Source organism: Neoarius graeffei, chromosome 7 (genome assembly GCF_027579695.1).
Source record: "Neoarius graeffei isolate fNeoGra1 chromosome 7, fNeoGra1.pri, whole genome shotgun sequence".
In the NCBI taxonomy this organism is placed as follows: domain Eukaryota; kingdom Metazoa; phylum Chordata; class Actinopteri; order Siluriformes; family Ariidae; genus Neoarius; species Neoarius graeffei.
Window position 1 is genome coordinate 33,073,601 of NC_083575.1, and position 72,089 is coordinate 33,145,689.

The window sequence follows — 72,089 nt, forward strand, 5'->3', positions numbered from 1 at the left end:
ATCTGGATGCTTCAGTATTAAATAACTACAGGCCAATATCAAATCTACCATTCATCGGGAAAATTCTTGAAAAAAATGTCTTCAATCAATTAACTGCCTTCTTGATATCAAACAGCTGTTTTGATAACTTTCAATCAGGATTTCATGCCAATCATAGCACTGAAACAGCGCTGATTAAAGTTATAAATGACATACGTCTTAATATTGATGCAGGCAAAACATTGGTCCTGGTATTACTGGACCTCAGTGCAGCTTTTGATACTGTTGATCACAACATACTGCTATATCGACTAGAACATTGGGTTGGGTTGACTGATAAAGTTATCAATTGGTTAAAATCATACTTAAAAGATAGAAGCTTCTTTGTTACCATGGGAAATTGTACCTCAACATCAATGTCCTTGACCTGTGGTGTCCCCCAGGGGTCAATTCTTGGACCATTACTGTTCAACCTTTATATGCTCCCACTTGGGCAAATTATCAAGAACAATTCAATTTTATATCACTGCTATGCAGATGACACCCAAATTTATCTTGCTCTATCACCTAATGAGTATGCCCCCCTTGAATGTCTCTACCAGTGTATCGATCAAATCAACAACTGGATGTCACAAAATTTTCTTCAGCTGAACACAGATAAAACAGAAGTAATTCTATTTGGAAAAAAAGATGAAAGACTCAGGATTACCACTATTCTTGACACAAAGGGGATTAAAACAAAAGAAATGGTTAAAAATCTTGGGGTTTTCATTGACAGCGAGCTAAACTTTGACAGGCACATGAAAGCAATCACTAAAACAGCATTTTATCACCTAAAAAACATTTCCAAACTAAGAGGACTTATGTCAAAAAATGATCTGGAAAAACGTATACATGCCTTCATTTCTAGTAGGGTTGATTATTGCAATGGCCTTTTCACAGGCCTGCCAAAAAAAAACGTCAGATGACTTCAGCTGGTTCAAAATGCAGCAGCTAGGGTTCTCACACGAACAAAAAGAACAGAGCACATTACTCCAATTCTAAGGTCCCTTCACTGGCTTCCAGTAAGCTACAGAATTGACTTTAAAGCATTGCTGCTGGTGTACAAATCTCTAAATGGTACAGGGCCCAATTACCTCTCTGATATGTTGCAGTGGCCTAACCCAATCAGATCTACCAGATCGCAGTAGAAAAATTTACTGTTAAAACCTGTTGTTAAAACAAAGTGTGGTGAAGCAGCTTTTAGCTACTATGCAGTACATCTATGGAACCAACTGCCAGAGGACATCAAAAATGCTCCTGCTGTTGGCAGCTTCAAATCTAGGTTAAAGACCAAGCTGTTTTCAGATGCTTTCTGTTAATTAATTTATATTGCCATCTCTACATGTTTTAAACTCTTTACTTTTACAGTCTCTCCATGTTTTAAATTTTACTTAACTTTTATTCTATTTTATTCTGCTGTGTTTTTTTAAATTGAACTTTTATCTCATTTTATTATTTTATTTCTACTATTGTTTAATTCTTATTAATTTTCTTCCCCATTTATTTTATGTAATTTTATTTTCTATTGTTTACTGTTTTGCTTTTACTTCTGTAAAGCACATTGAACTGCCACTGTGTATGAAATGTGCTATATAAATAAACTTGTCTTGCCTTGCCTTGGGCCTGCCGCAAATTCTCCTGGGTTAGGTGTGTGAGTGTGTGGAGTTTTGCGCACCGGTCAATAACATATTGGATTTCATTTTTGCTCGGTGAAGGTCCCTCCTCCCAATTTTCCTGCAGTACATCTAGGATATCGTGTGGCTTACGCCCAAATAATAATTCAAACAGGGAGAACCCCGTAGAGGCTTGGGGGACCTCTTGCACTGCGAGTAACAGGGGTTCAAGCCATTTATCCCAATTGCGTGCGTCCTTGCTTATGAATTTTTTAATTATATTCTTGAGCGTGCGGTTGAACCTTTCGACTAAACCGTCCATTTGTGGCTGATAAACGCTGGTGCAGATCGGCTTAATTCCCAATAACCCATACAGTTCGCTCAGTGTGCATGACATAAACGAAGTGCCTTGATCAGTCAGAATCTCTTTGGGGATTCCGACTCAGGAGATGACATAGAAGAGTGCTCCTGCAATACTGCGTGCTGAGACATTGCGAAGAGGCACTGCTTCCGGGTATCGCATTGCATAGTCCACCAGGACTAAAATAAAGCGATACCCTCATGTTGACCGATCTAATGGCCCGACGAGATCCATCCCAATTCTTTCGAACAGGGTCTTGCATAATGGTAGGGGGCGCAAAGGTGCTTTTGGAATGGCCACTGGATTTACTAACTGGCATTTGCAGCACGCCGTACACCACCTATGGACATCGACGCAAATCCCTGGCCAATAGAACAGGGCCATTATTCGGACCAGAGGCGATTCTAGGGTCTGGTGGGGCCCCAAGCAGAAATCACCCCCCTCCATCCCACCCACACAACAGAAATTCACTAGGACAAACTCTTTATTTTAATAAAACATCAACAAATTCAAAGCAATATAGTTTTTTTATTTCACAAGTTACAAATTGTGAAGTTACGAACACATGCAGTTCAATAAATCAACAACAAATTGTGAACAGTAATGGTTTTTTTATTTCACACGCTACAAAAAGTGAAGTTACAAAAAGTTACAAATAGATGTCAGCATTTTCATAAATGTTTCATAAAAACAACAATTTGTGAGCAGTGTTTTCTATATTTCTTAAGTTACTGTAAGTTTCTGTTCATTTTAACAGACAGTGCAAGGTAATTGCCAATTATATTAAAACAAACAAACAAAACAAAAAACTTTAAAGGCTTTTAGCCTTTGTGTAAGGGATATCTTCACAGTATCTGTTTCCGGGCCTTGGCTTGTGCAAATGCGGTGACCATGTCCTCAAGATCCAAAGACCATAGCACTACATCATTCATTATTATTTCGACTGACTTACCACTGTCTTGCTTTCTTCTCTCCTCTTCCTCTTTTTTCTTTTTACATTCCTGGGTGGATAGCTCCTCTTCATTTTCTTCTTGACGTCGTAATTAGAAGAATAGCTGGTTTATGTACGACAGGCACAATTTTCTATTTGCAGGTTAATACGCGCAATGACTTTTCAAAACGCAAGTGTCAAATCTCGACTCTCTTTCGCCACCTAGTGGATCAGGGGCCCCAAGCAGCTGCCTGCCTTGACTGGTGACAAGATGCGCCTCTGATTTGGACTAGTGTCTTATCCTGCCCCAAGTGTCCAGCCATGGGATTAAAGTGAGCTGCCTGAAATACCAGTTCCCGGAGGCTCTTTGGGATCAAAAGCTGCATGATCTGCTCTTTAGTCTGAGTGTCCTGCGTCACTCGGTATAATCTATCTTTCATAATAGAGAAATAGGGGAAGGACAGTGTGGCGTTTGGCTGGAGCCTTTGACCATCGATTACTCTCAATTGGTCAAACGCATGCTGCAGAGTCTAGTCTCACGACTGTTCTAATGGGAAATCCACGAGGGATTCCCCGAGAGAGGGAGGAGGAGCCTGCTGCTCCTCACTCTGATGTGGAGATGATGTAGATGGCTCTGTGACAGCTGCTCCCGCCAATGCCACACCGGGACCTCCCCCTGCTGAACTATGGCAGGACCCACTCTTCACTAAATGAGTCATTAACTCCCCAAATCCCAGCCAATCAGTCCCCAAAATTATTGAGTGGGTAAGGCGAGGATTAACCGCTGCCTTTACACTAAATTTCTCCCCTCTAAACAGAATGTGGACCGACACTAAAGGGTAGTTGTGAACATCCCCGTGCACACACAACACCTTCACCAATTGTGCTCCCCCCAATGTCTTGTCTTGCACCAGGCTTTGGTGGACTGAGGTCTGATTACAGCCAGAGTCCACCAAAGCCTGATACGTATCCCCTTGGACACTCACCGGTATGCGATACGCTCCGGCCCGATCGAGGGCGGTTCCTGGTGCATCGGGGATCCGGACCACCGCACCCACCTCCTTTGCCGAGCACTGATGCCGGAGGTGCCCCGGCTCCCTGCAGCACCAGCAAACCGGCCCGGGCTTTTTCTCTGCACCGGCTCTCTGGGGCTCACTCACCTGAGGTGGGAGAGAGACAGAAATGGAAGCGGGAAACGGGAGGGCACCACGGGTGCAGTGGGCCAGCTGTGAGTGAGCCTGCCCCCACCTCCACGGTGGGGGAATGGGGTTAGGACAAGACACAGAGGGGGGAAAGAGAGAGAGAGAGAGGAGAGAAGTGAAGAGGGGATCTGTGATCTTGCCATGGGAACAGCCGCCAAATGATCCTCCGCCAACCCGATGGCCTGATCCAGCGACGCTGGGTGATGGCACTGGACCCACTCCGCGGTCCCTCGGCACCATCGACAACTCCCTCGGCATCACGGTTGTCAGTCCTCAGCCACCGCCAGCAGGCATCCCAGAGTTGCTGGCCAAACGTGAACGGGCAGCTAACCTCCTCTACGTGCAGAGCACGGAAGCGCTGTTGATGTTGTTCGGGGGTGCGCCCCACATACTGGAGGACAGCCCAGCGCAGGTCCACATAGACCAGCCAGCTGTCAGTGGGGAGCTGTAGCGTGGCCAGCTGCACCTCGCCTGTTAGCAGGGGGAGGAGGCGCGCCACGCACTGTTCCACCGGCCAGCCCGAGGCCTCTGCTGCTTGTTCGAATAGCGTGAGGAAGCCCTCGGGGTCATCATGCGGGCCCATCTTCGTTAGGGTGAGGTAGGGAGGGCCCACAGCGGTGGAGGTGGTGGACCCCACCGATGTGAGGAGGTGCCGGAACGCCTGACGATATTCCTGTAGCACCAGGGCCTCGAACCTTTGCTCTAGCTCCTTTCGGAGGGCGACCAACGCCTGGTGCTGGCTCTGTTGGGCCGTGGCAAGGGCATGGACCAGGTCTGCGAAGGGGGAGGACTCCATGGGGCTGTTCTCCTCTGTGCTGGGTTTCAGCACCACTGTAAGACTTTGAGCAGGTGGGCGGAGTACAGCAGGCCAGAACTGAGTTGTCAAAACTCTTTTATTTAGCTTTTCAGCGTTTAACACACACACTCCCAGTCACCCAGACACACACATTAGTCATCTGGTTCAGGAGAGAGCTCCCTTCTTCCTCTCTCTCCCTCCTTATATAGGGCGCGGTCACTGGGGAAGACATACAAACACAGGTTAATTGACCTCAGGTGTAGTGATTCTGCCACTTACCTTCCCTGACTCCGCCCTCCAGTCACAGACCGACGTTTGACCATGCCCCCGCTGCCACAGTGAGCAATTTTGAACTTGAGGTGGGCAGTAAAATGAGGACTTTATCTTCCAGTGCAAATTCCCTTAGCCATGCCCCTCTGTTGCATAGGTGAGATTGACGTTCTTGGGCCTGTAGCAAATTCTCCTGGGTTATGTGACTCAGTGTGTGGAGTTTTGCTTTCAGGTCAAGAATGTAATGAATTTCATTATTACTTTGAGAAGTCTCGACTTCGCCTTCTTGTCTGCCCTATGTTATTCTGTTTGCTGATTGACTGACCACTGTCTGTCCCTGACTATGATCCCTGTTTCTCAATTTGGCTCTGTCTGCAGTTTGCGATGCACTCACTCTCCCCTGCGATTGCATCGTTAAGTGCCTGCACTCTGACAGCCACCAACGTGTTGAACATCAAGCTCCTTTAATTTACAAGAGTATAAACCAGCTGTTCGCTCATAAGTTCAAAATTAATTTCAATAAGGCTTATCACAACTGTTAGGGTAACCCAGCCGGAGACCCCTGATTTCTTCGTGCCTCTCGGATCCGGGATGAATACCGCGAGAGAAACAGACAGGAGACCCAGGAAGGTTTCACATGCCAGTTTATTCGCACAGTCACTTCGTCGAAATGAAAACATTCTAGAAAACATCTTATAGCATCTCTGTGTTTATGTTTTGTCTTCATATGTGTGTGTGTGTGCGTCTATGTAGAAGTGTGTGTATAAATCTTGAATCAATCATAATATAATAACATATTTCTGACCATGACATATGATAGTAAGGTACAGACAGATATCAGAGTATCTGCTTATGGTCAGATATAACATAGAGCATGGAATTTCTAAACACAGATAATGTCTAGTCTACGGAGTCTATTCAGAGATGGTCAAAGACACAGAAAAGAACCTAATAGCTAACATAATTTCTTAACACATGACTGTGTGCTAAGTCAGTAAATTACATCTTGATTTCATCAATATAAGCAAAATAACAAATAACAATATGTCTTTAACAATGTTAAAACAAAGAATGTTATAAGAAAATAAACATAAAAATAAGAGCAACTTAAACATAAGAAAAATGAGAATATGTCTGAAAGAGAAAACAATTAAACAACTAACAGGATTCTGAATTAAACTCATAACTAAATTAGGTTAATGCTTTTAAACTAAAAACCCTTAGAATCATAAGATCTTAACAATAATTATAATGTCATTATGAAACTAACTTAAAACTATAAAACTAACATTAATCACGAAATGCATTGATTAAATCCAAATCACTACCATAGTATATGCAATAGTCCAAAAAAGGATCTTTTAAAAAGGCTCTAAAACCAAAGTCTTAACTAACATGAATTATTTAATGCAACCTTAATTATACCATTTCAGATTCAGATGCCGCTTTTCCACTACCAACGTGGCTGAGTTGGGCTGAGTCAAGCTGAGTGGGGCTGTTGGAGTTGCATTTCGACTACAACCGCGCTGAACCGTGCTGGCTGGAAGTGGGTGGACACATTGGGTGGAGTTAGCGAAAGTGGGTGGACGTCAGGTGATGTCGTTAGGCGGCGCAAACAGTGACATCAGTGATCTTTTAAGCGGTAGTCTCACAACCCGGAGAGTAAACAATAAACATGGAGGACATGGAGCCGTTAGTGTTGCTGGTCTTGGTGCTGTGGCTTGTTGTCACCGACAACGCCAACAGATACTGGCAAGAGCGTATAGATGAGGCAAGGCACATAAGGCTTCATAATTCTCGTAATTCGTAATTCTTCTTCTTCCGGGTTTACGGTGTTTATAGATCCCAGCGTGCTCGCGGGGCGTGTGTGGGCATGTGAGGACACTCCTCCTCACCAATCAGTGCACAGGGGAGTGTCTCCTCACGCCCCTAGCCCCACTCAGCTCGGTTTGGCTCGCTTCAGCCCCACTCCAAAACCATATGAGTTTTGGGGGCTGAGCAGGGCTGAAGCAAGCTGAGTCGTGCTGTTCTTAGACAGTCGAAACGCAAGCCGTGTCGGGCTGAAGTGAGCTGAAGTGAGCTGAAAAAGGGTAGTGGAAAAGGGCCAAGAGTGTGTGTGGGTCGATCTGACATCAAAACAGACCTTGGCGAATCTTTCAGACACCTCTCTGATCAAAAATACACATTCATATAAAAAAATAAACAAAATGTTCCCAAACAATGTCCAGCCGAGACATAAGGTCATTTCAACTAATAATATAATTTTGTCACAGAATAATTTGCTGAATTCTTGGCCAAGAATTAATACTTAACTAAACCTACATATAACCTACATATAATAAAATTTAACCTAACAATCCCCCCCTTTAATACTAATTACAGTATTAACTAGATTTTAATTAGATTAGTGTTACACCCTAGCAGGACGATAATATACATTGTTTTCTCTCTGCTGGGGTTTGCGGGTAAGACTATTTATCATCTTATGCATTCTGTCCATTAAGCATTTCAAAATGCAAGGTCCCAGGAAAATAAACAAAAGAAAAATCACCACTACAGGGATACACATAGAAAGAATAGCAGACCAATTACCAAACAGTCTAGAAAACCACACCCACCCTGCCGTATCCCCATGTTCATCATGCTCTAGTTGTTGAGCGATCAGTTTCATTTGATGTATGGCTGCACCTATTTCACCATCTGGGTTATCATTAGTAGGAATAAAAGTGCAACAGCTGTCTCCGACCATAGCACAAACACCCCCCTTTTCTGCTAAAAAAATTTCAAGGGCCATACGATTTTGATTAGTTGTAGGTACATTCCACTAAGAAACTACATTTCCCGTCAGCCCACTTCCGTGTTGACCTGTGTCACGCCGGGGCGGGATCATCTATGTCATCCTCCAGGAAGGCATAAACCACCTGGAATTCCTCAGCCCTTTGTCTCTCGCATCCAGATTCCAAGGAAGCTAGACGCATAAAGAGATGCTCTCAAACCCGAAAACACTTCCTTCTTGCAAGATTCACCATCCAGCGCATTCTGTGCTTAACCACTGGCCAAGGTAAAAGTCCAGAATAGCGCGATCTTTAAACTCAACCTGAGTTACAACCGGTTTATTCGTATTAGAAGTGACGTCACGACTGCAGCTCAAACGCAGTTTTAATTTGTAATTAGGAGTGACCAGAATTCCTCCTGATTGAGTTCTGTGCACATTAATCAGAGACTTTCCTTTCATCACGAATGACGCGTCGGATCAAGAGAAGTTCTCTGTCCACGGAATCGACTCATGGAATCGACTCACGTGCTTCATGAACAGCGAAGCTCTGCAACGGCGAACATCTTCTCAAAACTTTTCTAGAGGCAAGATATTGAGTAAAATATATTTGGGCATAATAATTAAGCTAGTCTTAGGAATTTAGCTTTATTGAAATAGTGTGAATTTAAACCCAGGTTTATCTGTTACACTGTTAAACATGCAGCGTGTTGAATTGTTCTGTTTTTGTTTTAATCTCAATTGTTTTAATAGACAGGCTGTGCATGCTTCTCTCTCTCTTATTCTTACTAACATTTTAATTTCATTATTATACATCTTGATCTCATCAAGATTTCAGTTGATTCAGTATGGTTATGAGCTAGTGGGTTAGCTACAGCTTCCCTTTGTCTGCTTAGCAACACAAAGCTAATCAAGGCCTATGTGCTCAGCAGGCAATCAGGCCTGATAAACCACACCTCAGCTAGAAATCCACAAGCTAGCTTTTTGTTTAGGCCATGTGGCCACTCACAAACACACCCTAGTTAGCTACGGCTAATTCCTTTGTCTTTAGCAACACGTGCTCAGTAGGCCTCACCAGGCCTAACAAACACACTTTAGCTAGGCCATAGGGCCTTTCACAAACACACACTAGCAACACAAGGCTAATCTAGGCCTCCACCACGTGTAGTTAGCTACACGAGGCTAAACACATGGTCAAGTCCTTCCCACACACACAACCACACACACACAAGCACGCATTAGCAACAGAGCTAATCCTTTGTTCTATTTAGATAACATTCCTTTGTTTTAGCTAGCAACAAGCTAGGCCATACACACACACACACACCATATCATATTTGTATATATTGATTATCCATTTTTATCTTTGTTATAATAAATCCATTTATTATCCAAGTTGTGTGTATTCATCTTGTTGGTGTTCCAATATTTCTGAAGTCCCCAATCTCTCAAAGAATTCAAAAAGGTGCATATAAGTTATGTAATATGGTAAGTGATCGTAATAATTTGGAAATATACCATAATTTAGCTGTTTGGTAATTTATTATTAAGCACCAGGATTAATGGTATGATTCACTAAATGATTCATTGAACGATTCACTAAATGATTCACTGAATGATTCAAATTTAATGAGACTGATTCAATGGTATGATTCATTTTAATTATTAACCTTCAAATTTAATGAGACTGATTTAATGAGATTGATCACTTAATTTCAATAATTAACTGATTGCACCCACAGTAAATTGGCGCCCCGTGTGAGGAGATTGGTTTGTTGACTTCTGGAATATTGTTCAACGACAAAAACTATCAGTTGATTCAGCAACTGCTAAGATATTCTCAGGTGTGTTAAAACGGTTTACAGTAGCATGATAACCATATCACAAATACTCATAACCTATTCAACTTAGGATAAGAGAGCATTTCCAAACCAATAAACCTTAATTAATTACATAGTTACTGTTAATTAATAATGATTAATTAATAATTAACTCATTGATTAATTATCTAGTATCCAGCCTAAGTAAAATGGCATCCCCTCGTGTCTCAAAAATGGAAGACAACTCTCAAGACGTGTCTCTCCTTGAGGTCATCTCAGATCTCATTCACTGCTCTGCCTCCGGAAAGGCAAACATTAAGAGCACGAGTGAGAGTGAATGCCTAAACAACATAGACAATTCAAACAAACATATGAGAGATCCAAAAAGAACAACTTTTAATGTCCAAGCGGCACTAGGTAAGCTATTCCTATCATACTTCCAAAATGCTGATTCAGAAATCAGACGCCTCCGCGGAGAGGTTGAAAGGTTGACTACCAGCAATGCCGAGCTGACAGCCGATAATAATGATTTACATAGGGAGCGTGAGCTCTTGAAGACCTCCCTTGATGATTGCACCGAACGGCTAGAGAAAGCCGAAATGGTTGCTAAGAGGGCTGCCCAGGAGAAGACCCCCCAAGAGCAGCGCGAGGGGCGTGAAAGACCCCCAACAATGCGCCAAAGCTCAGAGCGGGAAGAGGCGTCCGAACCAGACACCGTAAATGGTCTGGTCGAGGGCCAGACACCCCGCCAAACTCCATCAACTCACTAGTCGACTCCGTCGTTTAGCCAAGATGGAGCCATCCTGCGCTCATCCGGAGCCCAGGACCCTAGTACACCCAGGTCAGTGTGCTACAGTACCCCTGATCAATCTTCAGATGAATCAGACTATGAATCTAGTGCGAAACGGGAACAACACCAGAGTAGCTTAAATAGTGAGTGCTCAGAAGAGCCAAGAAGGTTCACTAGGACGTGCACCAAACCCTTCACTTATGGCAAATTGACTTACTTGCCAAAGATGTCGAACAATTCGATCCCGACAATCAAAGAACTAATGTAAATGACTATTTACGAGAAATTGATCGATGCCTGATGGACCTGCCGAACGCCACAACACATGAAAAACTTAAACTAATCTGGAAGACCTCCAGTAGTAGCGTTCGTGCCTTTTTAGGGACACTACCCCCAAACATTCACGATAGTTATTCGAAACTTCGCAATTACATGAGGGAAGAATATGCGCCATACACGGACGAAACCTCCGCGACATTGTGTGCATTACAAATCAAACAAAAACGGTCTGAGGCGCCTCGTGAATATTACAGACGGCTATGTACTGCCTATTTCCAAGGTAGTAGCGCACCAGGGTTGGAAGAAGATAGAGGTTTCATATCTCTCTTCTTACATAACCTCCACCCAAGCATGCGGACCCATGTCACACTGACGTGTCGACGAGGTCGCTATTCGATGAGGGAAATTAGGCGACTAGCCCAAATGACCTGGGAGACCATCGTCAAAACCGCAAACGGAAATGATGATGACCCCAGAGTCCTTAGGCTCCAGGATGCAAATGGGCCCCCACTAACCTTAGAAGGAGGCGAAGCTCCAAAAGGGGGACCCCCCTGGAGAAATCCCGGTCCGAACCGCCCCTTGCCGAACCATCACAAGGGTGAGTGGAAAAATCGACAAGGTAAGGCCAGGAGGGACCGAGGGCGAGTCCACAGTGACTATGGCAATCGCCCATCACATGAAAAGGGTCATAGGGAACAAAATGGTTGGCAGCAAAACTGTCATCCCCGCTCTGACCAGAAACGGCAGAAGCGTTCCGACCGTAGCTCTAAACGTAAGGGTAGAGACGACCAACACAGTGACTCAGACCAACCTGGTGAGTTCCCCTCAGAGCTGGACTCTTTAAAAGCCCAGTTGGCTGAGATTAAAGAACTGTTACAGGAGAGGTCAGACCCCTCAACAGATAAAACAAAGAGCCCAAGAAAAATGACAAAAAGCTATTCGCTGGCATGACTAGGCCAGGAACCACGGGTATATCTCATGAAAGGGGGAGGAGATCCCTCTGAAACAGCAGGCGAGGGTCAGGATGTAGGGCCCCCCCTGGTGGCGAAGGCAAACACACAAAACGCACCTCTCATGTGCGCTAAAGTCTTCACCACCATCTCTCAGACACACGGCTCTCACAAGGCGACCCAATCCCAACCAAGCCCTGTGACATAAATTTAGTCAACTTCACACAAAACAAAACCGTTCCCCGTCACGTATCGCATTAGGACATCTAGGCCTAATCAAACGCTTTCATATCGATTTCCATGATAATCGAATCAAACCTTATTGAACAGTCCTCACTCCAAAAGGGGGTGGACGACAGCTAGGCCCATCCTGTCCACCTAGCTTGTACGCATCACTCAACCATAAGCGTACACTAACATTCCCGGTCAGACTTCACCAACCCAATGAAGTAATAACCCTTCAGTATAACAGGGTAGATAAAATACTAAAATCCGCTATTATTACTAGTGCGTATTCATCGCAAATACACCTGGCATATAGTCTTGGCAGTGCTATCCTCATTTTTGTGAATCCACAAGACTTAGAGATATGCACCCCCACTAAAGACATCCACTGGGTCTGCCCAGGCAACCCATACATAACACTATGCCAAGTTAGATAAGATGGTCTGTGTCCCTGACAGCTTTAGCCGCAGTAGAGCACGCTCTCTGGCCAGACCACCCACTGCTATTACCAAACACAGAAGATTTCTAGAAGATTAGGTTTGCCAACCCAAACACTAATACTTCTTTCCTTCCTTCATTTCTTCTCTTTTCGTTTTTTTATGCATAAGAAATTGAACACTACATGTTTCATGTTCAATGTTTAATTTTTTTTTTTTGATGTGATGTTGATCTAGTTAGTTAGATAGTGATCATATGCCCAAAATGCCCATAGTGATTATATGCCCAAAATGTCTCTGTCTCCAACTGTCTTACTGGAACTCACAAGTTTGCACAGTCTTCACAGGACACCATGAACTGTGCAGAACAAGTCTACCTCAAGGACTAAGGACACGTGGACTGTACGGTACTGTGCTTTCAGTGCTACGACTCCGTCATACCCCTGAGACCAAAAGGGGGACTGTAGGTACATTCCACTAAGAAACTACATTTCCCATCAGCCCACTTCCGCGTTGACCTGCATCACGCCGGGGCGGGATCATCTACGTCATCCTCCAGGAAAGCATAAACCGCCTGGAATTCCTCAGCCCTTTGTCTCTCGCGTCCGGATTCCAAGGAAGCTAGACGCATAAAGAGATGCTCTCAAACCCGAAAACACTTCCTTCTTGCAAGATTCACCATCCGGCGCATTCTGTGCTTAACCACTGGCCAAGATAAAAGTCCAGAATAGCGCGATCTTTAAACTCAACCTGAGTTACAACCGGTTTATTCGTATTAGAAGTGACGTCATGACTGCAGCTCAAACGCAGTTTTAATTTGTAATTAGGAGTGACCAGAATTCCTCCTGATTGAGTTCTGTGCACATTAATCAGAGACTTTCCTTTCATCACGAACGACGCGTCGGATCAAGAGAAGTTCTCTGTCCACGGAATCGACTCATGGAATCGACTCACGTGCTTCATGAACAGCGAAGCTCTGCAACGGCGAACATCTTCTCAGAACTTTTCTAGAGGCAAGATATTGAGTAAAATATATTTGGGCATAATAATTAAGCTAGTCTTAGGAATTTAGCTTTATTGAAATAGTGTGAATTTAAACCCAGGTTTATCTGTTACACTGTTAAACACGCAGCGTGTTGAATTGTTCTGTTTTTGTTTTAATCTCAATTGTTTTAATATACAGGCTGTGCATGCTTCTCTCTCTCTTATTCTTACTAACATTTTAATTTCATTATTATACATCTTGATCTCATCAAGATTTCAGTTGATTCAGTATGGTTATGAGCTAGTGGGTTAGCTACAGCTTCCCTTTGTCTGCTTAGCAACACAAAGCTAATCAAGGCCTACCATGTGCTCAGCAGGCCATCAGGCCTGATAAACCACACCTCAGCTAGAAATCCACAAGCTAGCTTTTTGTTTAGGCCACGTGGCCACTCACAAACACACCCTAGTTAGCTATGGCTAATTCCTTTGTCTTTAGCAACACGTGCTCAGTAGGCCTCACCAGGCCTAACAAACACACTTTAGCTAGGCCATAGGGCCTTTCACAAACACACACTAGCAACACAAGGCTAATCTAGGCCTCCACCACATGTAGTTAGCTACACGAGGCTAAACACATGGTCAAGTCCTTCCCACACACACAAGCACACATTAGCAACAGAGCTAATCCTTTGTTCTATTTAGATAACATTCCTTTGTTTTAGCTAGCAACAAGCTAGGCCATACACACACACACCATATCATATTTGTATATATTGATTATTCATTTTTATCTTTGTTATAATAAATCCATTTATTATCAAAGTTGTGTGTATTCATCTTGTTGGTGTTCCAATATTTCTGAAGTCCCCAATCTCTCAAAGAATTCAAAAAGGTGCATATAAGTTATGTAATATAGTAAATGATCGTAATAATTTGGAAATATACCATAATTTAGCTGGTTGGTAATTTATTATTAAGCACCAGGTTTAATGGTATGATTCACTAAATGATTCATTGAACGATTCACTAAATGATTCACTGAATGATTCAAATTTAATGAGACTGATTCAATGGTATGATTCATTTTAATGAGTCAAAGTAAACGATTCAATGGGATTGATTCATTTTAATTATTAACCTTCAAATTTAATGAGACTGATTTAATGAGATTGATCATTTAATTTCAATAATTAACTGATTGAGCCCTACAGTAGTCATTAGACACAGGGCGGTTAACTCAGTCCTAATACCATCGACAGCTTTAATGGTTTCATTAACAAAGCTGGCTAAGCGACAATGTGTTAATTCTACATTCCTCCATAGATCAGCTACACCAAAATGAGGAAACATTGATGTCCAAAAACGGTGCCACCTAGTAGTAAGATGATGTTCCAAGGGTGGAAAATTATGAATGACATCTCGTTTTGGGCGATGAGCAGAGAGAGGATGGATAGCAGTGATAGCGTTTTTGAGTCGTATGGGAGCACAAATGCCTGACCACTTGGTGGGAAACGAAACAAGGAGATTACTATTACCGCAGTACCAGTACCAGTTTAATGCTAATTTAACACCAGGATAATTATTAGGGTGTGGTGGAACACAATTAGGATGAGCCCTACATGTATTATTGATATACCCGATACTGTTGAGTGTACAATCAGTTAGCGGAGGGTTACATTGGCATGAATTCGGGACCCAGCGAGGACATGGAGAGGTGGCGGAATTCTGATCATATATCTGCTTACATTGAGACTTAGGAATGTGTCCCAAATAAACATTACTTTTTTTAGAGTAATTCATTCTAAAACAGTGAGGGAAAGTGAAATTGGAAGGCATATCTACTTGCAGAGTAGTGAGGATAGAATCTTGCAGTATAATATCGGGGGTATCTGTGCCATATGCGAAAGAAGTCTGGTTTAACCTTGTTATCGCAGAAGGGTGAGGAGAGTAATTACAGAAAGGGCCCCAAAATTTAAAAGGTTGGCCTTTTGGGCCCCAAGCATAATATAAAGCTTCAGAGCATAGTGGCAAAGGTGGGCGTGTAATAATAGTAGAAGAAGGCATCAAATGACATACATAACAACTTTCGTTTGTGTGAGTCCGTGCAGTCCAATTAGCGAATTGCCAGAAGATGTTGTCTCGAGGTCCAGCTCCAGCGGGTAACCCTGTTCCGAGCAATAAGAAAATAGTCATGAAGGCTCAGGCGGGTAACCCTGCCCCGAGCAGAGATGAAGCAGCCATGAAAGCTCGGGTGGGTAGCCCTGCCCCGAGCAAGGATGAAGCAGCCACGAAAGCTCGGGCGAGTAGCCCTGCCCCGAGCAACAATGGAGTCACGAAACCCGTGATGCGGACCATCATGGTTGTAATGAGGAGGAGTGGTTCCAAACTGGGCGCAAGATCTCTTCCCCTTTTGTTCACAATGTCTCGCAGGCAGCAACCCGATTCTCAGTCAGCCAGGGCTGCACACAGGTCAAATCTATGTAGAGCACAGAGAGAGAAAGAGAGAGAGAAACAGACTGGATAGGGACACAAAAAGCGTTAATAGCAAACTGATCATTGTAACACAACTTTGTTATGGAGCCTTCTTCAGTCGTGTGTCATGGATCCACTGTGGAAAAAGGTCAGTTAAGACAGCAGTACGAGTAATGGTGACTATTTCTGCAGGCTCACTATATCTAGGTTCTCCCAATTGTCCAAATCATTTAAAAAGTCGCACCAGCACCTTGTCTCCCACTTGGAAGGGGTGTGTGTTTGCTGATGGTGGAAATGATATTGTACTATTGACCTTAGTACAAATTTCATGCAATTTATCGATAAGGGCTGCAGAATACTCATCCATATGTGTCTTCAAATCAGAGGTACCCAGAGCCGGAGTCCCCTTCCTCCAGGGGAGAGGGAAAGGTCGTCCAAAAATAATCTCGTAGGGGGAATAGCCGCCGAAACTAGGTTTCGATGTCATGCAAATTTCAGCCAGTGTGGCTGGCAATAGGTCTACCCAATTTTTGGAACCTGTGGTCTGCATAGCCTTAGTTAGTTTGTCTTTCAATGTTTGATTAGTACGTTCTACGATACCAGAAGATTGAGGATGGTATGGAATATGAAAACGCCAGTTTAGTGAGAGGTACTTACACAGGTCTTGTGTGACCTTTGAGGTGAAAGGGGTACCCTTGTCTGAGTCTATGGCATCGGGAACCCCATAACGAGGTATTATTTCTTTTGCCAGCGTACGAGTCACTACCTTCGCATTCTCTCTAGAACACGGAAAGGCTTCTACCCATTTAGAGAATTTGTCCACAATCACCAGGATATATTTAAACAGGGAGGCATGTGTGTGAAGTCGATTTGCCATTCTAGGAATGGAGACGTAGGTATGGGTAAACACTCGTGTTTCATGACTGCTTTAGAGGGATTATTTTGTGTGCAGATGAGGCATCTCTCGAGAATTGAGTCCACCAAACTGTTCAGATTGGCTATACAGAAAAGTTTGTTCATGTCCCCCTTCACCCCCCTTCGTGCACGGTGTGTCACACCATGAAATTCATGCATGAGGAAGGGAAGGCAATGTGATGGAAGACACAGGCGGCCATCCTGGCTGTACCATAGGCCATCAGAGGCGACATAAGCGCCTTGTAACTGCCAAAAGGCAGAATCATTTGGAGAAGCTGAAGCCTGTAAAGAAATAAGGTCTAAATCTGGGATCAGGCTACTAGCAAGACAAGATGTATTACATGATGAAGGGTCTAGGCCAGAAGACATGACACCAGAAGCAGCAGCAAGTTTTGCCATACGATCAGCAAGAGAATTACCCATGAGTTCAGGGGTGTTTCCCGAGGCATGCGTTTTAGTCTTAACTATGGCAAGTGACCTAGGGAGATGACAAGAATCAATAAGGTTTTGTACTAAGGTAGAGCGTGAAATGGGCTTCCCGTCTGCGGCGTGGAAGCCCCATGACTGCCAAATCTTCCCGAAATCATGAGCCACCCCAAAGGCATAATGAGAGTCTGTGTAGATTGTGACATCCTTGCCCTGAGACAAAATACAAGCACGCATTAGTGCATACAACTCGGCTGCCTGAGCGGAAGAGAAGGGGAGAGCATAGGCCTCATGTCCAATGTCAGGCAGGGAACACACAGAATAGCCACAGAGGAAAACACCATCTGAAGGTTTAGAACAAGAACCATCAACAAAGAGTACTACCCCCGTCTCCAGAGGGCTGGAGGAAAGATCAGGCCTGATACTGGTAGTATGCAAGATTTCAGATAGACAATCATGATCGGTGTCCTCCAGAGTGTCGCCCTGAGAATTAAGAAGGCGTGCGAGAGCGTGACCTACAGTATTAGAGGATGTGGCACGAATTTTGAGATTGTCAGTAGAAAAGAGAATGGTTTCATATCCGGAGCGTCACTGCGCAGTCATATGTTGAGTCTGTAAATTTTGCAATACCTGTTTAACTTGATGTGATGAGTGCAAGATCAGTGGGTGAGACAAAACCAATTTCTCTGCATCTGAAACCATCATAGCACAGGTGGCGACAGCCCTTAGACACGCAGGCAAGCCTTGAGCAACAGAGTCTAATGTTTTAGATAAGAACGCACACGGACGAATTCCCCCCCATGTTCCTGAGCCAAAACACCAGACGCCGTACCTTGTTGTTCACAGACGTAGAGATGAAAGGGCTTTGAGTAGTCAGGTAAACCCAGAGCTGGGGCTGAGCAGAGAGCGCTTTTGAGGGAGTGATAAGCGTTAATCATAGTGTCAGTCCAGGTCAAAGGATGTCGCTGTGGATCTTGATGAGAGATTGCAGAACGGAGAATCTTGTCATATGAGGAGCAGTCAGGGATCCATTGTCTGCAATAGTTGATAAGACCCAGAAAAGACATCAGTGCATGTTTAGTTGCAGGGCGTTTTGTGTCTAGAATTGCCTGCACCCGATCAGCTGACAGCTTACGACAACCTTGTGAAAGTTCAAAGCCCAGGTACTTAACAGTGTCCTTGCAGAACTGGAGCTTGGTTCTGGAAACCTTGAAACCCGTTTGCGCCAGATGTTGGAGCAGGCACAAGGATGCGTCTCGGCAGATTTCCGGTGACTCAGTGGATACCAGAAGATCATCTGCGTATGTCAGGACCACAGAGCCCTGGGGGAGGGAGAGGTCACAAAGTGCGTTACGAATTACAGCTGAAAACACAGCCGGAGAATCAATAAAACCTTGCGGTAGGCGTGTCCAAGTATACTGCTTCCATCTGTGCGTAAACGCAAACAAAGGCTGTGTTTTCTTCAACTGGAATGCTGAAAAAAGCAGAACAGAGATCAATGACGGAAAAACAGCAATGATCAGCAGGAACTTGTGATATTACAGAGGAAACGTCAGGTACAATGGGTGCTACAGGAACAATCAGTTCATTAATCTTACACAAGTCCTGCGTAAAACACCAGGTACCATCCGGCTTGGGCACGGGATTGACAGGTGTATTGTACGGGCTAGTACACTCTCTCACCACGCCTTGTTCAAGGAGAGACTGTAAGATGACATCAATTCCTTTGACTTTGTCCTCAGAGAGAGGATACTGGTTAACATAGACAGGAAGCAGGTGTTTCAGCTTAGCTTCATAAGGAACACAATGAACTAGGCCTACCTCGTCCTTCTGTTCAGCCCAAAGAGAGGAAGGGATTTCAGTCAAAGCCGTAGAAGGGTCAGTAGAGGAAATAACAGAGTTTACAGAAGTCATGCAAACAGCAGAGATATTTGGCACAGTCACATGTGAAGAAAGATAAGATAAAGCAGGAGGCAGCGAGTCAGGAGTGCAAATAGTCATTTTGGATCCCTGAAACAAAATGGATAAATGTAAGAGACTCATTAGATCCCGCCCCATTAGATTAAAAGGACACTGAGACATCAACACAAAAGAGTGATGTATACAAAGTGCTGGGTCAGTGGGACAGGTTACCAATAATGGAGGAGTGGAAGGGGAGGAAAAAGGGACCCCATCAATTCCCACAGAGCAAAGAGTTTTGTTAGAAATCGGACCCTCGTAGGAATTTCCCACTGAGGACATTGTAGCACCAGTGTCAATTAAGAAAGGGAGCACCTCTCCATTCACAGCTAATTCCATGACAGGCAAATCACTGGCTAGATAAGAGTCGAAAGAACAATGTAGCATCATGGGGTCACAGCTCTGTAGGCAGCTCTATGCTCGATATGGGCCTATGCTTGCCGTAGGGGCAGGCAAAGCAAGAGGAGGAGGGGGAGGAGGAGGAAGAGACACATCACGCTTAAGATTAGAAGAAGAAGGGGGGACATATGCCGTGCCCTGTCTTCATCTGCCCTTTTCTTTTGACACTCACGTCGCCAATGTCCTTCTTTACCACAATAATAGCACAATCTACTACCAGGTGGGATCGATGCCCACATTCTCCAAAGCACCCACTGACCCTGGGCTTGCATTTTACAGAGAAAAACTTTCTTGTCATCTTGCAAACCAGCCGAATCATCTGCACTTTCAGCCAAGTCAAGATCAAATTTCTTTTGCCACATTCAAAGCAGCACATGTGTGAAAACAGCCACTATTTGGATTAAACCCACAACCTTGGCAATGACCAAATCAACTAACTGCACACTACTTTTCTGCTGATATGCTCCTCTGATGAGCTCTGAAGGTGAGCTATCACAGATCCCTTTCAGTTTGCTTGGCTTTATTCCTTGAATTGCCGACTGACCTCAGTATCTCCAAGTCACATTTTTCAACAGGCTTGTCATATTCCCACCATCCACTATGAAATTCTAACTCTCGCTCGAGTGCAAAGTCAGCTGAGACAGCTTTTACAAACTGAAAATATGATGCTTACCTGCTTGTATTCTTCAAGCTGCTGGGGAAAAGCATGCTGCTGTCCTGAAAAGGCACTTTTCACCACCTTCCGGCCAGCTGCTCTCATTGAACAATGAAGCAACAAATGCTTCCTGAGGCCTGCCCCCAAAGTGTGAGAAGCATGCCAGGGACTCCATGTGAGGAGATTGGGTTGTTTTAGGGGCAAAACCCTTGAAGCTTATCACCTGGGATTCATGCAAATGGGAGTCAGAATGCACTCCCCCAGAACAAAAGTCCGCTTCTGGGCAGTCGCTCACTTGAAAATAAACAAACGACCAATGGAAACTCAGGCATGGTTCCAGAGAGCAACGAGCAGGTCAGGAAGTGCAGTTTGGGGAGGGGCGTGTGGTAGTTAGTTGGACAAAACCTCAACCACAGCAGGGGAATTAGCTCAAGTGGTAGAGCGCTTGCTTAGCATGTAAGAGGTAGTGGGATCGATGCCCACATTCTCCAAAGCACCCACTGACCCTGGGCTTGCATTTTACAGAGAAAAACTTTCTTGTCATCTTGCAAACCAGCCGAATCATCTGCACTTTCAGCCAAGTAAAGATCAAATTTCTTTCGCCACATTCAAAGCAGCACATGTGTGAAAACAGCCACTATTTGGATTAAACCCACAACCTTGGCAATGACCAAATCAACTAACTGCACACTACTTTTCTGCTGATATGCTCCTCTGATGAGCTCCGAAGGTGAGCTATCACAGATCCCTTTCAGTTTGCTGAGGTGAGCAGGTCAGGAAGTGCAGTTTGGGGAGGGGCATGTGGTAGTTAGTTGGACAAAACCTCAACCACAGCAGGGGAATTACCTCAAGTGGTAGAGCGCTTGCTTAGCATGTAAGAGGTAGTGGGATTGATGCCCACATTCTCCAAAGCACCCACTGACCCTGGGCTTGCATTTTACAGAGAAAAACTTTCTTGTCATCTTGCAAACCAGCCGAATCATCTGCACTTTCAGCCAAGTCAAGATCAAATTTCTTTCGCCACATTCAAAGCAGCACATGTGTGAAAACAGCCACTATTTGGATTAAACCCACAACCTTGGCAATGACCAAATCAACTAACTGCACACTACTTTTCTGCTGATATGCTCCTCTGATGAGCTCCGAAGGTGAGCTATCACAGATCCCTTTCAGTTTGCTTGGCTTTATTCCTTGAATTGCCGACTGACCTCAGTATCTCCAAGTCACATTTTTCAACAGGCTTGTCATATTCCCACCATCCACTATGAAATTCTAACTCTCGCTCGAGTGCAAAGTCAGCTGAGACAGCTTTTACAAACTGAAAATATGATGCTTACCTGCTTGTATTCTTCAAGCTGCTGGGGAAAAGCATGCTGCTGTCCTGAAAAGGCACTTTTCACCACCTTCCAGCCAGCTGCTCTCATTGAACAATGAAGCAACAAATGCTTCCTGAGGCCTGCCCCCAAAGTGTGAGAAGCATGCCAGGGACTCCATGTGAGGAGATTGGGTTGTTTTAGGGGCAAAACCCTTGAAGCTTACCACCTGGGATTCATGCAAATGGGAGTCAGAACGCACTCCCCCAGAACAAAAGTCCACTTCTGGGCAGTCGCTCACTTGAAAATAAACAAACAACCAATGGAAACTCAGGCATGGTTCCAGAGAGCAACAAGCAGGTCAGGAAGTGCAGTTTGGGGAGGGGCATGCGGTAGTTAGTTGGACAAAACCTCAACCACAGCAGGGGAATTAGCTCAAGTGGTTGAGCGCTTGCCGCGCATAGGCAGGGGCCCAATCTTTGAGCTCTCGGCGCATGCAGGAAACATCGCGAAAATAAACGCCAACGGAGTGAAGGGGATTTGGTGAAATTCTACCGTGGGCTTTTTGTGTGATTTTGTATGATAAAGGTTTTTTTTATGATGATACACAGGCCGAGACAAATACATCTGAGTGCAATCAATCACTTTTAATGTATCTGAAATTGGACAGTAAAAAACAAGAGATGAAACATCAAGTTTAAAAACCAAGCATGTATTTAATCACTCACACAAACCAATGTACAATTTACAGGGAGAAATGTGCATGAGTAAAGGGGGAAGGTTGTCAGGAAAACTATGTACATGTAAAAACTACATAATATATGTGGTATATACACACACACAAACACACTATATACAAGCAATAGCAGCAGAACTTATACACACACTATATACATACTATTGTACAATAGAAGAACTACTTTTGAGCTCTCTGTTCTTCCAACCACTCTTCAACAGACTTGCCACCTGAGGCCTGGGAACAGAAAGTCGCGCTCCCAAAGCGACTATGCCCATACTCTTTAGTCTTGGGTTTGCCACATTGGCTACACATGTTATATGTCGCACCCCTTACATATTTTCTTTTCTCCGCACTACCACTGGCCTCTTCAGCGGCTCGCCGATGCCTGTTCCTCTCTGTGTACCGTGAAACAGGAGGTGGTGGGCCAGCGGGAGGAGGCGGCGGGCCAGTGGGCGGAGGTGGCGCAGGTACAGATGGGGCTGCACCAGGTGTTGAGGCAGCCAAAGTCGTGGCTGGGAGCTGGAGAAAGGGAACAGGTGGTGCAGGAACAGTCATTGCTGGGAGCTGTACCAATGTGAAGGGAGTTGGCACTGGCAGTGCACTGGTGCCTAATGTTGCAGGGAGAGGAAAAACGGGTGGTGGGGTGGGGGCAATTGGACGGTCTTGGCGGTCTTTGGGGCGACGGCCTGGGCGTAGCAGAGGAGCCCAGCCCTCCAGATTCGGGGGGAACACAAATTCATGTCGTTGCCCAGATGATGCAGGAGGGACGATCAGTTTTTCCTGCGGCTGCGGAAGCTGGGCAGGGGCGACGGGAATTTGGGGTGCTGGAGTCAGTCCCTGAGTGAGTGTACTCATCTCCTGACCTTTCAGCCGCTGTTGAAACCTGAAATGAGAGAGTTTGTGGGAGGGTCATTTGTGTGTTCATGGGACAATTATGAGACCATTATTGTGTAAATTTGAGGGAAATCAATAAAAAAGGGGGAGACCTACCACTGAATAAGTGTCCGCTGGTTGATTTGAAACAACTGAATTGTTGTATCTGCCATCAACCGTGGGCTGGTGATGATCAAGTCACGGATGTGGTTGTAATCATCCAGAATTCTGGTCCACCTGGGAGTGGAAACACCGGCCTTCCTGGTAGTGCACTTGTGCAAAGTGCACAAGCGTGTGCACATGGCGTCTACCAAGCGGCTGGTACCAGGCCACTGAGCCGGCCCCCCAGGGTGACCTATCAAGCTGCGCTTGACGCTCTCCACACCCGGTGTGACTCCAGACCACTTCGGTGCCTTGAATCGACCAGACGACAGCCGCTCCTGGTGACGTGGCTGGTAGTCGATCCTCTCCTTGTCGCTGTCTGGGAGTGCCGCCCACAGCTGGATGACCTCGGTCACCTGTGGCTCAGTGAGGTAGGCGGCATCTCGCAGGTCCACCAGGTAAGCAGCCAGCTCTTGCACTTTGTCCCACCCAGGAATGCCATCCGGTCCAACGATGACGCCCTAAATAAAAAAAAAATTTAAAAGTATTCATTAGTAGTGGTAAATGTAAAATGTAGTAACATTAACTTGGAATTGAAATATCTGTTAGTGTCTTACCTGAGCCCCTGAAGTGGTGGCAGCAGCAGTAGCAGCAGGGTGCAGTCCTTGACCCGACGTGGACGGAACGGCGGCAGCAGCAACTGGACACTGACCTCCACCCGTGGACGTGGACGGCAGTTCTGGTAGAGGTGGTGGTGAAGGTGCCCGACGCCTTGTGGTTGAGGGCCTCCTTTCAATGTCATGGTCATCGTCAGTCAGCACAGGAACTGTGATGTCCTCTGTCTCCTCCTCAAAGCCTTCGTCCTCAATGTCCTCGTCATCAATGTCCTCCACCAGCTGGTCCTCCTCCTCTTGGTTGTGGAGCGTTGGAGTAAGTGATATGCCAGTCTGGCTGTACAGGTACTCCATGGCCAACAATTCACCTATGAAAAGTAAAACAGAAAAACAGAAAATTGTTCATATTCAAGTAATACATTAAAATGTAACTATATGATACACTGCCTGAGGTAATTTTGTCCTTTTTGAATAAGTGATTAGTGCTAGCCTGTGTAGACTCCAGGACTGCGGTACTGCTCATCCCAACGTTTTCCCAGAACGGCTTGGCTGAGCCGATCCACGGCCTCCTGCAGAACACTGCCGTAGGTGCGCATGGAAGTGGGTGCTTGAACAGAGTCCTTCATTCTGTCCTCGTTCCAGCGCATCAGTCCTTCCAGAAGATACGCCTGGAAATGCGAGGCGCTGGCACTGGTTCCTGATGGATAAATACATGAACACAAAAAAGTCAGGACCCCAGGTCACAGAATTATATGCCATGCTCCTCCTGTTATAACACAATTTCCATTACAACCAGACATACATTACAAAAGGAGTGTTACGCTCACATCACAAGTGAGAAATAATGTAGAGGAGGCATGGAGCCAGTTCACTTATTTTACTTTTCAAAGCCAGCGCTACAAATTCAACCAAAGAGTGAAACAAAACAAAAGCCAGAATATGAACTTTAAAGTCCTTCAAAGAGGCACGCCGCTCAAGATTGAACAGGAGGCACGGAGAAGGACGTCGTCTTGCCCTCGCTGCTCTCTCCTACGTAGAAAAAAGAGCCAGGTCATTTTGAAGGAGCATCAGGTGGACCCACGCGTCCCTCGTCAGCCTAATCGGCTACATCTTGCACACCTGAGAAGACACAAAAAAAAGCAGGAGGGCGGAAAAACCAAGACACGCCCTTTGGGCCGCCACAAGAAGTCATATCAAACTATTAATAAAGTACCCCCCCCAAAAAAAAGAGAAAGTAAATACCTGGGATAAACCTAGTCAGGTGAAGATGGAAAGACTTCAGGGAGGTGGAGCCACGGGCACACCTGTAGCAGTTGAGCACCATGTCGCCTTTCTTCAGGGTGCCCGTTTTAATGTAGAGGGGGAAGTCTGGGTCCTGGATGCAGGCCACGTGCTTCTTCTGATCCTTCCATATTCCCTGGATCCGTTCGTGGTCGAGCAGAGGAACACTCAGAGTGTCCTTCCCAGCTGGGCTGTCAAACAGACTGATCAATGCTTCAAGCAGTCTGGAGGTCTCCTCCACACCCCTGGTCCTCCTCCGACAGTGCAGCGCCAACTCCTTCCGAGATATCCAGGCATTGAGAGCCTCCTCTGTGATGTCCAGGATGCCCTTCGCCGCCAGCTTGCTCTTCTTAGCTTCACAAAGAGCAGACACATCCTCGGGATCCCACTCAAAGATGCACTTGGACAGGCGCATCATAAAAATGCCATACAGGGGATGAGCCTCTGTGTTGACACCTGCAGCAAAGCGGCGCATGAAATGCCACACGTCAAGGCGCACTTGGAGCTCATCCCAGTCGGCAAACATCCTGTTCACTGCCCCACTGCAGCAGTCTCTGTCCACGTACATAATGTCGGGTGGAGCTACACCTGCCTCCCTGTACCGCTTCATTAGGGCTGTTGCCATCCCATCCAGAGCATGTCCCTCGGAGGCCGTCAGGACTGAAGTGAGTACTTGGCCGTACTCATTTCCCACGTTTGTACACCAAGCAGCTGTACCTGCAGCGGCACCAGACAGCTTTTTGGTGATCTGTTGAGGAAAGGCAATAAGGATCAAACTCTGTCAGTTCAAATATTACTAAACTGAGATAATTCACACGTCACATTGTGATGACCATTTCGGATTTGAAGAGGGATGCAATACCTTTTTCGTGGAGTCCATCTTGAGGACAGAGCCAAAGGTGTTTGTAATTTTGGCCTTCACTTCATTCAGCCTCCCAAGGACATCTCTGGCAAACATGGCCAACAGCCACTTCGGTTTTGGGATGGCAGGTAAGGCTGGGGGATCTGCAAATACTGGGCAGATGATTGCAGACCTTGTAAACGGCTCGCAAGCTGTCAGGTACTGCAGGAAGCGCTGCATCCACGCCTCACTGTGCTGCTCGTTCAGCTTCTTGTACAGCTGGGTAACACTGTTGCCCAGTGTCCTCTCCCTCATCATCCTTATCACCCGGTTGTCACATGAGTACCTGAGGAAAGAAACAATGTATTGTAACAATGTAACAATGTAATGTAATGTAATATGTACTACATGCGCATACACACACACAACAGTCCATAGAAGCAGCTACTGAAGGTTTCTATTCATAAGACAAATTACCTGTAAGTTAGCAGAGCTGGGAACTGGCTGCGGTGGCCAACATCCAGCTGGGCCAAGATATCCTCAGACCACGCAGGATATTTCTTGGAGCACCGCTTGCACTCCAGGTACTCAGTTGCAAGGTCATACCACCCGTCTATGTCCAGGACCTTGCGCACGGTCCTATACAGTCCGGCTGCTGTAAGGCTGTACTTTTGGCATGATGGACACACGCAGACTAGTGGGTACCTCCACATCTTGTGAGGCATCCACAGGAACAGGGGGCGACAGAAGAATTGATTAGGTGACGCCGGTGGCTGGGTGTGAATGAGGGTGGGCTGAGGAGGATGCCACCACAGCTTCAGCTGGGTCACCAGCTCCGGTTTCCCAGTCTTTGGGTTCGCCTTGAACAGTGTGTGGTGAATCCACTCCTGTTGGAAGGGAGGAAGATGGTCCTTCCAGTGAGAGGGGAGATCCACCGGTGGCTGTGGCTGAGCAACTTCTACTGGAGGAGGCATGGCGGCTGTTGGAGGAGGCATGACGGCTGTTGGAGGAGGCATGGTGGCTGCTAGAGGAGGCATGGTGGCTGCTGTTTGCAGCTGTGTCTCACACTCTTGTGTGGCACGCACAAGTTCCTCATCGTCGGCCTCAGAAGGGCCTGGAGCACAAATAGTAAAATTGTTAGGTAGGCCTACAGTTACACACAGACAAATGTACACAGAGACAACACACAGACATGAATGTATGGAAGATGGTGCTTGCAGGTGGGCAGGCTGTTTGTTTGACCAATTAACCCGTTTTCACCAGAAATGAAGCACAACAACAAATTTTAAACTGTTTGGGTTTAATATCTTTTCGTATAAGTAAGAGATTTCCTTTACAGCCACCTACGTTAATGGTAGTCAATTACCACAGGCAGAAGAACAACACCGTGTATCACGAAACTTTACAAATTTTACGCTCAGCATTTTATGTAAAATCAAGAATCAGTAGCGACTACATTTCTCCGTATCATCCACCAAAAATCTCAAAGTTACATATACATTTACCTAGGAGAAATGCAAGTCCACTTACCTCGTTGAATCGCTGTGATGTTCCGATCACGAATGACAAGAGAAAGAGCGGGCAGGGCCTAAAGTAAGCCCATGGGAGGCAACCTCATTGGTCAAAAGTAAGCCCACTGGCCCAAAGTAAGCCCATGGGAGGCAACCTCATTGGTCAAAAGTAAGCCCATGTCGGACCTGATTGGCCACTGTGGGCTTACTTTGGGCTTACTTTAGCGGTAACAGTGAGACACAGTAGGCGCATGTAAGAGGTAGTGGGATCGATGCCCACATTCTCCAAACCTGCCACATCACTTGCATTTTACAGAGAAAAACTTTCTGGTCATCTTGCAAACCAGCCGAATCATCTGCACTTTCAGCCAAGTCAAGATCAAATTTCTTTCACCACATTCAAAGCAGCACATGTGTGAAAACAGCCACTATTTGGATTAAACCCACAACCTTGGCAATGACCAAATCAACTAACTGCACACTACTTTTCTGCTGATATGCTCCTCTGATGAGCTCCGAAGGTGAGCTATCACAGATCCCTTTCAGTTTGCTGAGGTGAGCAGGTCAGGAAGTGCAGTTTGGGGAGGGGCATGTGGTAGTTAGTTGGACAAAACCTCAACCACAGCAGGGGAATTACCTCAAGTGGTAGAGCGCTTGCTTAGCATGTAAGAGGTAGTGGGATCGATGCCCACATTCTCCAAAGCACCCACTGACCCTGGGCTTGCATTTTACAGAGAAAAACTTTCTTGTCATCTTGCAAACCAGCCGAATCATCTGCACTTTCAGCCAAGTCAAGATCAAATTTCTTTCGCCACATTCAAAGCAGCACATGTGTGAAAACAGCCACTATTTGGATTAAACCCACAACCTTGGCAATGACCAAATCAACTAACTGCACACTACTTTTCTGCTGATATGCTCCTCTGATGAGCTCCGAAGGTGAGCTATCACAGATCCCTTTCAGTTTGCTTGGCTTTATTCCTTGAATTGCCGACTGACCTCAGTATCTCCAAGTCACATTTTTCAACAGGCTTGTCATATTCCCACCATCCACTATGAAATTCTAACTCTCGCTCGAGTGCAAAGTCAGCTGAGACAGCTTTTACAAACTGAAAATATGATGCTTACCTGCTTGTATTCTTCAAGCTGCTGGGGAAAAGCATGCTGCTGTCCTGAAAAGGCACTTTTCACCACCTTCCAGCCAGCTGCTCTCATTGAACAATGAAGCAACAAATGCTTCCTGAGGCCTGCCCCCAAAGTGTGAGAAGCATGCCAGGGACTCCATGTGAGGAGATTGGGTTGTTTTAGGGGCAAAACCCTTGAAGCTTACCACCTGGGATTCATGCAAATGGGAGTCAGAACGCACTCCCCCAGAACAAAAGTCCACTTCTGGGCAGTCGCTCACTTGAAAATAAACAAACAACCAATGGAAACTCAGGCATGGTTCCAGAGAGCAACAAGCAGGTCAGGAAGTGCAGTTTGGGGAGGGGCGTGTGGTAGTTAGTTGGACAAAACCTCAACCACAGCAGGGGAATTAGCTCAAGTGGTAGAGCGCTTGCTGACCCTGGCTTGTGGATTACCCCAATTCCAATTCTTCTGCCTATTCATGTCCTCACGGGGCTGTGAGTAACCACTAGCAACAGAAAGGCAGGCCACCTGCTTAGTATCCAGAATACCATCTCCCTCCAAAGTTCTAATTTTTTCCCCTAGAGCTCTCACTATCATATTACTCTGGTCACTCAAATGATTTTTCAAAACCTTCTGTATATCAGGACGACAATTATTCAAAAATGTCGAAATAAAGAGAGGATTGTTTTGCTGCTGATTCAGTGGCATATTTCCCAAACAAGTCCACGTCTCGCTAAAGCATGTCAAAAACTTTGAAGTGAGTTCAGCCTTCTCCTGTTTACAATTAGTAACCTGTGAAAGATCACGGCTAGCCTGTTTTCGTGAGAGCAGATAATGCGTCAATTGGTCCTTTAATTCTGTCATAGCTCTATCAGTCTCTTTCCAGTAGAACTTAATCACATGTTTGGTAATGGTTCGGCCATCTTCTTCTATCTTCGTTTCAATCACTTTGTATTCATCATTATCAGGACCTAGGCAGGGCACTGCAGCCAGCAATGCAGCTTCATCATAACTATCGCTGAGAACGGCATGCATGATAAAACAAAAATCTGCACCAACCAGTTGTTTATGCCTGCACATTCTTAAGAGCATTTCTACAAAGTTGAGTGGATTGTTTATCGAAGGCAACAACTTAATAATATCTTTTAATTCTGATGCCGAAGGCGGATCGATCTTATATCCTCTCCCTCTTCACGCCCACACACAAGCTGCATTTATGGGGCTATCATCATCAGAGTCGTCATCTGTATTGGAATCGTTTGTCTCATTTCTTCTTAACGGCATTACAGAGGGTTTTTTTTCTTCTAGCACCTGTGTTACGAGATACGCTAGGAACGTTTTCAGCGGGACATGAAGCATTCGCCGGTGTATCTACAGGAATGTTAGCAAGTATGTTTCTTGCTCTCCCGGATATCGGCGGGAGAGCAGAGGCTGTGGATCTAAGTAAAGCAGGTTTTACCTTTTCATTAGGCTTAGGATGTGGTACTGAATTCTTTTGCTCTTTAGTTTCTTTAATTCCATGAAAATCATCCCATATTGTCTTCATTTTAATCCACTCTAAATAGCCTCTGGTCATATAATCATAATCCCATTCTGGGTTGCCAAATCCTTCATATATCTGTTTATGTGCCGAAACGAGATTGTCTGGTTTAAAAGTTCCTGCATGAGGATAGATTAAAGACTGAGGTTGTTTTCTGACCTTTCGGCTAAATGGTCTAACCAAGGAGTAGTGTAGGGTTCTAAATCACATCGATTCATCCAATCCCGTGGAGTATCTTCAGAATCGGGTCTGAGTACCTCCTTATTACAAATACCCCCCATAATGGCTGCATGAAGGAATCAGTCAATCAGAGATTAAAAGCACGCTCTTCCCATAAACAAATTACGAGGATCACCTTCCCGTATTTTTACGAGGTTTACCAATCTTCCTGTGGCTCTTCTACGAGGTTCAAACCAAAACGTCCCGTAAACAAAAGTCTACGAGGTTCCCCAAAATAGAAATGTCCTGTGCCTCTACATGAGGATTACCAAGAACATAACCAGAATTATAAACAACTGTTTTTTTGTTTTTTTTTTAAATTACTACCAACCAGGCGGAAGTCTACCCAATCAAATTATAAATTAAAATTAAAATAATTTACTCACCTGGTTGGAAGTAACTTCCCTGTACGGGCCACCAAATTGTTAGGGTAACCCAGTCGGAGACCCCTGATTTCTTCGTGCCCCTCGGATCCGGGACGAATACCGCGAGAGAAACAGACAGGAGACCCAGGAAGGTTTCACATGCCAGTTTATTCACACAGTCACTTTGTCGAAATGAAAACATTCTTGAAAACATCTTATAGCATCTCTGTGTTTATGTTTTGTCTTCATATGAGTGTGTGTGTGTGTGTGTGTGTGTGTGTGTGTGTGTGTGTGTGTGTGTGTGCGTCTATGTAGAAGTGTGTGTATAAATCTTGAATCAATCATAATATAATAACATATTTCTGACCATGACATATGATAGTAAGGTACAGACAGATATCAGAGTATCTGCTTATGGTCAGATATAACATAGAGCATGGAATTTCTAAACACAGATAATGTCTAGTCTACAGAGTTTATTCAGAGAAGGTCAAAGACACAGAAAAGGATCTAATAGCTAACATAATTTCTTAACACATGAATGTGTGCTAAGTCAGTAAATTACATCTTGATTTCATCAATATAAGCCAAATAACAAATAACAATATGTCTTTAATAATGTTAAAACAAAGAATGTTATAAGAAAATAAACATAAAAATAAGAGCAACTTAAACATAAGAAAAATGAGAATATGTCTGAAAGAGAAAACAATTAAACAACTAACAGGATTCAGAATTAAACTCATAACTAAATTAGGTTAATGCTTTTAAACTAAAAACCCTTAGAATCATAAGATCTTAACAATAATTATAATGTCATTATGAAACTAACTTAAAACTATAAAACTAACATTAATCATGAAATGCATTGATTAAATCCAAATCACTACCATAGTATATGCAATAGTCCAAAAAAGGATCTTTTAAAAAGGCTCTAAAACCGAAGTCTTAACTAACATGAACTATTTAATGCAACCTTAATTCTACCATTTCAGATTCAGAGTGTGTGTGGGTCGATCTGACATCAAAACAGACCTTGGCGAATCTTTCAGACACCTCTCTGATCAAAAATACACATTCATGTCAAAAAATAAACAAAATGTTCCCAAACAATGTCCAGCCGAGACATAAGGTCATTTCAACTAATAATATAATTTTGTCACAGAATAATTTGCTGAATTCTTGGCCAAGAATTAATACTTAACTAAACCTACATATAACCTACATATAATAAAATTTAACCTAACAACAACTATAACACTAGATTTAACAGTAATATTCAAAAAACAGCAGCCAATAGAAACCGGGGCTTGTGGACATCTACAGATTTTGATGTAGACGATTGGAACAAGTGAGAATTCCTTGACAGAAGTGACACCATTAAGGAAGTTTTAAAAAGGCCTCTGCAAAATAGTTTTCTAGTATGTTTTGCCAAAATAGTCTTCCTCTCTCTCTCTCTTTCTAAAAAAAATTATCTCATATATATATTATTATGGGCGGCACGGTGGTGTAGTGGTTAGCGCTGTCACCTCACAGCAAGAAGGTCCGGGTTCGAGCCCCGTGGCCGGCGAGGGCCTTTCTGTGCAGAGTTTGCATGTTCTCCCCGTGTCCGCGTGGGTTTCCTCCGGGTGCTCCGGTTTCCCCCACAGTCCAAAGACATGCAGGTCAGGTTAACTGGTGACTCTAAATTGACCGTAGGTGTGAATGTGAGTATGAATGGTTGTCTGTGTCTATGTGTCAGCCCTGTGATGACCTGGCGACTTGTCCAGGGTGTACCCTGCCTTTCGCCCGTAGTCAGCTGGGATAGGCTCCAGCTTGCCTGCGACCCTGTAGAAGGACAAAGCGGCTAGAGATAATGAGATGAGATGAAATAGGCTACAGGTCTTAATCTATCCCTGTGCTTCTGCAAAAGAACAGAGGTCATGAAACCCTTCTTTTCATCTACAGTTTGAACAAATGGTTTATTGCAGTCAGGCAATCCCAGAGTGGGTGTGGTCTGCAGAGCGCTCTTTAGGGCCAGGAATGCTTTTTCAGCCTCTGGTGTCCATACGACAGGTGACGAAGTGGTGAGGGATGAACCATGCACGAGCTCTCTCACTGGGCTTTCCAGGATGGAATAATTTGGAATGAATGCTCTGCAATAGGAACACATACCCAAAAATGACAAAACTTTTTCGCAGTGATCGGCTTGGGAATTTTCTGAATAGCTGAGACTCTGTCCGCAGACAGCATTTTCCCCTCCCCTGTGATGTCATGCCCTAAGAAATGCACCTTCTGTTTTGCAAACTGTAGTTTTGTGAGGCTAGCCTTATGACCCTCCTTAGCGAGGTGTCACAGTAGCGTTATGGTGTCATCTTCACATTGAGCTTTAGTTGGGGCACAAATCATTAAATTGTCAACATACTGCAGCAAAGCCGATCCTGGTGACAAAGTTAACGAAGCGAGGCTGTCTCTGAGGCACTGGTTGTATATGGTTGGGGACTCACAGTAACCCTGGCACAAACAAGTGAAAGTGTATGGATGACCATCATACATAAAGGCAAACTAGTACTGGCTGTTTTTATGTAGAGGAATAGAAAAGAATACATTTACTAAGTCCACCACTGAAAACCACTTACTGTCAGCGGGAACCTGACAGGCCCAAAATGGTGTATGGATTAGGTACGTCAGGCACACACAGAACAACCGCAGCATTGACTGCTTGCAGATCTTGGACAAACCTCCACTCATTGGGCTGGGACAGTTTTCTTGCCTTCTTAACAGGGAAAATAGGAGTGCGCACTGGAGAGTCCAGACAAGGGACAATTACACCTGCCTTCAGCAACGAATCAAAGACCGGTCTTACACCTGCGATTGCTTTTGGTTTGAGTGGGTACTGGGTCTTTCTAGGCCTGAAATCTGATTTTGGTGTGATCACCACTGGTTCAGCATTCTTTATTAGGCCTACATCATGTTTACCCTTCGCCCAGACAGAATTTGGAACTCTCGCCAATTTGGGGTGCACCTCTGCTGGAGTTATGCCTGTGGAAACAGAGACAAACAGGCCACTATGGCTGGGGTCCCCAGTACCCTGGTCATCATTGGCTAATATTACACTGCACTCAACATGCACACGCATAGCATGACTTTGTTTGTAGACCCCAAACCTTTGACAAAACAACACACTAGGGTCCTCTGTTTGGGACCATTCATTGCCATTGGCTGCACACTTCTTGACCCATTTCCCCACATCTTTCCAATGGGTGGCTCGTGGCTTTGCTAATGAGACATGGGGTATGGAATTAACGATGTCAATGAAATCATGCTGGCAGCAACCGACCTCAAAGTCCTCTGACATGAGGCTGCACATAACATGTTTGAGAACACTGCGATGAACATTGATGCAGCTGTTCGGACAACAAGTAAGATGGACCTGCACAGCGCAATAATGTTTAGACCAATATGTAGTTTTGAAGGTCAAGATGAATCTTTCACGTGTGTGGGGATCTGCAAACCAAGTCTTTTCAAACTCTACATCTTGCCCTTGGTGAACATGTGCTGTGAAATGCAAATCTTCCTCTTTCATATAATCTGTGTCAACTGATGAGGTGTTCAAGTGTGCAAGCTGTTCAAGGTGTTTGGGAGTTTGTGTGAGTTGATCTGAGCAGAGCTGCCAGACATACACATACAGGGGGCTTCCAAGACCATACTGCACACCGCACATTTCATTTACTTCAATAGTTAGTCCATCTGGAGTGGATGTGAGACTTACTCCTAATTTGGACATTAAATAGCGTGCTAACAAATTTACTGGACATGTATGTGAGATGAGGAATGAGTGGGACATAACTATTCCTCCCTCGCTTTTACATGGGAGGTTGACTGAGAAAGTTTTGGTTACAGGTCGTCCTGAGATGCCCATCATCTGAATAGAATTTGTGCTGAGCGGTGGGTCTACTGGAAGTACCCCATGTTGTATGACTGAGTGTCCCACTCCAGAATCTACTAAGAAAGTCAACACATGCCCACATACAGTGAGGGGCATACAAGGGAGTTTAGAGAAGGGAGTAGTTGTGTATTTTAACAAACTTAATGCAACTTCAGGTGTATCTACCTGGACTGGTGTATTGGGCGTTTCTGTGTAGTCTTGCTGTTGCATGCAGGTGCTGCTACTAATGTGTTTAACATTATGTGAATGTTCCTGTCTATGTGTATCATCAGGTGTGTGTGTGTTACCTCCCCTGTTCTCTGTGCAGGGCCCATTCCCAGAGTCCACCCGTCAGTCTGCTTTGCTGTACTCCTCATGGGGCCTCTGTTTGCTACTGTGGAGACAATCTCGAGCAATGTGTCCTTTCTGACTGCAGTGGTAGCAGGTTGCGCCTTTCATCCAGGGCGGGTCACCCCAGGTCATCCTGCCTCGGCCCCTACCTCGACCTCTTCTTCTAGGTCCAGGCTGAGCAGTCTGGAGAAGAGTGAGAGTGGCGGCATGTAGGTCTTGGTCTCTTTTTGTTGACTCTGTCTTCTCCGTCTCTTTCAGCAGCCTTTCTGTGTGCACAGCATACTGCTTGAGCTTGGTGAGGCTCAGGAGTGCCCTCCACTGCAGCCAGGGTCATGGGCCTGGTCAGGCCACTGTGTTTCTCATGCGTGGCAGTGAGATGAGCAAGAAACGCTGACACCACTTCACTATCTTCTTGCTTACACATATTGATCTTAGTCATGTCTATATTCAAGGGAAAAGCTTCGATCAGATGAGCACAGAGAGCAGTGAGGGTATTTTTATACTCACTATTGCCATCCGCTGGTTGGCTTCTGGCCACTCTCTGGACACCTTGCTCCAATCTATACCCATTTTGGTCATGAGCAGGTGGCAAAGTTCATGGGTGGTTGGTCGGAATTCTCTGCAAAATATCAACAGTTCGTTACCAAATCTCTTTCCTCCTACCTCTCTCATGTTGGGAAGGGATGCCATGCTTTCCTTGATATCAGCTGTCATCCAGGGTCTGTGGACTAGAAGCACGCAGTCAGTTCCAGCCACTTTCACCGTTGGAAGATGAAGAACTTCAGACTTTAGGTTACAGCCTTGTGGACCCACTGGTGAGCATGTGGTCAGGTCCAGGAGGGTGTCTCTTCCGTCGCCATATGCAAGACTGGCTCTCTTGTGTGACAGAGAAGTGAGGGGAGGCGCTGACGCTGGAGGCGGCTGGTAGGCTGGGAGAGATTCCAGAGGCTTAGGGGTTTTTTTTTGCTTTGTCTCGACTTCTCCCCCTTTCTGTGGGTGAGGCACTTGTGGGAGTGATGCTCCACCTTGCTGAGGAGGCAGTGTGTGTCGGGCTGTTGGGGCAGACTCCAGGTCAGGGTCCATCTGAAATTTCAAACACTGAGAAGAGGGTGAGAGCCCTGCCTGTCATTTCTCTCTTTTGTACTCTCTCTTAAGTCTTTCTTCTTTCCATGCAGAAAATGCCCTCCAGTCCCCTAAGAACTTATCATCTGCAGACTCTTCTTTTTCCTTCTGTTTCAACTTTTCTTCTAACTGTTCTATCTGCCTGGGACTAAAACTGCCCTTCTCAGGAAATCCTAAGTCCTTTACCCATATGTCAAACTGTGCCAAACAATCCTTGCCATATGAGGTTTTCATAAACTGGATGTTTGGGCTGTCATAGGAATGCCCAATTCTTATTATAGCACATGTAGCCTCAGGCTTACTTGCTTTTTTCTTTTCTTTCCCTAACTTGCTGTTTCTGTTCCCCATCGTACACTGTTATATCAATAGGTTGTGACAACAATGGCTGAGTTTCTTTACTAGGATCACAAGAAGAATAGGTTGGACTATGTCCAAAAATGTGACACAATAATCCTTTAGGTATGTTCTTATTAGTAAACAATTTGTCTGACATATACCTTAAGCTAAAAGTAGTTATCATTTAGCACAACAAGCTCAAAGACAACTCACACATGTGTACAAGATCTATTTCTCTGTTTCAGAATTTGGAGGAGGACAGTACTCTGTTAATTCATCAATATTTTGCGTGCACACCGGTGTGTCTTGGCGACTTCATAATTGAACCTCTCTAATCCGTTCCTACGACGGGCCAGTTGTTCACACAGAACAAAGGGAGCAAGATTCAATTCTTTCCCAGTTACGAATCGCTGAATATGAATCCATCGAAACACGCCCCCTTACTTCACTCTCTCAAGTAGGTGAGCCGTTACCCAGTCGTCACTTAGGTGGATTTTTCTCTTACACAACCCAATAAACTACTCGCAGTTTATTGTCTCAAAATTGTGTTTTATCCATTTCTGCAAACATATTGATGATACCACAGCTTAGCAGTCCTCCTGGACTAGGACAAATTTCTGTCCATCTCTTACATCAGTCTTTAAATACTGTTTCCACTAATTTCTTTACACAAGAATGCAAAGTTATCACTTACTGGTTCAGTGAGCCCTGACAGTCTGGTCTCTCGTCCAAGTTCTCAGCTCCGCACCATGGCCTTGGGAGTGTCCCATCGTCCGAGGATCAGACACATAGGGCCTACCCAGGGATGCCAAATTGTAATGGAAACTTCTAATAAACACTTCAGAATGCTTTTCAGTTGTCTTTTCAGTTATTTATTATAGTAGAGCTTATAAAACAGAGATATAAAACAGGGGAAGGAAAGAAGAAGAAGAGAAGAAGAAGAGAAGAAGAAGACACCACCTCAGGTGATGCCGAGAGTGCGCACTCTGAGTTGTGTCTTAGTGGCTGTTATCTATTATACTCTAAAGGCATTCACCTACTGTTCATGTCTGTACATGATTGGCTCAAGGCTTGGCCTTGAAGTTAGACATCGGCTCTTTGTTAAAGCAGACAAACCGGTGTGCTCTAATTAAGCACTGCAGATGCATGGTCAGGCATAAACAAGGCAGTGTGCTTATCACCAGCCATTGAGCCAAAGGCATAGAAACACAGAGAATAGGAATGTTCATTCACTAAATTTCCTTCACACTATACACAAATCAAAACTAAATGACCACACTGCACTGTACATTTCAATGGAAAACCAGTCGGGTTAAAAGCAGACACAGGAGCCAAGTGCAGCATAATTCCTGAAACTTTATTCACAGCAATCAGCATTTAAAGGGGACAAATTATGAAAAACACACTTTTCAGTGCTTGTCTATATAGATTTGGATATCTTGAGTACCTACCAACCCACAAACTCTAAAATAAGACAACCCAGTCAGTTTGCTTTGGGCTGCCTATTTCAGAAATCGTGCTTAACAAGCCATTCAGATTATTGTCTCCTTTCTATGTCACAAGGGGAACTCATTAGAATTACACCACCCACTCATTTGAATATCTCCTCTCATGGCTTTGTGAATAAATATTGATGAGGAAAGTATGACCTGATTGGCTGGGAGATGAGGAAGGGTGAGGTGAGCAGTGGTTCATTATCATTGAAAGGAACAGGCACTGAAATTGGCCATTTTGAACAGGGTTGTTTAGATGGGATGAGAAGGGTGGTGTGGTGCTTTATCCTTGTGGCATTTTGACCAAAGCATGTCACAGACATTTAACATGGATCTCAGGGAACTATCAACTTGTGGAAATAATGTCAACTTGTGGTATATCACCTTTAAATATTTAAAGAAATTATGCACATCAAGAAACACAAAGCTGGTTTCTTATCGTGGCAAGGAGATTTACACAGTTGGCCACACAATTCTCACCACTGCCACACATCAATTCCATATGATGCTACATGAGGTACATAGCCTTCAGTTTTATGTGGTGAAGACAAATTTACAACCTTTACTAGGCCTGTCAGACTGTCTTCACATGGGGTTAATATCTCTCAACAAAGTCCATCATGTTGCAGTGGATCATATTCCAACCTTCTCAAAGCAGATCCAAGCTAAATATGCTGACCATTTTAAAGAAGAAATGGGCAAGCTCCCAGAGACTTAATCAATGAAGTTAGACCCAGAAGAGAATCCTGTCATCAAATCTACACACAAGATTCCAGTAGCCATGCAAGACAAGGTCAAAGCAGAATTGTAAAGAATAGTGAGCATCCTCACTCCAGTCTCAGAACCTACAGAATGAATATCAGCAATGGTCGCTGCCCACAAAAATAATTCAGATGGCATAAGACCCCAGAGATCTCAACAAAGCCCATAAATGCCAGCATAATCCAATATGTAATGTAGAAGAGATTGCCACTAAAATGCAGAACCCAACAGTCTTCTCAGTTCTTGATACTAAGAGCTCCTTTTGACAAATATAACTGGATCACAATTGATCCATGCTAACAACATTCAGCACACCCTTTGGAAGTTTCAAATTTCTTAGAATGCCATTTTGAATTAATTCAGCCAGTGAGGTATTCCAGCATGCAGTCCCTGACAACATCCACAGATTACAGTGCTTCCTAGGTACGATCAACTACCTTGGAAAATTCATTCCAAATTTCAGTTATTTCAAATTTCAGCAATTACATCTATGGGAAACAAGTCCACATTGAAACAGTTCCCCAACCACTGGTCACAATACTGCAAGCCCATACACACTGTGCCAGTGTTGCTGCAACTTATGATGCTGATACTCTAAAAATATAATTTTACAATAGCCTAATTTGTCACATGCTCTCAGAAAAACACAGAGCAACATAGTGATAAGGGAGCAGACTTCTAGTTCATGTCAGTCAAACACATCTCTTCATCAAGGCTCAACAAACTAAGGGAACACACATCTTCAGACCCAACATTCCAACACCTAAGCTAAATGATTATCCAGGGTTGGTCAAAACATCAGACAAAACTCTCAGCTAAGCTCTGTCAATACTTCCCCCACAGAGATGAACTCAGCATAGAAGACAGGGTCATGATGAGAGGTACAATTGTGTTCTGGCCCAACATGAACAGAGACATCGAATGGGTGACAACCTCATGATCTGTCTGCAACAGTATGAAGCTTCATAATCAGGAAGCGCCATTCTGACTGCACATTACTCCAGACCTGCCCTGGTCAAATGTCACAACAGATATCTTTGAATGGAATGGTCAACATCATCTTATCCTAATCAACTTTTATTCAGGTTCAAGTTCAAGGTATTCTGTTTTGAAAAAGAGCTACTTTGTAATATAACATCTACAGCAGTCATCACAAAGCTCAAAAAACATTTCTTAGTGCATGGAAGTCCACACAAAGTCATTTCAGACAACTGTTGGATTTTAATTATGAATTTCAGAGACATCAGTCCTTAATCTCTCACAAAATACTATGGTATTGTTTGTCAGGAAATCTTAGGGCCTTGGAAACCAAAGTTTATGTAAATGCAAAGGACCCTGAAAAAACAAAGGACTAAGCAATCTGCCAGTCAGTGGTTGGCAATCAAACAAATGCCCCTTTTGTGTTTGTCTGTACACACCCATTTATCTGTCTGTAGGAAGATTGGAGAGGCACAGAATCCAAAGTGTTTGAAGTCCAGTGTGATGTTTCCCCAGTCTGTAATGATTTGGGGTGCTATGTCATCTGCTGAGGGGTGGCACTGTGGTGTAGTGGTTAGCACTGTCGTCTCACAGCAAGAAGGTCCTGGGTTCGAGCCCAGTGGCCAGCGAGGGCCTTCCTGTGTGGAGTTTGCATGCTCTCCCCATGTCCGCGTGGGTTTCCTCCGGGTGCTCTGGTTTCCCCCACAGTCCAAAGGCATGCAGGTTAGGCTAATTGGTGACTCTAAATTGACCGTAGGTGTGAGTGTGAATGGTTGTCTGTGTCTATGTGTTAGCCCTGCGATGACCTGGCGACTTGTCCAGGGTGTACCCTGCCTCTCGCCCATAGTCAGCTGGGATAGGCTCCAGCTTGCCTGCGACCCTGTAGGACAGGATAAGTGGCTACAGATAATAGATGGATGGATGGATAGATGGATGGATGTCATCTGCTGGTGTTGGTCCACTGTTTTATCAAGTCCAATGTCAATGCAATCATCCACCAGGAAATTTTAGAGCACTTCATGCTTCTATCTCCTGACAAGCTTTATGTAGATGCTGATTTCCTTTTCCAGTAGGACTTAGCAGTTGCCCACAGTGCCAAAACTACTACCAAATGGTTTGCTGGCTATGATATTACTGTGCTTGACTGGCCATCCAACTCGCCTGACTTGAAGCCCACAGAGAATTGCTGGGGTATTATCAAATGGAAGATGAGAAACACTCAACCCAAAAATACAGATGAGCTGAAGGCCATTATCAAAGCAATATTGGCTTCAATAACACCTCAGCAGTGCAACAGGCCACAGACACTGATGTAGTAATTCATGGTAAAGGAGCCCAAATCAAGTATTGAGTGTATAAATTAACATACATTTCAGAATTTGGACTTTTCTTTCTTGTAAATCCTTTTTTGATTGATCTTAGGAAATATTATAATTGGGGATACTAGATATCTGATTTTCATGAGCTATAAGCCATAATCATTAAAACCAAAACAAAAAAAGCTTAAAATATTTCACTTTGTGTAATCTCATCTCATCTCATTATCTCTAGCCGCTTTATCCTTCTACAGGGTCGCAGGCAAGCTGGAGCCTATCCCAGCTGACTATGGGCAAAAGGCGGGGTACACCCTGGACAAGTCGCCAGGTCATCACAGGGCTGACACATAGACACAGACAACCATTCACACTCACATTCACACCTACGGTCAATTTAGAGCCACCAGTTAACCTAACCTGCATGTCTTTGGACTGTGGGGGAAACCGGAGCACCCGGAGGAAACCCACGCGGACACGGGGAGAACATGCAAACTCCACACAGAAAGGCCCTCGCCGGCCCCGGGGCTCGAACCCAGGACCTTCTTGCTGTGAGGCAACAGCGCTAACCACTACACCACCGTGCCGCCACTTTGTGTAATGAATATAGAATATATGAAAGTTTACCTTTTTTAATTAATTTACAAAAAAATTTTTTCACGATATTCTAATTGTTTGAGATACACTAATATATATGAGGTTAGATGTTTCTTGTCTCAGGTAGGCTCTGAAAAGCTGGTTCATGCTTTTATATCTAGTAGACTAGATTACTTTAATGCACTTTTTGCTGGACTGACAAAACAGGTGTTAAATAAACTCCAGCTCACCCAGAATGCTGCAGCCAGAATATTACCTGAAACAAAATGATTCAAACACATCAGTCCTATCTTAACGTCTCTTCATTGGCTCCCAGTTAAACAAATAATTGATTTAAAAATATTTATTGCTTTTAAATCTATGGTTGGCTTAGCTCCTTCCGACATTGCTGATATGCTCACTGAATACACATGTCAGATCCCTTAGATAAGCATTTCTTAACCACTGGGCCATGACCCATTAGTGAGCTGTGAAATGCCATCTAGTGAGCTGCGAATTTTTTTTCAAGTTGAAGCTAATTTTTAGTAGGGTACAATTGCTGAGTTGTATCCAACGTCACATCCGCCTCATTAGATATGCAAGACAGGAAGTGGTGGTCAGCTGAGCTCACTGTTTACAAAGTATTACTATCATGGTGGTGCCTTAGTAGTCATTAAAATGCCCTATGCTTGTGTTGTTTTGGGCTGCTTGAATCGAACAAACTGTGAAACTGATAAAAGTTTCTTCCAGGTTCCCCGTGAAGTGATAAGAACAGGTGAAAGAGCAAAAGCTTTTACCAAAAGATGACGAGAAAGGTGGCTCTTGAACCTTTCACTGTGATAGAGGGGAGCCATGTTGAAGAATGCTTGAATTTGCAGTGATCACTTCATGAAAGGTTTGTAAATTCCTCTGATTTATTTTACTTGGATTTGCAAATTGCTTTTCTTGCCATTTTCTCTTCTTTCGTGATGTTTTGAAGTTCAGAAAGTGCTTAAGTCCTCATGTTGACAGTAACGGCATTGAAAACACAAGCTCAGAACAGCCTTCAAACATGGCTGCTCTGGACTACAACACCCAAGAGTCAGAGCACCCTCTGTCACCTGATTACTAATTGCACCTGTCTCTCATTCCTCAGCAATCACCTCACCTACTTAAGCCCAGCTCTCACACACTCATGTCACGAAGTATTGTTTAGTGTTTCCGTGCCTAACTTTACTGAGCCATTTACTTTCTGCCTGACTTCCTGTGTTTAGACTACTATCTACATTCAGTCTTCAACCTTGCTCTATTGTTTTCTCTGCATTATCCTGTTTGCCTATCGACCGGCCACTGCCTGTTACTCTGATTACGATTCTTGCTCTTTGTTTTGGCTCAGTCTGCAGTTTGCTTCTCCCCGCTCTCCCCTGCACCTGCATCCGTAAGTGCCTGCACCCTGACAGAATACTTTGCCACCAATGGATGCAGCAGAGGAGGCAAAGCAGACTGCACTCAATGCTCAGGGGCACTTATTAGGTGAACATCAGCAGATGCTTAGCGTCCTCAACACTAGGATGGCGCAGCTCACTGCTGTTATGTCAGAGGCCCCCATCTTCTGCGTTCAGCTCATTTTACTACTGGAGAAGTTCTCAGGTGAAGCATCAAACTGTAAGGGATTTCTTCTTCAATGCTCCCTATATTTCTCCTCACTCACCGGAATCTCCAACAAACAGAAGATCACTAAATTTCTCATGTTACACACAGGCAAGGCTCTACAGTGGGCTAGTGTGATATGGGAGCACGGCAGTGAACACACTCCTATGATCATTTCTTGGATCTGTTTAAGCGAGTGTTTGATCACAAACCCAAAGGAATAGAGGTTGGAGAGAGTCTCTTGTCCATCAAGCAGGAAATAGAAGAGTCACAGAGTATGCCCTGGACTTACGTACATTGGCTGCTGGTAGTGGTTGGAATGAGCCTACACTAAAAGCCACTTTTTGCCAAGGGTTACGTCCAGAGGTGCTGAATGAATTGGCCTATCGTGATGAACATCTATCCCTCGACTCACTCCTTGATTTGACCATATGTCTGGACCACCTCATCACAAATAGACCCTCTCTGCAACCTACCACTAATCTGTCTCCTGCCACTAGCATGCCCACTTTTATGGAGGTTTCTCATGCTCAGCTAAAACAATCAGAGAGAGAGAGAGAAGATGGCAAGAGGGTCTGTGCTTCTACTGTGGTGAGTCCAGCCATCTCATTGCTAAATGTCTTGTCTGTCCACCTCGGGGTGCTCTGGCTCAGTTAATAGTCCACTCAACCCAGTGAATTCCATATTTAGTTGTAAAGCACAACCCTTCAAATTACCTGTACTCTTGAAGCTGCCAGACTTGACCCATATCCTCTCTGCATTTATAGACTCGGGGCAGAGGGGAACTTCATTGACTGTTCAATCGTCCAGAGATTCAGCCTCCCCACAGACACCTTGCAAAGCCTGCTTAACATAAGGACCATTGACAGGTCCCATTGGGAATGGACTAATCTCTACTCATACAACCCCTCTACAGATTCAGGTGGGAGCTCACCATTCTGAACTCATTTCTCTATTTTTTTTTATATAGATAGGACAATGTAGAGAGACAGGAAATGAGCGGGAGAGAGAGACAGGGAGGAATCGGGAAATGACCTCAGGTCAGGATCGAACACGGGTCCCCGGATTTATGGTAAGGTGTCTTAGCCATCTGAGCCATGACACCCCCTGAACTCATTTCTCTATTCTTCACCCAAACTGCTCATCATGACATCATCCTAGATTACCCCTGGCTTCAACTCCATGTCCTGTTAATCTCTTGGCAAAAATAAAGACATTCTTCAATGGTCACCAGCATGTTTTCAAAACTGTCTTCTTCATCCTAAACTAACCATCTCATCCACCTCCATGGAGAGTCCACAGCCCGATTCTCTAGACAATGTTCCTGCATGCTATCTGGACTTGAAAGAAGTATTCAGCAGAGGTATGGCATGTTACCTGCCTCCTCAATGTCCCTATGACTGTGCAACTGACCTTCTTCCAGGCACTACTCCTCCATGCAATCATATCTATCTATTGTCCCTAACTGAACAATCAGCTATGGAGGAATACAACCCCGATTCCAAAAAAGTTGGGACAAAGTACAAATTGTAAATAAAAACGGAATGCAATGATGTGGAAGTTTCAAAATTCCATATTTTATTCAGAATAGAACATAGATGACATATCAAATGTTTAAACTGAGAAAATGTATCATTTAAAGAGAAAAATTAGGTGATTTTAAATTTCATGACAACAATACATCTAAAAAAAGTTGGGACAAGGCCATGTTTACCACTGTGAGACATCCCCTTTTCTCTTTACAACAGTCTGTAAACGTCTGGAGACTGAGGAAACAAGTTGCTCAAGTTTAGGGATAGGAATGTTAACCCATTCTTGTCTAATGTAGGATTCTAGTCGCTCAACTGTCTTAGGTCTTTTTTTGTCGTATCTTCCATTTTATGATGCGCCAAATGTTTTCTATGGGTCAAAGATCTGGACTGCAGGCTGGAGAGTTCAGTACCCAGACCCTTCTTCTACGCAGCCATGATGCTGTAGTTGATGCAGTATGTGGTTTGGCATTGTCATGTTGGAAAACACAAGGTCTTCCCTGAAAGAGACATTGTCTGGATGGGAGCATATGTTGCTCTAGAACCTGGATATACCTTTCAGCATTGATGGTGTCTTTCCAGATGTGTAAGCTGCCCATGCCACATGCACTAATGCAACCCCATACCATCAGAGATGCAGGCTTCTGAACTGAGCGCTGATAACAACTTGGGTCGTCCTCCTCCTCTTTAGTCCGAATGACACGGCGTCCCTGATTTCCATAAAGAACTTCAAATTTTGATTCGTCTGACCACAGAACAGTTTTCCACTTTGCCACAGTCCATTTTAAATGAGCCTTGGCCCAGAGAAGATGTCTGCGCTTCTGGATCATGTTTAGATATGGCTTCTTCTTTGAACTATAGGAGTTTTAGCTGGCAATGGCGGATGGCACGGTGAATTGTGTTCACAGATAATGTTCTCTGGAAATATTCCTGAGCCCATTTTGTGATTTCCAATACAGAAGCATGCCTGTATGTGATGCAGTGCCGTCTAAGCGCCCGAAGATCACGGGCACCCAGTATGGTTTTTCGGCCTTGACCCTTACGCACAGAGATTCTTCCAGATTCTCTGAATCTTTTGATGATATTATGCACTGTAGATGATGATATGTTCAAACTCTTTGCAATTTTACACTGTCGAACTCCTTTTTGATATTGCTCCACTATTTGTCGGTGCAGAATTAGTTGGATTGGTGATCCTCTTCCCATATTTACTTCTGAGGGTCACTGCCACTCCAAGATGGTCTTTTTATACCCAGTCATGTTAATGATCTATTACCAATTGACCTAATGAGTTGCAATTTGGTCCTCCAGCTGTTCCTTTTTTGTACCTTTAACTTTTCCAGCCTCTTATTGTCCCTGTCCCAACTTTTTTGAGATGTGTTGCTGTCATGAAATTTCAAATGAGCCAATATTTGGCATGAAATTTCAAAATATCTCACTTTTGACATTTGATATGTTGTCTATGTTCTATTGTGAATACAATATCAGTTTTTGAGATTTGTAAATTATTGCATTCTGTTTTTATTTACAATTTGTTCTTTGTCCCAACTTTTTTGGAATCAGGGTTGTATATGCAAGAAGCCTTGAACCAAGGGTACATCAGACCATCCACGTCACCAGCTTCAGCAGGCTTCTTCTTTCTCAAAAAGAAGGGAGGAGGTCTTTGGCCATGTATAGACTATCGGGGTCTGAACCAAATCACTGTAAGGTACCCCTACCCACTTCCACTAGTGTCCTCTGCCTTGGAACAACTACATTCTGCCAGAATCTTTTCTAAATTGGACCTACACAGCACCTATAACTTGGTCAGAATTTGAGAAGGGGATGAGTGGAAGATGGCCTTTTGCACCACCGCCAGCCATTTTGAATACCTAGTAATGCCTTATGGCCTTTCTTTAGCACCAAGCATCTTCCAGTTCCTGATCAATGATGTCTTCAGGAATATGCTGGGGAAATTTGTGACAGCTTACACTGACAACATATTAATCTACTCTTCAGATGAAGACAGTCTCCACAATCATGTCAGGTCTGTACTCTCCTGCTTACTTGAAAACAATCTCTATGTCAAGGCAGAGAAATGCGAATTTCATGTCTGCCAGATCTCATTCCTTGGGTACATTATCAGTTCTGAAGGGGTAAACATGGACCAGTCTAAGATCTCCACAGTCACATCTTGGCCCACTCCTACATCTGTGAAAGAGTTGCAACATTTCCTGGGCTTTGTGAATTTCTACTGGTGCTTCATTTGGGGTTTCAGCATCATTGCTGCAACTCTAACCTCGTTGTTAAAGAATGGGCTACGTCACCACCAGTGGAACCCAGCAGCTGAAGAAGCCTTCAGCCAGCTCAAGGCAGCCTTCATCTCTGCTCCCATGCTACAACATTCAGACTCTACTAAACTATTTGTGGTGGAGGTAGATGCATCTGAAACAAGAGTAGGAGGGGGCATAGGTGAATTGCAATGATTCAGGGAGAGGCCCAAGTGGCACCCAGTAGCTTTCTTTTCAAAGAATCTTACACCCACTGCAAAGAACTATGACACTGGCAATTGAGAACTCTTGGCTATCAAGCTGGCCCTGGAGGAGTGGAGACATTGGCTGGAGGGTGGTGCACACCCATTTATGATACTAACAGATCACAAGAACTTAAAATACCTAAAGACTGCCAAACAACTCAACCCATGACAAGCCAGGTGGGCCCTGTTTTTCACTCACTTTCCATTCACAATATCATATCGTCCTGGCAACAGAAATACCAAGTGGATGCATTCTCTTGAATCCACAACTTTTCACCCCACACCCCTGAACCAACTCCCATCTTATCACCAGAATGTTTTGCACAAGCCATCACCTGGGACTTAGACAAGGAGATCAAATAGTCACAACCCCCGACTCCTCCCAAGAACTGCCCATCTGGACTTCTGCATGTCCCACCCGACCTCAGAGGAAGACTCATCACCTGGGCACATGCATCCCCTGCCACTGGTCATCCCAGCAGTCACCACACATGTCAACTGATAAGAAACAAATACTGGTGGGAAAACATGATTTCAGATATCAATCACTTTGTGTCCTCATGCTCAGCCTGCGCCCAAACCAAAGTACCATGTGCTCCACCTGCCGAGAAATTACAGTATGTCCTCTTTTGGTACCTCAGAGACCCTGGTCACACATTGCCATAGACTTCATCACAGACCTATGACCATCCCAAGGTAACACAGTCATTGTGTTAATAATAGACAGATTCTCTAAAGCAATCAGACTTACTCCATTATCAGGACTACCCAATGCATTCCAAACTGCCCAACTAATCTTTAACCATGTCTTCTGTTATTTTGGTATCCCCAAGGACATAGTGAGTGACTAGGGTCCCCAATTTGTTTCCAGACTATAGTTCAGTTTCATGGAAAGACTAGGAGTTTCAGTAAGCCTCACATCTGGTTACCACCCTCAATCCAACGGCCAGGTAGAGTGCACCAATCAGGAGATGGGATGCTTTCTGTGCATCTTTTGCATGCAAAAGCAGGGAGATTGGGCACAGTTCCTCCCATGGGCCAAGTATGCACAAAATTCATTCAAACATTCCACCACACAGTTGACACCATTCCAGTGCATACTCAACTATCAACCCCCCTGTTCCCATGGGATGACACACCCACCCAGGTACCAGCAATTGACTCCTGGTTCAAGCATAGCCAGCAGATATGGGAAGAAGTACACCAAAGGCTAGAACTAGTAAATGCAAAGTATAAACAATATGCAGACAAACACAGAAGTAAAAATCTGGAATACTTTCCAGGAGATCGGATCTAAGGGATCCGATCCCACAAGGGATCTAAGGGAGCCCAACTCATGCAAAAAACTGCAAGCTCAGTACATCGGCCCATACAACGTTCTATGCAAAATCAATGAAGTATCCTACAAACTAGAGCTCCCACCTCACAACAGAACGGCACCAAATTTCCATGTTTCCTGCCTGAAACCAGCCATTCAAGGTCCCCTAGACATGAACACACCCACTCAAGAGCCCCCCTCCCCAGAAATTGAAGGTGAATCCATCTATTAGATCAGCTAAACAAGATCCTGAACTCCCGGTGCAGACAAGGTCAGCTGGAGTACCTGGTAGACTGGGAAGGCTATGGTCCAGAGGAGCGAAGTTGGATGAGCTCCAGGGACATTGTGGATCCACTCTTGATACAGGAGTTCCACAGTCAGCATCCTAACTGCACCTAGAGGGAGAGGGCAACCAAGAAAGGAGCTCCTCGGGGGGGGTTCTCTCAGTAATGGTGTTAAAAACACAAGCTCAGAACAGCCTCCAAACATAGCTGCTCTGGACTACAACACCCAAGAGTCACAGTGCCCTCTGTCACCTGATTACTAATTGCACCTGTCATTCATTCCTCAGCAATCACCTCACCTACTTAACCCCTGCCCATTACTCTGAGTATGATTCCTGCTCTTCGTTTTGGCTCAGTCTGCAGTCTGCTTCTCCCCGCTCTCCCCTGCACCCTGACACATGTGTTTTGATTACTGTTTGATTATGGTCACTATAATACATAATATGCATAATACCCAGGTCTTTAAAGGGGTTTCTGTGGAACTTTGTGAATGATTTACCTGGAAGATAAGAGCAGGAAGGATTGAGAATTGAGTGGCTGTGGTTTGTTTACACCTGATACTAAAACTTGTAACATCCTAGCAACCATCACAAAGACACATACAAAGAGCCCAGAAGTTCCTACTTACCCAGGCATAAATTATACAGGATTTTATCTTGTAGGCTCCTGATCCCTAGATCTTTAACCTAGCCACATATAAAAATGTATATGCCTCCATGCTCTTACAGGTTTTATCTGTTTGTCTGTTGTAGGTGTAATTAATGATTTTGTTTATTTAGGATTGGATAAGTGATCAATCTTTAATAATTACATGAAATCAGTCTCATTAAATTTGAAGGTTAATAATTAAAATGAATAAATCCTATTGAATCATTTAATTTGACTCATTTGAATTGAATCATACCATAGAATCAGTCTCATTTGAATTGTTTGAAGTGAATCACTCAGGTGAATCATTTAGTGAATCATTTAGTGAATCATACCATTAATCCTGGTACTTAACAATAAATTACCAAACAGCTAAAATGATATCTTCCAAATTATTATTGATCACTTACCATATTACATAAATTGTCTACACCTTTGAATTCTTCGGGAGATTGGGCAACTTCAAAATATCGAAACAGCAGATGAATACACACAGCTTTGATAATAAATTAATTTATTATACAAAGATCAAAAATGGATAATCAGTTGGAATATATACAATGAGGTGTGTGTGTGTATATGAATATGTGTGTGTGTGTGAAAGAGAGGGGGATGTGAAGTTTGGAATGTTGTTCGTGACAAGAAGATCCAGGCTGTGTAGAATGTTATCTGATGTGTTGGTATGTATATCAGGCCTGGTCAGGCCTGCTGGGCACGTGTTTTCTAAGTAACAAAAGAATTCCACACTCATAACATTATCAAACCCCCTGAAATCTTAAGGTCAAAATGTATAATAAGAATGAAATTGAGGATTTTAGTAAGGAATGAGAGAGAGAGAGCGAGAGAGAGACATGCACAAACTTATGGATTAACCAATTTTAAATCAACAAACAAATGATAGAGAACCAAAATTCAGTGTATACACTTCATTTAACTTCATATAACTTCACATTAAGTGAATAACTAATTCCTAAGACTTAAACTTCTGCCCAATGCCTGTTCTTACTGCAAAAGTCTCATCTTCTGTAGAAAGCAGAGTCTCTGTAGAAATGGCAGGCTGGGGAGGTTGTGTGGAAGCGCTTCGGTGGAAGAGAGAGAGAGCGGTTGCTCTGAAGTTTTCTTTGCAGATCTTCGTAGCTCGTGAGAAGAAAGTTCTGATCAGACAGGGTTAGGATGGTCCAGCCGCTCCCAACACCAATAAACTGCCTATTTGGTTGCAGTCTAGTACGTACTGAAAAAATAACTGAAAAACCGGTTTATAACTCACTTGAGTTAAAGTGCGCGTGTTTCCGGAGTCCACCGTGATCAAGGGTGGACAGAAGGAGGGAAACGCTCTAAAACGTGTTTCTTGCAAGAAAGATTCATGGTTTCGGACGGTCCGATGGTGAGCGTCCCTCTATGGTCTGTTCTCCGCTGAGTTCAGACACCAGAGACGAAGAAAATGGAGTTTCCAAGTCTCTTATGTGAACCTGAAGAATGTGATGTACGTGATCCCGCCCAGGCGTGACGTACGACTCCAAGCCAACACGGAAGTTGGCTGGGAGTTATAGTTCTTAGACACAAGATGTTGCATGATACCTACATTTCCCCTTTTGGTCTCAGGGGTATGATGGAGTCATAGCACTGAGAGCACCATACCGTATCATCGCCGTGTCCATAGTCCTTGAGGTAAACTTGTTCTGCACAGTTCATGGTGTCCTGTGAAGACTGTGTAAACTTGTGAGTTCCAGTGAGACAGTTGGAGGTAGAGGCATTTGAGCATACAATCACCATAGGCACTTGGGCATATAATCACCATAGGCACTTGGGCATATAATCACTATCTAACTAGATTAGGGTTACCTCAACATTTAAACAGTGAACACTACATATATTTCATTTCAGTGAACACTACATATATACTTCATTTCCTACTCAAAGAAAATAATAAAACAGGAAAAGAGAGGAAGTGGAGTAGAGAAAAGAAGTGTTAGTGTTTAGGGTGTTAAACCTAATCTTCTGGCAAGGTAAAGGCAGCAGGTGGTTTGGCCAGAAAGCGTGTGCTACTATGGCCAAAACTGTCAGGGACGCAGACCCCTTTATCCAGCTTGGTGTATAGTGTCGCTATTCGTTTGTGTAGCATGCATACGATGCCAGCGGAAAACACCCAGCCACTGAGAATAAGTCCCAAAACAATCAGACGTATGGTAAATTCTAGGTCAGGTGACTCTCTGACCTGGTTTTGGGAGACTATGGTCGAAACTCCATTCTGTCCTAAACTAAATTTCACCGTTTTGGTCCCTTCAACCAGCAGTTGCTGTTGGAGGGTGTTACTGATCTCAAGATCATAACCTTCGAAGGCATCTATCATCTCAATCTCCAAATCGTACTGGTCAGTACTAAGATGGTGTAGGGTGATGTCACCTATGTGAATGGTGGCTCCCTGTGGTACACTAAGGAACACCGTTTGGTTTGGGATTTTCATTCTTGTGGCTGTGTTGTGCTGGTTGTATGACATCAAGATTTCAGTTTTTGGAGTGTTAACATCCCACCGACTACCAGCTCTCTCTACTCTAGTTTTCATTTCCTCGTCCTTTGCGGACATTTGACCTACACACTTTTGTTTGGGCGCTTTTGCCCTCAGACCGTACAGGTGATCCGTAGTGTCTCTAAGAAATGGGTTGCTTGGGCGGACCCAGTGGATGTCTTTAGTGGAGGTGCACATCTCTAGGTTGGGAATAAAGTAGACAGAGGGGTTGTCGTCATGGTATACTACCATGGGTGGTGTCTGTATGTGTATGCGAACATTGTTTTTCCAGAAACCCACGTTGAGGACAGACTTGAGTCTATATATGTTGTTTCTCTCAATGATGGGTAGATTTAGTATGAAACCTATCTCGAAATCTTGTGGACTCACAAAAATGGGGATAGCACTGCCGAGACTATATGCCAGGTGTATTTGGAGGAATGCACGTTAGTAGTAGTGGTGGATTGTAGTATATTCTCCACCAAGCTAAGGGGTGTAAGATACGATGGGACCTTGCCACTACTCAGGGAACTGATTGAGTCACCTACTTCTCTAAGCAGGTCTTGCATTAAATCCCTTACTACTCTGACATATTTGATCTCGTTCTTGATTATTTCAGCCAATTTGTCTACAGTCTGCATAGTGTTATAGATTAGATCAGTATGCATGTTAACGGTTAATATAGTTCCCTGCAGGGATTTGCTTAAGCCCTGCAGCTCTTCTTGTTGGATAAGCAGTTTCTCTCGGATCTCTGGCATTTCCTTTTGCAGAATGCTAACTTCTTTTTTCAACGTATTCAAACTGACTGTGTTGGCTGCAGAGAGACCAATAGAAAACAAGGATCCAATGGCAGATGCACCGATAATTAAACCCCCAAGGAACCTTTTCTGATGTGTGTTACTGCTCAGCTCTTCCTCGGTGACTATGAACTTTTGTAACTGTTCTAGCATATGGGTAGTGGTGCGTCTAGCATATACGACTATATTAGATATCTCGCCATTTGGTCCGTTATCGTCGATCGAAGGTATCAGTGACTTGAGGTGTTTGCGGTATACGGCCCATGGGTCTAGCCGGGCATATACCCGTTGAGTGTGGATGCGACAGTTTGTAAGAAGGAGCCCAGAAGCCTCCTGCAGGACGATGCCAGCTGGGGGGCCAGGCTCCACCACCTCACTTGACTGACTCAGTTGTAGGGTGAGGAGGATGCACAGGATTCCGAGGAAGTCCATTCTGTAACATACATAAGGGTTTTTTAATTTTTTTATTTTATTTTATTGGGTTGATAAATGTGATCGGGAGTGTTAGTGTATGCTTAAAGATAAGTGATGCATACAAGCTAAGTAGACAGGATGGGCCTAGCTATCCTTCACCCCCTTTTGGAGTGAGGACTGTTCAAAAAGTTTGCCTCGATTATTATGGACCCATCGATATGAGAGCGTTTGATTAGGTCGGGGTGTCCTAATGTGATACATGACGGGGAACGGTTTTCCCATGATCGAAAGGTCTCAACCAGGATGGTAGGAACTTCTCTGAGATTCGGGCATAGTAGGCTTTGTGTCCTACACTCGAATCGAGATTCTTTTGGGCACCTGTAAAGGTTGACTGTAGGTGGCGTCGTAGGTCGGCGACATGTTGATGTGCGGTGTATGCAGTTGCGATGCTCATGTCCTCGGGTCTGTATAGGAGATGCAGTGAGAGAACCATTTCTCGCCCAGTCATCATTTCAAAATGTGTGACTCCAGTGGTGCGATGAGGGGTGGACCTGATGGCCCTTAGCACCAAGGGAAGCTTCACATCCCAAATTTTACCATGGGGGGTGACATACTTCCGCAGCATGCTCACAATTGTTTGAATGGCTCGTTCAACTTGACCAGAGGATTGAGGGTGGTACGCGATATGGAATTTCGCCTCAACGCCTAACATGTTCCACAGCGCAGCCATTACACCAGCAGTGAAATGGGTGTCTGTGTCTGAGTCGATGGATAGAGGGAGGTTTTTCAAAGAATTGTGGCCACTAAGGGGAATCGCGATGTCGGGTGTTTCGACACCGGACTCGGTGTGCAAAGACATGAACTGAAGTTCATCAGAAATTTGATCTTGCGTGGCACTTGGTTGATCAGTGTTCGCACTAATCTCATTGCAACGAGTTTGTGCATGTTTTGTGGGATCCAACGACTGTGGGATTTTGATTTGTGTAAAGCTGACTAAGTTTATATTGCAGGGCTTGGTTGGGATTGGGTCGCCTTGTGAGAGCCGTGTGTCAGAGATGGTGGTGAAGACTGTAGCACATGCGAGAGGTGTGTTTTGTGTGTTTGCCTTCACCACCGGGGGGGCCCTACATCCTGACCCTCGCCTGCTGTTTCAGAGGGATCTCCTCCCCCTTTCACGAGATCTACCCATGGTTCCTGGCCTAGTCATGCCAGTCGATAGCTTTTGTCATTTTTCTCGGGCTCTTTGGTTTTATCGGTTGAGGAATTTGACTGTTGTTGTAACAGTTTCCTAAATTCAGCCAAGCAGGCCTTCAAAGAGTCCAGTTCTGAGTGGGACTCATCAGGTTGGTCCGAGTCACTGTGTTGTTCATTTCTACCTCTATTGTTTACTGTTTTTGTTTTTACTTCTGTAAAGCACATTGAACTGCCATTGTGTATGAAATGTGCTATATAAATAAACTTGCCTTGCCTCTACGTTTAGTGTTACTTTTGGAACACTCCTGCCATCTCTGGCCAGAGCGGGGATGACCGTCTTGCGGCCAACCGTTTTGTTCTTTATGACCCTGTTTACATGATGGGTGGTTGCCATAGTCACTATGACCTTGCCATCGGTCTCTCCTGGCCTTACCTTGCCGATTCTCCCACTCACCTTGGTGATGGTTCGACAAGGATCGGGCTGGACCGGGAGTTTTCCAGGTGGGTCCCCCTTTCAGTGCTTCACCTCCTTCTAAGGTTAGCGGGGGCTTGTCCTCACCCTGGAGGCTAAGGACTCTGGGATCATCATCATTTCCGTTTATGGGTTTGACGATGGTCTCCCAGGTCATTTGGGCTAGCTGCCTAGTTTCCTTCATCGAGTAGCAATTTTGCCGACACATCAGCGTGACTTGAGTCTGCACGCTTGGGTGGAGGTTATGTAAGAAAAGGGATTTGAAGCCCCTATCTTCTTCTAAACCTGGTGCATTGCTACCCTGAAAGTAGGCAGTACGTAGCCATCTATAATACTCGTGAGGTGCCTCAGTCTGTTTCTGTTTGATTTGTATTGCACACAACGTTGCGGAGGTTTCATCTGTGTACGGCGCATATTCTTCCCTTATGTAATTGCGAAGTTTCGAATAACTATCGCGAACGTTTGGTGGTAGTGTCTCGAAAAAGGCACAGACGCTGCTACTGGAGGTCTTCCAGACCAGTTTAAGCTTCTCTCGCGTTGTGGCTCTCGGTAGGTCCATCAGGCATCGGTCAATTTCTCGTAAATAATCATTTACATTGGTTCTTTTATTATCGGGATCGAATCGCTCAATATCTTTGGCAAGTAGGTCAATTTGCCGTATGCGGAGGGCTTGGTGCGCATCTTTACGTGACCCCCTTCGCTTTCCTGAGTGCTCACTATCTGAGCTACTCTGGAATTGCTCCCGTTCCGCACGAGAGTCATAGTCTGATTCACCCGAAGGCGGATCAGGGAAGCTGTAGCGCACTGACCTAGGTGTGCTATGGGCCTGGGCTCGGGATGAGCGCAGGGCGACTCCACCCTGGCTAGATGATGACGGAGTTGTGTAGCGAGTTGATGGAGGTTGGTGGGGCGCCTGGTGCTCGACCGGGTAATCCTCGGTGTCCAGTTCAGACGCCTCTTCCCGCTCTAAACTTTGATGCATGGTTGGGGGTCTCTTGTGCCCCTCACACCCTTCTTTGGGGTTCTGCTCCTTGGCAGCCCTTCCAGCGCATTTCTCGGCTTTCTCTAGCCTTTCGGCGCACTCATCGAGGGAGTCTTTCAAGAGGCTATGCTCCCTAGATAAAGCATTGACCTCGGCTGTCAGCTCGGCGTTGCTGGTGGTCAGCCTGTCAACTTCTCTGTGGAGGGATCTGAGCTCTTGATAAGCATCTTGGAAGTGTAACAAGAATAGTTTACCTAGTGCATCTTGGACACTGATTGTTGTTCTCTTTGGATCTCTCATTTGTGTTATTGAGTTGATTATGCTAGCTTGGCACTCATGCCTACTCATGCCCCTAATGGTTGCCCTATCGGGGTCAGAGCAGTGAATGAGGTCTGCGATGACCTCAAAAAGGGACACATCTTGCTCGTTGTCTTCAGTCTCTGAGACACGAGGGGATGCCATTTTATTTAGATTGGGTATTGGTTAATTAACCAATCAATGAGTCAATTATTAATTAATTATTATTAATTAACAAGGTTTATTTGTTTGGAGATGTTCTCTTATCCTAAGTTATCAATAGGTTGTTAGAATTTGTGATATGGTTACCACACTCCTGTTTTAACACACTTGGGGATATACCTTAGCAGTTGCTGAATCTGCTGTAACAATACTCAAGAAGTCGACAAACCAATCGCCTCACACGGGGCACCAATTATGTAGGTGTAATTAATGATTGTGTATTTAGGATTGGATAAGTGATCAATCTTTAATAATTACATGAAATCAGTCTCATTAAATTTGAAGGTTAATAATTAAAATGAATCAATCCTATTGAATCATTTAATTTGACTCATTTGAATTGAATCATACCATAGAATCAATCTCATTTGAATTGTTTGAAGTGAATCACTCAGGTGAATCATTTAGTGAATCATACCATTAATCCTGGTACTTAACAATAAATTACCAAACAGCTAAAATGGTATCTTCCAAATTATTATTGATCACTTACCATATTACATAAATTGTCTACACCTTTGAATTCTTCGGGAGATTGGGCAACTTCAAAATATCGAAACAGCAGATGAATACACACAGCTTTGATAATAAATGAATTTATTATACAAAGATCAAAAATGGATAATCAGTTGGAATATATACAGTGAGATGTGTGTATATGAATGTGTATGTGTGTGTGTGTGTGTGTGTGTGTGTGTGAGAAAGAGAGGGGGATGTGAAGTTTGGAATGTTGTTCGTGACAGGAAGAGCCAGGGTGTGTAGAATGTTATCTGATGTGTTGGTATGTATATCAGGCCTGGTCAGGCCTGCTGGGCACGTGTTTTCTAAGTAACAAAAGAATTCCACACTCATAACATTATCAAACCCCCTGAAATCTTAAGGTCAAAATGTATAATAAGAATGAAATTGAGGATTTTAGTAAGGAATGAGAGAGAGAGAGCGCGAGAGAGAGACATGCACAAACTTATGGATTAACCAATTTTAAATCAACAAACAAATGATAGAGAACCAAAATTCAGTGTATACACTTCATTTAACTTCATATAACTTCACATTAAGTGAATAACTAATTCCTAAGACTTAAACTTCTGCCCAATGCCTGTTCTTACTGCAAAAGTCTCATCTTCTGTAGAAAGCAGAGTCTCTGTAGAAATGGCAGGCTGGGGAGGTTGTGTGGAAGCACTTCGTTGGAAGAGAGAGAGAGAGAGAGAGAGAGCGGTTGCTCTGAAGTTTTCTTTGTAGATCTTCGTAGCTTGTGAGAAGAAAGTTCTGATCAGACAGGGTTAGGATGGTCCAGCCGCTCCCAACACCAATAAACTGCCTATTTGGTTGCAGTCTAGTACGTACTGAAAAAATAACTGAAAAACCGTTTTATAACTCACTTGAGTTAAAGCACGCGTGTTTCCGGAGTCCACCATGATCAAGGGTGGACAGAAGGAGGGAAACGCTCTAAAATGTGTTTCTTGCAAGAAACAGTCATGGTTTCAGACGGTCCAATGGTGAGTGTCCCTCTATGGTCTGTTCTCCGCTGAGTTCAGACACCAGAGACGAAGAAAATGGAGTTTCCAAGTCTCTTATGTGAACCTGACGAATGTGATGTACATGATCCCGCCCAGGCATGACATAGGTTAACGCGGAAGTTGGCTGGGAGTTGTAGTTCTTAGACACAAGATGGCGCATGAAACCTACACTGTGTAGAATGATGTCAAAATACCTGGTGCTGCAGACATGTCGGGGAACACAATGGATGGATAATTTTCCACTCATGGGAAAAATCCTTCTCTATTAATGTGTAAGGATATATCCAATTGAGTGGTTTCTATGTCCACTTCTTTTGCATGTACTTCTTGATTTTAATAACTTGCTTGTTTGCTGTACACAAACATGGCAATAAGTTCTTGTGTTAATTGACCAGACTCCACTTTTGGATCATTAATCCCTTATGACTGAGAATGTCCTGCATGCATGGTTTTATGTTGGCTTCTGGCACATCCATACAGTTTTAAATACAATACCTACAATTAAAAACAGTTTGGTTTTTATTGCATTTATTTAATTCCTGGGTTCCCATCTGTAACAGGGACTGATGTTGCATTCCATTAATGTACTTTTTACAATAGATTATTAGATTCTAATAGAATAGATGAACCAAAAGAATTGGGGATCTTTTTTAATGGGCCCCAACTCGGTACAAGTATGAATAGGTGGGCCTTGAAGTAGAAAAGGTTGAGAACCCCTGCCTTAGATCATCAAGTCAAGGTCTCCTCACGAGACCTAGAATAACCACTAAATCAGTCTATGGTGCCTTCAGTCATTATGGTCCCACTCTCTGGAACTCTCTGCCACAGGAACATTATCTAAATGTTAAAACATTATCTTATTTTAAAAGCAGACTAAAAACATTTTTTTCCCACAAGCTTTTGATTAGGTTTAAAGTGTGTGGCTAGCAGTTAAACCTTAATTTTAGAAACAGTATTATTGTCATTATCCCCTTGTTCTCCCTTTTATTGTAATGCCATTTTATCTTTTATGCTTTTATCTTATCTGATGATTTTTTGTTCTTATCTTATTGTGTTTTTGTTTTTATCATATTGAATATTTTATGTTTTTTTCTTATGTTCTTATCTTATTTTTTTTGTCATGTATTTGTTGTATACTTTTTCCTTTTTAATTTGAAGCATGTTGAGTCACAACGGGCCCCTGTTGGTCAGTGATCTTCTCGTCTCGTCTTCTTCCGCTTATCCGGGACCGGGTCGCAGAGGCAGCAGTCTAAGCATGGAAGCCCAAACTTCCCTTTCCCCAGACACCTCGGCCAGCTCCTCGGGAAGAACACCGAGGCGTTCCCAGGCCAGCTGAGAGACACAGTCCCTCCAGCGTGTCCTGGGTCTTCCCTGGGGCCTCTTCCCGGTGGGACATGCCTGGAACACCTCCCCAGGGAGGCGTCCAGGAGGCATCCGAAAAAGATGCCCGAGCCACCTCAGCTGATTCCTCTCGATGTGGAGGAGCAGCGGCTCTACTCCGAGCTCCTCCCGAGTGACTGTGCTTCTCACCCTATCTCTAAGGGAGCGCCCAGCCACCCTGCGAAGGAAACTCATTTCGGCCACTTGTATCCGCGATCTTGTTCTTTCGGTCATTACCCAAAGTTCATGACCATAGGTGAGAGTTGGAACGTAGATCAACCGGTAAATTGAGAGCTTCACCTTTTGGCTCAGCTCCTTCTTCACCACGACGGACCGGTAAAGCGACCGCATCACTGCGGAGGCTGCACCGATCCGCCTGTCGATCTCACGCTCCATCCTTCCCTCACTCGTGAACAAGATCCCGAGATACTTAAACTCCTCCACTTGAGGCAGAACTTCTCCACCAACCTGGAGAGGGCAAGCCACCCTTTTCCGGTCGAGAACCATGGCCTCGGACTTGGAGGTGCTGATTCTCATCCCAGCCACTTCACACTTGACTGCAAACCGCCCCAGTGCATGCTGAAGGTCCTGGTTTGAAGAAGCCAACAGGACATCATCATCCGCAAAAAGCAGAGATGAAATCCTGTGGTTCCCAAACAGGATTCCTTCCAGCCCCTGGCTGCACCTAGAAATTCTGTCCATAAAAATTATGAACAGAACCGGTGACAAAGGGCAGCCCTGCCGGAGATGACCATGAATAATGCATCCTAGTTGTCCTGGTTGTTTCTTCGGTTGGAGCAGCATCGTTTGTGACTGAAGAGACCAATGCAAGAATGGCAGTATCTATTGCAAAGGTCACATTTGTACCTGTATGTAGTCTCTGGTCTTTTGGAATTGTTGTGTTCATTTCTGCATGCCTGCTTTTCTGCTACTGTGTTCCTCAGTTTCTCTTCCCCTGTCTTGAGATGTTGGTTCAGGGTTTTTCTCCACTTTGTGTGATCGGCTGCAAGGTCCTCCCAGGACTCAGTGTCAATGTCAAGTGCCTTCATGTCTCTTTTGCAAACATCCTTATTATGCAGCTGGGGGCAGCCAGTGGGCCTCCTTCCAGATGCTAGCTCTCCATAGAGAATGTCTTTTGGAATATGACCATCCTTCATGCAGTGGACATGACCAAGCCAGTGCAGTCTATGTTTCCTAAGCACAGTGAAATCTATGCTCATCATATAAAATGTGCTATAGAAATAAACTTGACTTGTGCACATTGACTGCACATGTATGGAACTGAGCATACAGTAATACGCCAATCCAGTAGGAGTAGCCATAGATGGTAAACAGGTAGTCAAAGTGCAAAATACAGAAGGAGGATGTTTTAAAACCATTGGCATGGGATAGAGAGTAAGCAAAATACTACACGCCTTCAGTGAGTGATTGATAGAGGAGGTTAGGAGGTATCCTCACATGCATAACCCAAGCCTACAGGAATAGAAGGACACCTTTCAATGTTCTAATTCCTGGAGGGAAATTGCCCAGACTGTGGGCAAAGATGAAACTATCTGTTGGCAGAGATGAATATATCTGCATGACATATTTGTTAAGGTGAAGGGGAAGAAGAAGGGGAGAATGTGATTAAAGCCCTAATTTTAACTAGACTTGGTTGACTCTCTGGCTTCATAAAGCAGAGCCAGAGTCCAACATCCAGCAGTTGGTAAGTGAAAGCAAATCCCCTTTTGCATGTAACTGTTAAATTTGTTGAGTTACGTTATTGAAGTTAGTGAGCAGATGAGTGAGTTACCAAATATTTGTTAGTATGGCTTGCTAATGTTACATCATGGAAATACACATTGTACAGTGGTGCTTGAAAGTTTGTGAACCCTTTAGAATTTTCTATGTTTCTGCATAAATAGGACCTAAAACATCATCAATTTTCACACAAGTCCTAAAAGTAGATAAAGAGAACCCAGTTAAACAAATGAGACAAAAATATTATACTTGGTTATTTATTTATTGAGGAAAATGATCCAATATTACATATCTGTGAGTGGCAAAAGTATGTGAACCTCTAAGATTAGCAGTTAATTTGAAGGTGAAATTTGAGTCAGGTGTTTTCAATCAATGGGGTGACAATCAGGTGTGAGTGGGCACCCTGTTTTATTTAAAGAACAGAGCTCTATCAAAGTCTGATCTTCACAACACATATTTGTGGAAGTGTATCATGGCATGAACAAAGGAGATTTCTGAAGACCTCAGAAAAAGCATTGTTGATGCTCATCAGGCTGGAAAAGGTTACAAAAGCATCTCTAAAGAGTTTGGACTTCACCAATCCACAGTCAGACAGGTTGTGTACAAATGGAGGAAATTCAATACCACTGTTACCCTCCCCAGGAGTGGTTGACCAACAAAGATCACTCCAAGAGCAAGGCATATAATAGTCAGAAAGGCCACAAAGGACCCCAGGGTAACTTCTAAGCAATTGAAGGCCTTGCTCAAATTGGCTAATGTTAATGTTCATGAGTCCACCATCAGGAGAACACTGAACAACAATGGTGTGCATGGTGGGGTTGCAAGGAGAAAGTCACTGCTCTCCAAAAAGAACATTGCTGTTCATCTGCAGTTTGCTAAACATCACGTGGACAATCCAGAAGGCTATTGGAAAAATGTTTTGTGGATGGATGAGACCAAAATAGAACTTTTTGTTTTAAATGGGAAGCGTTATGTTTGCAGAAAGGAAAACACTGCATTCCAGCATAAGAACCTTATCCCATCTGTGAAACATGGTGGTGGTAGTATCATGGTTTGGGCCTGTTTTGCTTCATCTGGGCCAGCATGGCTTGCCATCATTGATGGAACAATGAATTCTGAATTATACCAGCGAATTCTAAAGGAAAATGTCAGGACATCTGTCCATGAACTGAATCTCAAGAGAAGGTGGGTCATGCAGCAAGACAACGACCCTAAGCACACAAGTCATTCTACCAAAGAATGGTTAAAGAAGAATAAAATTAATGTTTTGGAATGGCCAAGTCAAAGTCCTGACCTTAATTCAATCAAAATGTTATGGAAGGACCTGAAGTGAGCAATTCATGTGAGGAAACCCATGAACATCCCAGAGTTGAAGCTGTTCTGTACGGAGGAATGGGCTAAAATTCCTCCAAGCTGGTGTGCAGGACTGATCAACAGTTACCGGAAACATTTAGTTGCAGTTATTGCTGCACAAGGGGGTCACACTAGATACTGAAAGCCAAGGTTCACATACTTTTGCCACTCACAGATATGTAATGTTGGATCATTTTCCTCAATAAATAAATGACCAAGTATAATATTTTTGTCTCATTTGTTTAACTGGGTCCTCTTTATCTACTTTTAAGACTTGTATGAAATTCTGATGATGTTTTAGGTCATATTATGCAGAAATATAGAAAATTCTAAAGGGTTCACAAACTTTCAAGCACCATTGTATATATTTGATTGCATTCAAGATTCAAGCTAAAAATTACATTAACTAGCTATTGTAATGTTTTTGGTCTTTTGTCTGATGCATTTTTTATGCTGCTTGTGTTACAGCAGAGTGTGTTTCAGTGTTACAGCAGCAGTTAAATTGCCTGTGGCACTCCTGCCAACCTGGAGCCCTTGGAATCACAGGTCACCATTGTCCCGTGTTTCTTGATCTTATCAGCGTCTCCCACCTCTTTGTTTCCTACCCGATTGGCATCACCTGCTCCATGTCCTTCTCCCCTTTCCTCATTTCCACACAGTCCCCCCTCCACAGATAACAACACCATGACACAGGAAAAGGGAGCAGCTGAGACTGATTCAGGAATCAATAATGGCGTGACAGAAGCATATTGACTACAAATGTCAAAAGAGGACGCTGCTTTTGGCCAGTCTGTTAGTGCCACATGAATGACTATGGGACTGGTCTACAGGGCTCATGCCAAGGTGGAGCTGAAGCAGGTGCTCTGCAAGTGGCTGATGAAGTAAACAATGACCCACTATAAATCATCAGCTGATGCCCTGTTAGTTTGTATATATTGTACATATTCCTTTATAGCTGTAGTTTTCTTAGTGTTTGTTAACTGTTTGTCACCAAGGTTGACAGAGTAATGCATGATACCCTTAAAATGATTTGAATAATAATAATAATAAACTTCAAAACATATAGTTTTTGCTTATTTTATTAATAACAAGTGATACACTAAAAAAAACAGAAAACATGCAAAAGATTATTCACTTAACAAGTGACAGAAGAAACTCAGTATAGATTTAAAAGGTTAGGAATGAGTAAATTTAATGTGAGAGCTTCCTCTACAGGATGTAAAGTCAAATCAAGTTTATTTCTATAGTGCTTTTAACAATAGACATTGTCGCAAAGCAGCTTTACAGAATTTGAATGACTTTTTTTTTAAACATGAGCTAATTTTATCCCTAATATATCCCCAATGAGCAAGCCTGTGGCGATGGTGGCAAGGAAAAACTCCCTCAGACGACATGAGGAAGAAACCTTGAGAGGAACCAGACTCAAAAGGGAACCCATCCTCATTTGGGCAACAACAGACAACATGACTATATTAAAAGTTTTAACATGAAGCCACTTTTGTTGATGTTATTGCCATGCTCTGCCCCGGACATCCAGTCCTGAGTTTGCAGATCTTCCATGTCAGCTCCAATCCGGATCTGGGACGGGAATTCCATCCTGCCTGCTTCCCTGTTCAGTGAGCGCTTGCCTACATTCACTTCCTGATTACCACCGCTGCCTTTTTAAACACTCTTCTCAGCCACAGACAGTGCCAGAACATCTCATATGTAGACTCTAGCCATTTTTTGCCTCAAGAGTTTGTTTTTTTTCCTCCAAGTGTTCTTTCATGTCTTTGCCTGCCTCATTTTTCCAAGTCAAGTTTCATGTTTTTTTTTTTTTTTTATACCTGGACTATTTCCATTATTGTTTTCTTAATCAAGTTTGTTTACATTTTTGCCATGCCTCTTTCTGGATTAAACCTACTATGCTTCTTGGATTACTGTCTGTGTGCGTGTTCTGCTTTTGGGTCCTAATTCACCACACCTCCAGCAACCCTAACATTACGTTCTGGCCAACATGGATCCAGCAGAATTTGTCCATCTGAGAACGGCCGTCCAACAACAAGGGACTCTCCTCGGGACCCATCAACAAGACCTATGACAAGTCAATTAGACCCTCACCGCCCTGTCCGACTCACTCAACCTCCTCACCATGCAGATGCAGCATTATCAAGCTGTGCCTACCCCTGTCCAGCTGTCTCCGACTCCAGCTCCTGCCACCGCCTTTCTCCGTGAGCCAAGACTCCCAGCACTTCAACCCTACAATGGAGAACCAGGTACTTGCAGATCATTCTTGTCTCAATGCTCATTAATCCTAGAGCTGCAACCTCTGGCCTTCCCCACAGAATGCTCCCGGGTAGCGTATACCATCATGTTCCTCACCGGCAAGGCCAGGGAGTGGGAAACAGCGGTCTAGGATGCTGATGCACATTTCTGCTCCAACTTCAAAGATTTCTCCAAGGAGATGAGGCAAACTTTCGACCGCTCTCTGACTGGCCGGGAAGCGGCTAGAAAACTCATGGAGCTGCGGCAGGGGTCCCGGTCTACCTCAGATTACGGCATTGAGTTCTGGACGTTGGTGGCATCATGTGGTTGGAATGAGAGTGCCCAGGTCAACGCATTCCTGCATGGCTTGTCCAACCCCATTAAGGATGAACTGGTATAGCAGGAACTGCTGTCAGACCTCTCCAGCCTCATGGACCTTGCCAACCATATTGATGCCCGTATCCAGCAATGGAGGAGAGAGAAGACTCACCCCAGCTTCACCTCCTCTCTATCTCCCAACTTGTCCATTGAACCCATGTAGGTAGACTGGGTTCGGGTATCAGGTGAAGAACGACAGCGCCGGCAGAGCACAAGGGCCTGCTTCTACTGTGGACAGCTGGGACTGTTGAACTGTTAGCCTACACATTTCATGTGTGAGTTGAATATGAATTTTGAGTTTTGATTTTGAACTGAGGTTGAACTAATTAAATGTTTGAACTAATAATATTACTTTATTAGAAAACCAATTACTTTAGTTCAAGCTTAAAGATTAAATTGGCTGTCTAAAATAAATTCAAAGACAAATACTTTTATCTTCTTTTAAAAGGAGCTAAACTGGAACTAAATAAGAATTAAACTGGAACTAAAGAAGAATGTTTAAGTGAACTTAAGCTATAAAATTGAAATGAACCATGAATATTTTGATTTATAAGTTTTATTTAACATTTTTGACATTTTCCAAGCTTTTGTACATATGTATATAATTATTCTTTCACTAAAAATAGCTACCTTGCATCGAGGAGGCAGTTGTTGCCTTCCATATGAATGTTTCCAGACAACCTCATGCTGTCTGTGTAGTTGGGTAGAATGTACCAACTGGTGCCAAGTTTGCAGCATCAGTCGACATGAGAAAGCTGTGCAAAGCCACACAAGTCTTTCTGATGTGCACTGTGTTTGCTTTGTTGCAATCAACAGGCTGGCCTAAGATCCTCCACAGTGAAGCCATGCTGCCAAAGGCATGTTCAATAATCCTGCATGCCTGAGAATGGTGTTACTTATATATGCACTGCTCTGCATTGCAGTTAGACCTAATACAATGCAAGATAAAAACAGCAATGTCAAATTACTGTGTGCATATTCATCAACCAACCAAATGCACAAACCACAAAGCAAAAAAATATAGCATGTCTGGAAAACAATATGATGCACTTACCAGGAAATAGGCACAGCAAATTTGGATGCAATGGGAAAGCAGACTATCCCCCCCTCCCCCATCTGTCCCCCTGAGTTACATGTCAATCCTGAGATTGAGATGCTGACCTCTTCTGCTCCTTGGACCTGCCTGATCCATCCTGATGCCCTGTGTCTGGCTGGAGTCTCATCACATCGCTCCTGTGGAGGATGGCCCCATATGGACAGTTGAAAGTCACACTTGGAAGACGCTCTGGACACTTACAGTAATGCTTTTATGGCTGAGGACTACAGTTGACTTGCTAACTTTTTGACTGCGGTTGTCATGAACAATTTTGCACTCAAGTTTCCATCAAGGAAGAGTTATAACATCAACAAAACTGACTTCATGTTAAAACTGTTAATGTTATAATCATGTTGTCTGTTGTCACCCAAATGAGTATGGGTTCCCTTTTGATTCTGGTTCCTCTCGAGGTTTCTTCCTCATGTCGTTTGAGGGAGTTTTTCCTTGCTACCATCACCACAGGCTTGCTCACTGGGGATAGATTAGGGATAAAATTAGTTCATGTTTAAAAAGTCATTCAAATTCTGTAAAGCTGCTTTGCAAAAATGTCTATTGTTAAAAGCGCTATAGAAATAAACTTGACTTGACTAGATGATGGCATCCTCAACTCAAACCTCAATGCAGTAGGAAAAAATCCAGTGGGTACAGAGAGAGGTGATCACCTGACGTCTGAAATGGGCCAAACCCTTTCTCTCCTGGACTTTCATGATCTTAGAAAAATAACTGTAGCAAACCAATGCAGTTTTGTGGGTCAGGTCCATAAAACATTTGGAATGAGAGAGTACTGACTTTCTAAACTGGCTAACAAAGGTACATTCCATACTCTGACCAACTGACCCTTGCAACACAGAGCCTGGCACAAAGATAACTGTGGCCACAGAAAGAGGAATTCTAACATCTTCTAAACAGCAATCTTGAAGTATAAAATAATCTTACATTCTACCCTTTCTGACTGACAAGTCAGACTACAACTACATCACAGTGCTCAAAATACAAAACTATAATATTGTCAAAAGTGTGCATAGGTAATACAAAATCAGTGATCATACAAATCAGTGCACTACTACAGTGTGTAAACTAAATATACAAAAATGATAAATATATTTGAATCCATCTCATTTATATGCAAAACAAAAAGCACTCAATCAAATCAGTCCCTTCCTTCATGATGTTGAAACTTTCTCTTGTTCTTCCAGTTAATCTTCCATCCCATGTGACTTTGCACAACGTAGAGAGAGAGGCTATTAGCACTTAATCTAGGCTCCATTTGTTGATGCACGAATACACCTTGTCTCCAAATATTCCTCAGGCTTCTGGGAACAAGTCCCACAGCATCAAAAATCTCTAAGTCACAACTGTTCCTCTCAACACAAAAATCACCAATCACAACATAATGCATCAATATCTAAAAATGCCTAACTCGAGGTCAGAGGTGGTCACTCATTCACCAGGTGTGGGCAAAAACCTCTATTTTTATTAAGATCAATTAGAGGACAAAATTCCCACACTACCTGTAATATCATACATGATAATGCAATCAGCATCTGGGTTCAACAGCACCCCTAGCTGACCTTTACAATTCTAATAACAACAAATGCTAAAAATACTGAGGAAGCATTTAAATTGAAGTAGGGGAGAGCGGGGTAAGATGAGCCAGAGGGTAAGATGAGCCACCCCCTGTTTCTAAGAAACAGTAAACAAATGTGATCATGTGACCACATTCAAAGGGGGGGCGGGACCATTTACTTACACTTGTGGAGAGGAGCACCACATGTCAAACTAGGTGAGGGAGATATTTATAAAAATGTGTTTTTGTGCTTTCTAAGTCAATTCCATGTTTGTCCACAGTGAAGATGATTTAGAGAAGACAAAAGTAGAATAATATTTAGACACATTAGGGTTAAGTTAGTGGCTTTCTAAGCTATGATATGAATGATAATAAAAATAATTTTGATTAGCCTAATCCCCTTTATTAGCATTTTTCTACAAAATGGTGGCCACGGGGTAAGACGAGCCATTAGATGTGGGGCAAGTTGAGCCACTGGCTCAACTTACCCCATTGGTGGCTGAGCTTACCCAATATGGATGACACTTAAGTTTTCACATTTACTGGTCATATATGACAACAACATTTTATATATATATATATATATATATATATATATATATATATATATATGACATCAGATGAGGAAGACCAGTTGTTAGATGTGGGGGATTATGTTGTGGCAAAATTCACGGGGAAGAAGAAAGTGCATTTCTTCATTGGCCAGATAATCAAATTGGATGTCTTCGAAATAGAGGCAAGATTTCTCAAAAGAAGCCGGTCATGCCATGGCTCTGCAAGAAAGCCGACCTTTGTCTTCAAAGAGAAAGATAAGGCTGTCCTGTCAAGACAGGATATTGTGAAAAAATTGCCCCACCCCTTTACTGTTGGGGGGACAGCACGGAGGGAGAGGCAAATGGTGTTTCCTTGCAATTTGAACACTTGGAACATTGAATAATGATGAAATGATTGATGGAATGATTGCTGCATGTTTTAGCAATGTTTTAACCTACTGAAAGAAATAAGATTTTTTGGCACTGTTCTACTGTTTTAGTAATTTCTATAATATAGTATATCTCTCATTCCCTCTCTAACCATCCCTCTTTCTATCTATCTATGCATATCTCTCTCTCTATCCATCTATCTATCCCTCCCTATCCCATCTCGTTCTATCACCTCTCTCTTCATCTCCTCTTCTCTATGCAACGGCCCTATCCCCCACTTGATTGACTTGACTTGATTCACTGATTGCATTTCTAATAATAAAAGTTGTTTACTTTGTTAACCTAACATGTTTTGTGTTGGCTCAATTTACCCCACACAGTGGCTCATCTTACCCCGTGCATGGGGTAAGTTGAGCCACTTGACATTTTTTTTTCAAGAGGTAATATCACTCTAACCATAAGAGCTTATCAATTATTTTTTGCTCAGATAGTAACAGTACACTTTGAAATTTGGTATGGTGTGTAGACTGGAAGCAAAAATGGCTTTAACATGTAGTTATGATGAAAAATGTAAAAAGTGGCTCATCTTACCCCGCTCTCCCCTAATGCAAGAGTACAGAACCAAATTATAATACTTCAACATTGCTACATAACATGATCACATAACTGAATTACATTGATATATTGTTACACGAACATCTTCTAGCTGAGACTCTCATGCTCATCAGCAGAAGTAGACTTATCAGGACCCCCTTGTGTGTCTGTTATTTCTTCCTGCTTTTGCTCAGAACTACCAGCTTTTTCAACTGATCCATGTCCTTCTGCACTTTCTGTTGATTCTCCTATGGATGCTCCCTCTGCCTGTGAAACCCTGGGGAGGGAATCTCTAGATTAACGTGACCAGACATCCCGGTTTGACTGGGACAGTCCCGATTTTGAGTTGCGTGTCCCCAGTCCCGACTAAGGTCCGTTGGGATGCTGAAATGTCCCGGTTTACACCAAACACTAACAAACTGTCCCAGTTACAGCGATCATATATAGCCAATGAGATGTCAGTAAAGCTTCTAGCAATTCAGCATCAATGTGCGTGTGTGCGCAGTCAACCTTACAATGTATCTATTTGTAGAATGTTGCAATATAGAGGGCGTGTTATAACATTTTTTTCGCTAGCGGCTGTCAACTACTATGCGACAATGCCGAAGAGAAAATGTTCATTTTCAAAAGATTTGCAGGTTGCTTACCCCTTTCTCCAAGAAGTCCAGGATGCTGAACATGAAGCTTACTGCACACACTGTAAGTAGTGCTTCTCCATCGCTCATGGTGGTAGTGATGTTAAAGACCACCTCAAAACAGCGAAGCACAAGCAGTGGGTAGAGGCAGTGGCTAGCAGTGTGGCCACTTACTTCAGTAAATTTAGCGCTGGCAGTGCTGAACTCAAATGGGCTGCTGAGGAGGGTACTTTTGCCTATCATCTGGTGAACCACAACCAAAGTTTCAGGTCCATGGACTGCACCGTGGGCCTGATAAGGAAGTTTTATGATGAACACTTCACTTGTGCATGAACCAAGGCCAAAGCGATCATGACAAATGTCATCTCACCCCATGCCATGGATCTGTTAAAGGCAGACCTAGGAGTGGTTCATCACGTCTCGGTGGCCATCAATGCATCCAATCACGAAGCTTATTCCCATCATGATCCGCTACTTCAAGGATACAGAGGGGGTGCAGGTGAAAATCCTGGAATTCACATCAGTTCCAGGTGAGACATCTGACATTCTTGTTGGGGAGGTCAGTCGCATTCTTCGAGCTTTTAACCTGCTTGACAAAGTTGTTGGGTTCTGTGCTGACAACACCAACACCAACTTTGGTGGGAAAGCTAGGGCTGGCGTGAACAACGTTTTTTTCAAATTAAACAAGGCCTCTACCAATGAGTTAGTGGCAGTGGGCTGTGCTGCACACATCGCTCACAATGCTCTCCAATCTGCTGCAGATACCCTTCCCTGTGACATCGAGAGCTTTATTGTGAAAGTTTTCGGACATTTCCACATCTTTACTGCCTGAACTGAGCAATTAAAAGAGTTCTGCGACTTCATTGAACTTGAGTACGCAATGATCCTTGGGACAAGTAAGACACGGTGGCTGTCCCTAGGTCTGGCTGTCGAAAGAGTGCTGAAGCTTTATCCTGCGCTGCAGTCCTACTTCGCCTCTCAAGACAGACCACCTGTGGTGATCACTGAATTCTTACAGAACCCACTTAATGAGGCCTGGATGTGGTTTGTGCACAATCAGTTGTCATTGTTCAATGATACCGTCAAGGCTCTGGAGAGGCAGAAAAACATAGCCGCGCACTCGTCCCATCACCTGTGCAACCTGCAAGGCAAACTGCAGGAGAGAAAGTTGGCTGTGTTCACAGGTCTCAAGGTAAGTGTGAAAGCCCAAAGACACCTGCCCCCCTGCAGGAAAATATAATTTAGAAATAGTCCTACACTATACCATCTTTGTACACAATACAATAATGAAATCAAATTGAAGGCTGAGCAGTTAAAATAAAAGAGGAAAATGATCAGGGAGTAAAGGCTAAGGAAAAAAAGATAAGTTTTTAGACAGTAAGTGAAATATTTCTAGCCATGAGCCAATTTGTGCTAATTTTGATATGGCTTACAGCTAAAGAAAATCCCAAATTCAGCATCCCACAAAATTAGAATATTGTAATTTAACCAGGTATTAGGCTACTTTTGGCAGTGTGGGCAGGTGCCAAGTCCTGCTGAATGAATGAAATCAGCATCTCCATAAAGCATAATTCTTCCTACTTTGCCCTAACATTAGGCTTAGGTTATACATAGTGTGTGGAAATAAACATGAAACATTAGACAATAAAGTGATTTGAAACTTATTTGTTAATTTGGAAAATTGGGAAATTATTCGCTTTTATAGGTAAAGAATCTTCTGAGCGCCCTTGATGATCCACGAAAGGCAGCGGAATTTCGTAACACCGTCTGCGCCTTTTACAAGTGTTGCATTTCATACTTGAAGGAATGGGGATCTCCGTTTAAGGAGATAGAGATCCTCTCCTGGACTCTCTTCAACACTGTCCCTCAATGGGATGAGGTTGAATCGTTCCTCCAGTACGTGTCATCAAGATTGCATCAATGTCACATTGACAAGACCCAGCTGTTTGACGAGACGTCATCTGTGCGGCTATATACCACTGAGAAGGTGGCTCAGTGGAGCGCTGATGGTAAGCCAACGGATGAGCGCTGGGCAGAGATGTTCACACACTTCAAGAGTAGGGATATTCCTTACAGCAATGTCAGCCAGCTTTGTCAGTTTGCCATGTGCCTACCTGGCACCAATGCTCCAGTTGAGCGAATATTTTCACTCATGAGCAACACCTGGACTGATGAGAGGAATCGCATGACTGTGCCTACTCTCAAAACCT

General features: G+C 43.8%; 2 protein-coding genes and 1 non-coding gene across 3 annotated transcripts; 1 reads left to right on the top strand and 2 right to left on the bottom strand.

Moving 5' to 3' along the window:
- The first annotated feature begins 20,696 nt into the window (after nucleotides 1–20,696).
- trnaa-agc (transfer RNA alanine (anticodon AGC)) lies at nucleotides 20,697–20,769 on the top strand. The gene has a single exon. It is a non-coding gene; the product is annotated as a tRNA-Ala (tRNA).
- Nucleotides 20,770–22,507: 1,738 nt separating this feature from the next.
- LOC132888839 (uncharacterized) lies at nucleotides 22,508–24,566 on the bottom strand. Its single transcript, XM_060924933.1, has 4 exons — nucleotides 24,410–24,566; nucleotides 23,923–24,287; nucleotides 23,321–23,826; nucleotides 22,508–23,213 (listed from the first exon to the last, which is right to left on the bottom strand). The coding sequence occupies exons 1-4, from the start codon at nucleotides 24,564–24,566 to the stop codon at nucleotides 22,508–22,510; spliced, it is 1,734 nt and encodes a 577-aa protein (XP_060780916.1).
- A 367-nt stretch (nucleotides 24,567–24,933) lies between these two features.
- Nucleotides 24,934–56,392, bottom strand: LOC132888840 (uncharacterized). The gene is made up of 5 exons (XM_060924934.1): nucleotides 55,807–56,392; nucleotides 26,519–27,188; nucleotides 26,063–26,387; nucleotides 25,162–25,948; nucleotides 24,934–25,038 (listed from the first exon to the last, which is right to left on the bottom strand). The coding sequence occupies exons 1-5, from the start codon at nucleotides 56,390–56,392 to the stop codon at nucleotides 25,016–25,018; spliced, it is 2,391 nt and encodes a 796-aa protein (XP_060780917.1). The 3' UTR covers nucleotides 24,934–25,015.
- Nucleotides 56,393–72,089: the final 15,697 nt, after the last annotated feature.

Excerpts from the sequence above, each read along its gene's own strand:
- LOC132888839 (XM_060924933.1), bottom strand. The coding sequence starts at position 24,566 with ATGCGCTGGAACGAGGACAGAATGAAGGACTCTGTTCAAGCACCCACT. Across the intron at positions 24,288-24,409 it reads CAGTCCTGGAGTCTACACAG|GTGAATTGTTGGCCATGGAG; the intron begins GCTAGCACTAAT and ends TACTTTTCATAG. Across the intron at positions 23,827-23,922 it reads CCACCACTTCAGGGGCTCAG|GGCGTCATCGTTGGACCGGA; the intron begins GTAAGACACTAA and ends TTTTTTATTTAG.
- LOC132888840 (XM_060924934.1), bottom strand. The coding sequence starts at position 56,392 with ATGGCATCCCCTCGTGTCTCAGAGACTGAAGACAACGAGCAAGATGTG. Across the intron at positions 26,388-26,518 it reads CCAGCTCTGCTAACTTACAG|GTACTCATGTGACAACCGGG; the intron begins GTAATTTGTCTT and ends TTCTTTCCTCAG. Across the intron at positions 25,039-25,161 it reads CCTGACTAGGTTTATCCCAG|GTGTGCAAGATGTAGCCGAT; the intron begins GTATTTACTTTC and ends GTGTCTTCTCAG.